The sequence below is a fragment of the Aquila chrysaetos genome, chromosome 15 (assembly GCF_900496995.4).
Source record: "Aquila chrysaetos chrysaetos chromosome 15, bAquChr1.4, whole genome shotgun sequence".
In the NCBI taxonomy this organism is placed as follows: Eukaryota; Metazoa; Chordata; class Aves; order Accipitriformes; family Accipitridae; genus Aquila; species Aquila chrysaetos.
In genome coordinates, this window is record NC_044018.1 from 9,989,678 (window position 1) to 10,061,766 (window position 72,089).

Below are 72,089 nucleotides of genomic sequence, written 5' to 3' on the forward strand. Positions count from 1 at the left end.
AACTCAACTTGTAAGTCTGGAAAACAAATTGAGTCTCTGAGAAGTGGCCAGATGTGGAGATGAGGAAAAGCATCACAGAAAGCACAGTGGTGGTGTGAATTAATTTTGGGAAAGCAGTTGGAATTTTGCAGGCAGAGATGGCATCCTGTGTACATGAAAGCCTGTGGAGACAGCATGAGCTCTGGCAGTATGAAGATAATGGAGGGTTGAAACCATGGGAGAGATGAAGCAAAACGGTGCACAGATTTTCAAGTTGGATTTCTCAAAAACCATGGTTCACTGGACGACTTATGTCATGACACTCCACTGGAATACAATATCTTGGCAGGGCTGGCAGTACTGGAACATTACAACATGGACAAAAAGGATGAAAAAAATGCCACTGGTTCGATGGAAGTTACTAGAACAGCAGCATGTAATTTTGCTGCAGGAAATCCCTGGATTGTCATTGTGAAAGTAAATGAGTTATTTCTTAGTCTTACCTTTTTCACAGATGCACTGAACGTCTGTACCAGAAACAGTGTTATTAGTACTAAAAGAGACAGTAGAAGATCAATCTTCCTGTGGTAAGCTTAGAAGGGAGCATTTGAATGGAAAGTATGGATAAATAAGAAATTGGAAGAAATGAAAAAAACATGGAAAAAATGCTCATTTAGAAATACATCGAGCACGTCACCATGTCACCTTGTTGGTGAGAAAGAATAAAGTAGAGGTTTGCAACATCTTTGTAGGAATCTCGTGGCAGAATTCAAAACTGAATTTAGAGATCCCAACCTACCACAGTTCAAAAGTACATTTCTTTGCCTAGGAACAAAGCAAAGTGAAGGAACCGGGGAGGTTTAATACTTTGAAAGGAGAGTGTGAATAAAACGTTCAACAGAATCATACATTTTCTTGTTAGTGCAAAAAGAAGACAGACCCTTTGCCCAGGAATATACTCAAAAGAACTAAATAAATATGTAAAAAGGAAACATTTTCCACTACCTACAAGGAGAGAAATTCTGGAGGAGATGGCTTATGCCAAATATTTTTCTACTCTTGATGCCTCAGCAGGCTTCTGGCAGCAGTTCTTAGACAAACAGAGTGTATGTTTATGCACCTCCGACACCTCCTTTGGGAGACACAGTTTCCTCCAATTGCCATTGGGTTATAGTTAGCACCACAGGTATTTCGCCAGAAAATACAACCATTTTTCTCTGATGAGGGACATGCTAAGACCTAAACAGATGACACTGTGATCTGGAAAACACAGTAGAAGACTAAGACCAATGTTTCCAAGGTGTTCCCAAAGAACCAGAAGTGCTGGGCCTTGACCTGAATGAGTAATAACAAAAAAAATGTGAACACCATCTAGTAGGTATATTTCTTAGAAAGACAAAAAGAAAGAATGAAGAAAAAGGGGAGAAAGGAAATAAGGAAAGAAGAAAGAAAAAGGGAAGGGAGAGAGGAATGGAAGGGAAGGTACACAAGGATTCTTTGGAATATAAGCAACTTAGTACCAAGCATAATTGCTTCCATAAACTGCCTGTATTGTTGTCTTGCAAAAGTCGTTGAGTGAAAATGAGATTCAAAACTTAATAAAGAATCTAAATGAGTTAATTGAAGAGGGCCTTATCCTGAGACAATGCAATGACGAGCACAAGATAAAATTTCTGGTGGATGTCTCCAGTGAAGGTGTTATCACGTCCCTCTCTTAATAGTACTGTCAAAACATTTGACTAGTCTCGAGTGATAGAAAAAGGAAATCTTGGTATCATCAAGCAGAATAAAAGACCATGGTCTATAATATATAATGTAATGTAAACTATACTATACTATATACATATACATAATGTATATAATAACTATAGAATATATAATTGAATTTTAATGGATTTTCTGTATTTATATTAGTTTAGCAAAACCATTGTTGGCATTGCCAAAACAGGCACAGCAAAACCAGCTCCTCATGGAAAAGACAAGTGTAGGAAGGAGGGGGTTCAGTTTCAAATGAGTGATTTGATGCAGCTTCCTCTGTGCGGCTGTGGGAAAAAGTGTAGTGAAGTCTGAAGACAAAGTCTGATAAAATAAATTGTTCTTTCTAGAATCAAATCTAGACTCTGAATGTCAGGAGACTCCTACAGCTAAGACTTTACCAAAAATAAAGTTTTAATGCACAGTGTGGCTAAGAAAGAAATTCAAAGCCCAGATCCTATCAGTTTGACTCAGTTAAAGTTTAAGTGTTAAATGGTTTTTCTGTTTAATGGTATTCATATGACAATCCCTAAATACAACAGAAGGAGTGTTACAGAGATGCATACATTTATACTGAAAAGAAAAGGATCAGTGAATGTGCCTCTGCAGTACTGTTGGAGGCCATCAAGACATGCCATATGTACCATAAATACAGGACACCATAGTACGCATTATGGAATAGGAGCTATTAAAAATGCTTTTGCCTGCTAACTCCCAGCTAGCATTGATTTACTGTGCTCAGTTTCCTTAGCTTTTCTAGATTCTACAGGTGACTGTGACCATCAAATCCATTTTCATTATAAGTGATATACTTACGTGTATGATATGCCATGGCTTATGAGTGAGAGTTCAAGCAGTTTGAAAGTGAGCAATACCTGTACTCGGTCCTGAGCCCTGGTCCCTGCTACGTGTATTATGTTTGCATTTAATCCACATGTGCAATGCCTACATAGCTGAAGCTAGGACTTCATACTCCCAGATACATGTCCCAACATGCACAGGAGTTGTTTCATTATTTACTTGTTCAATTTTCTGGCTCTACAGACTTCAAGTCATGGCTACGTAGTAGTCCAGGTTCATTAGAAAGTCTGCTCCCAACCAGAATTACATGTAGCCTTATACGTAGGACACTTATACATAGGATCAAACCCTCTGTCATGATGGCAAAGCAGGAAACTTGGTCATCTACTTCTCAGGCAAGTGCTGTAGTTCCAGTGGAAATGCAGCTGTTCCCATCATTTAGAGTACTGCACCCAAATACATAACTTCTCCATGTCCGTGTGAGGAGGCAGTAGCCTATTAATACTGCAGGTAGATGGAAGTCCGTGAAGGACAGAACATCAAATGATCATGCCTTCATCATTTGATTGGACTCCACTGTACAAGGCCCAGAGCATCCTGATCTAGTAAGATCTGTTTTGAGTGTGGAGTTGGACTAGATTACTTTTAGATGTCCCTTCTAAACCAAGTTTATTCTACGATTCTACAATTGCTAAGGCTTCCACATCATGTCAGAGATTTTCCATATCCGTAATACCCATGCACAAATTATCTCTTCATGCAAAATTAATTCAGCATATTGAAAGTATTGCCATACTTCCTACATTTCAAAGACCATTGATTCAGTCTGTACACAGTATGTCTGATGAATGCATGAAGTAGTGGACTTTGTGAATACCCAGTCTGTGCATGTACATGTGACATCTTCAGTGTATCAGTCGTTCTTTACATATATGAACTGCACTTACCCTGTGTTCTACAAAGAATCTGTGCGTGTTCTGTTTTTCATTTTTAGGTTCTATCAACGTATGAACATGCAGAACATCCTAAACCAATGGCAAGATTTTTAGGAAAGAAAGAAGACATAACTGGCAAAATTCATGAAATCTATGACGGCTCCAGCTACCCTATTTCATCAGCATTAATAGGTGTCCTGCATTTTCCTCAATAAGCCATGAAACGTCATTTCAGTAACGGTTAGTTAACAGATGCTGATGACATTTTTATCTCATTTAGGAAATTTCCCCTTAAAAAGTTCTCCTAAGAAAAAAGATGTGAAATGTCCAGAAATAGTTTCTTTATGAATATAATTTCATAATTGTTTTTAAATAATTTTTAATATTGGTATTTAAATTTTTTGAAGGGAATGGTGAACAAACTTAATGGTCTCCAGCAGTACCTAGTGCTTCAACAATGCTACCTTACCATGGTGAGCACCAAGGCTCAAACTGTCCCTATTTCTGAGCAATGTGGACTAAAGGAAAAAAAATATTCTTAAGGGAAAAGAATCATGGAACACTGCACTCACCTCAGATGGCTTGATCCAAAGACAGTTGGAGAACTTCCATTTAGGTGTTTGGTTTTTAGATCAGGACCAAATCTGTGCAGATTAGAGATATACAGCATATACCAAAGATTGGAGCTACTTCCAGTGCAGAACATCAGGGAGCAAAGTTTGATGTTTCTGTTGTCCTTTCTCTTTTCAAATCTGCACCAATACCCTCTGCCTGTCTTTGTCATATAGAGTGCAAAAGATGGAAAGCTGTAAGACCTGTGATACAGTTACTGGGCTTCAAAATGGTTCTATCTCCAAAGTCTTCATTTCACTTCCAAGAGATGCACTCAGAGGAGAGTGGGACTTAGCCAAAAGTAATTGAGAAACACAAAGAATGAAATGAGATAATACAATTTAAAACAGATTGGTCTGGAAGATAAACTGTGTTCCGAGGTCAAAGCCCACAATTTCACAGAAATAGCTGAAATAAGAACTTCATGTTGTCTAACTCCATGTAAATACTGACTTCTTCCAGTGAGCTGGAAGCATGGGGATTCCTTGATGATTGAACAGATAAAAGTAGTGTATGGCATTCTGTGGCCCCTATTGTGAAAAAGTGCTGTCCCTTGACTAGGTAATACAGCAATATAAACCTGTCACAGTAGAGAGGTGCACCCATGTTACCTGCATGCTTATGGGCTGAGTCATAACTTCTATGATCTGTTTATGTCCCTGCAATGTCCTATTAATACAGTCAGCCTCAGCTTAAGCCCAAATAACCACCTGAAGAAAGTGACGAGACACAGGCAAAATAGGGAAATAGCTAACAAATCTCTGAATGCTGGGCACTCCAGAGCTCTATTAACTGCAGTGCTAAAGTGAACAAATAAATAGATTTTAAGTAATAGTCAAAACCTCTTGATGTTTAAACACAGAAAGGGATCAAATGCTATGGGCAAAAATATGATATTTTTGTACAGTCTCTTTGGTAGAATCATACTACAAAGTAAAATCATTGTTACATATCATAACACATATTGAGGCAGCTGTGAACACAAAAGTAAACAAAAACCTATGTTGCTTTTTGGAAGTAAAAAATAATAATCTCCTATTGGTTGTTTTATTGTATCTGTGATTGGTATAAGCCAAGGACAGAAACCGAAATGGAAAAATCTAAGAAGTGCTTTCTTCGTGATGCCTCCAGTACTGATGAATCCATGAAAGAAATTTCTGTAAGAGATCTCTCTGAAATGGCATGCTCTTGTTAATGTCATCAGACAAAATCCTAATTACAAGGAAGAGGTCTCCCTTATTGGAAAGTACTCCCCATTGTACATCAATGCTTACCATATGGTTGAACTGATGTTAGGAGTTACATGATCATAGTGCATCCTGGGAAACGTAACCCAACTATGAAGTCCAAGAGAAAAAGGGTATGAAGAAATAAGAGACTTTAAAGATAACTACAGTGATGCATGGTAACATGGTAACATTTCAAGGGATAAGTAATTACCGCTTAGCTAAGCCAAAATTTTATTTTTGATTCAACAAGCTAAGAGGAAATATTTTGATTTGGGAATGTCAAAACATTTCCATTTGATCAGATATATGAAAATTAAATTTACTGAACAAAATGTTCTTAACTATTTCCATAGTCAATTTTTTTTTTACTGCAGTTAGCTTTGATAGAGTAGAGAAAGAATTCAAACTACTAGAATTTCTCATGACATAAAACCAGTCTTTTTTACCAATATATATATTCATAAAAAGGGTTTTGTTTGTATTTTAATCAGGTTTATCTTCTTCATAGGTTTATCTTCTTCATTCAGACAAATTGTATCATCTTATTTTCATATTTTTGCTATTATTAGCAAACAAAACGAATTGAATTTAAAAATAAGGAAACAAAATAATTATACAGCGCTTACTTTCAACATGAACATGGCCTGATTTACTAGAATATTGCAAGTAAATATAAAATTATTTTTAGAAAGGTATATGACAAATTTTGGTACAACAAAGGAAAAAAATCTTAGACTTTCATTCTCCTGCCTGTAGAGGGAAGATGTCTAAATTCCACAATACTCTCATTTTCTCAAGTACTCATAGCCTTAAGCTTCTCAACATCTATACTGAAAGCATGCTGCAGTTGTCATTTCTTCCAGCTATAATTTATGCGTTGTATTCATTCCTATGTAGATGTGGGAAATTTATTTGAATACATTGTTAGAGTCTGTAGCTGAGGGATTTTGCTTTTAAAACTCTGTTAAGGAAAAAGCCCAAGGAACTGGAAGAGTGACTTCTCTCCAGTATATGCTCAGTCTTCTGCCTTCAGGGACTCCCAGCAACCAAAGCAGAGCGTTGCGTTGTCTGGAGCACAGTGAGGATCTGGGACTCTCACCTTTGGACCTTTGGCAATTTGCTCTGAGCTTTCTAAACCGTTTGCCTCAGCTGCTTGCTACGGACTATATAAATGGAGGTCCAAGTCAGAAGGCTCATTCTCCCTCTGAGGCAGTAGGGAAGAGGTGAAGAGGGGAGGGAAGGAAAAACAGAGGAAAAGAAAGAGCAGCAAGAGGGTTCGGGGCTCACCATGGGCCCTGTGCAGCTCTTGCTGCTCTTGCTGCTGCTCAGCAGTGGTGTTCTCACACGTAAGTACTGCCTTTTATGTTAGTGCTTTTTGCTGCTTTATTTATGAACCCATTAAAACAACAATGGTGCAAAAATCAACAGGACAATGGCTTATAGAATTAGAGAGGGTAAGTGTGGCAAAGATATCATCTCTTCCCTTTGTAGAACTGGGCAATCATCAGAGGATCCCAATGTAGAAAAAGTCACAAATGTCACCTGGTATCTTTTGATCAGATTTAATGTATTTTGCAACTTGTAAGGAATTCACATAGTTTATTTTGGCCTAATTGTTCTTCTGTAATGCTGTCCTTTTAAACCCCTGTGGAGATACTGTAGCTTGGAGATGCCATACAGACTTATCCCAGCTGTTGCTAACCTATTCTGCAGCAAATGTGAATACAGAGAGCAATAAAGCAAAATGTGTTTGGCAGGCAATAGTGACATTTGAAATACAATTTTGTGTTAAAGGGACATAGTCATTGGTAGTAGTAGTAAAAGAAGTAGGCCAGTAGAGGTTTTTTTCCTAAGATCAGGAAAGACAGCCTAGATCAATATGGTGCTGTGGATTGTGAGCTGTCCTAGCTTCCCAAGAAGTGGCTTTTTAGAATACAGCACTGTAGTGTTACTTAAGGCTTCAGGAACCTTAAGGAGGAAGGTGCGTCTGGGGCCAGTTATGCAGGTCTGGTTTTATATGCAGATGGAATTTATCATAAATACACCTTTGTTGAACTAATTCTGTTGTTGACTGATGTTATACAATTTTAAAGGATGCACTTGTTTCTAATGGTTATTAATAATGTCATTACTGTTACTGTTGTAATAGTAATAGTAGTATTACTGTTGCTGTTGCTGTTACTGTAACTAATGTTACACTCTATTTCTATAGAGTGGTCAACCTTAGAATTCCCAGAATGAAAACTTGGGAAGTGTGCAGAGAATATTGTGAAAAGTGCTGACATTCATGTGTGATATCCCAAAGAATGACACAACATCAAATGAATGCAGCGAATTTACTAGATTATATTTTATTTTATTTTATTTTATTTTATTTTATTTTATTTTATTTTAATTTATTTTATTTTATTTTAAATAGTCATATGGGACATACCTAAGACAGTTTGGAGCAAATGATTCTTCTTAACTTGAATGGGCTTCTAATCAGTGTTCTTTTCTTCCAAAGAATGAACTCTCAATATTCAGAAAAGATTTAATAGCAGAGAATTGTAGTATTAATTGTCAAAGTTGTCCTTTTTTAAATGTACAAAACCCAAAATATAGCCATTCATCCATTATGCAGTATTTTTGTGTGCTCAAATAGACTAAAATTTTAAAGTAGACCATGTTATATGGTGCATTTCATCTGTTCATTATTTGTAAACTTTCTATTTCACATAACATAGGGTTTTTAAAATACTTGTTAACCTTGAAGCTGATTCTTCTCAGTTTAAATCAATTTAATTCAGTGACTTAAAGATCCTATTCTGAGGTCTTAGTTCACAATATCAGGGCAACTACTGTAACTCCCTTTAGATTTGACTCTGTACTGTCAATGTTAATAGTAGCTTTGTTATTTACATCAGTGTGCCAAACTACACCAAAAGTTGGTATGAATTAAAAAGGTCTTATAATGAAAATGTAGTATTTCCGTTTATATTTCCACTGCCCTTGTTTTATAGCTATAAACTGCTTTTCCAGCTTTTAATTATTTTTTTTATTCTTTACAGAAGAAGAAACGCCTGAAAGTGGAAATTCAGGATGTTCAAGTAATTGATTTCCTGCATCTGCTTTTGTTATCTTATGTCACTATATTAACTGAATACCTCTTTCAAAGTTTGACTTTTCCTATTCCATAAATCTCTTCCTCTGAAATTACTGAAACAAAAGTGATGGCAATATTCTGAAGTCTTTATTGCATTTATTTTAGTTATTTAATTATGCATAAGGCTTGGCTAAAAGAATTTCAAAAGTTTCCTAAGATCGGAGGAGCTGAGATTGAGTTTCTAAACTTTTTAAAAGCTCCCATTAAGAAACTACTTTCCTTTGTTTTGTTGATTTCTTAATTGTCAGGTGCAAATTCCTTAATTTAGAAATCCCTGTTTGTCAGATGTGAAGCTTTAGCAGTGAGGTTATGTACATTACACTTTACCATGGGCTGAATCTCACTGCTCATTTGCCCTTCACAGTGGCTGCTAAACCCCCAGAATTGCACTTGGATATCTAACTAAATACCTGGAGAATAAATCATCAACTCTGTCAGCAAGGACAGCAATTTCTTTAAACAAGTCAAGACTCAGGAAATGCTGACTTTATGCCGTATCTTTATAATGAACTCTGACTGGCCCTGACTGCTTGGTTAAATACATAATGTTCCACCATAGGGTCAAAGTACCGAATAAGTTGTTTTGTTCTTTGTCTTCAGGGTTTTTTCCCCTTGTTGGATGCTTTAGCACCATCTCCAGGCAATTGGGTTTATTTCAGCTGCCTGAACCAACTCAAAGACTTCTGGGTTTTGTTGCCAATTTCTTGTGTATCTTTTGATACAATACATTATTTGGTATTTGCATTTCTAATCTTATCATTTCCCTATTCCTTTGCCATTTATTTCTGTTTAAAAGCAGGAAATGAAGCAATAATTAGCCTTTTCACTTTAGCATAGTAGATACTGGTGTTGCGAAAATTTCTGAGAATGTACAGTTAAGCAATGTTATAGTCCAGGATAGCCAAAACTGACAGAGGTAGTGTTGATTTTTTTTATAGCACTTAATTTTAAGGTTAATTAGATAATTTAATTCAGTTTTCAATTGTTTGTAAGATGCTGATTACTGTATGATAGCTAGTATTAAATATATTATTTCTGTCTAGAAATTACATGAAAGTAATGTCAGTTAAAACACTATTAAAGTATGTAAAGCTTATAAAAGTGATAGTCCAAGGAGGAAATACGAAATTAATAGCACTGTTCTGTTCTCCTCTCTAAGTATGCAATTCTGTGACATAAAGGGCAAGTTAACATTGCCATTGGCCTCTAACATGAAAAATATTTTATGAAAGAGGAAGAGTAAGATGATACATTCATGGCAGGTATAGACAGGCAAAATCATACAGATTTGATGGTGGTTGTGTGGGTTTACATCGAGATGACTTTACCTTTTTTTTTTTTTCCATAAAAGTAGATCAGGATTCTAATATGTTCAGTCACACATAACCACAGAGGAGCAATTTAGGAAATTGCTTTTCACTCAGCATCACCACAGCATCACAATCCCAGTGAGTTGCTCAGTCTAAACAGAGGCACCAGTAACTTCTGGTTCAGATAGACCTAAACTCCTCTAACACAGTAACTTCAAATGCCTGATCATCATATGTTTAATTTAAAATGCCTGCAGTTATAGTAGGAGTGAACTGTAATTGAGAACATTGTTTGGTATTCTATACACCAAAAGATCTTATATCCCTGTATTTGACACTGAGACAAAATATTATTTTCTTTATGTCTCTATTACCACGTTCATTCCTGCTTGTAGGGTTTAAAATTACAGATTAATTGCCTCTGAAAGCAACAGGGACAGATAAAACACAGGTGAAATTAATCCCTTTGAGGAAGCCCATTAGGTTTTGGGGCTTCCTTTGCTAAAAAGAGAAACACCTCTGCAAATACTTCCTTCTGCCTTGTTCTTACTCATAACTTAGTGCTTTTTCTTGTTCTGGATGCTCTTCATATAACTAAAGATTATCTCCATTAAAAAGAGTCTACTCCAGTAAAATTTGCTGATCTAATAAGTGAATTAGAGCAGATCATGTTTCAGGAGAGTCTGGGGCAGAAAGATACTCTGTAGATTAAGGTGAAATGGTATTGAGGAATGCTAGTTTGGGTATTCTGTCTCTTTCTGTGTTTATTTGCTTTCAGTCTCATTCATGTGACTTAGATAAAGCAGTTCCTTGCATTTGAATTATGATGGAAAAATCTGAGCTGAAATGAATCATTTTATTACCAATTTGAAAATTACCATTTGATTGCTTTAATTAAGAAGAAATAGTGTCATTTTTAAAACAGTTCCATATCTTAAGTTTTCTCCAGTTTTTATCATTAACTTTAATGGGGCATGATTTGAAGGCCAGGTAGAGTCATACTGTCAGATCTCGTCAGAGTGGTGGACCCCAAAACTTATGCTTCCCCCACAAGTTTTGTCTTATGCTTCAGAAAGTATCCAGCTGACATGAAGGCATTACTTCTTTGTCTGAAAGCTATTCCGTAAAATGAAATAGTGGGAGGGTCCTCATGCTTCCTTTATATGTGGGATTCATTTTAGTCGCACAACACTAAGCGTGTATTGTAATGGTCAACATATGCATATCCTACCCAAGTCATAAAAGCACTCTTATTTTCCCAATTGCAGAAGATGCAACCAGATTCAAACACCTCAGAAAGTATGTTTACTTATACGAAGCAGAAACATCAAATGGGATCACGGGAACAGCAGATTCTCGAAGTGGTTCAAAGATCACTTGCAAGGTAGGAAAAGAGGAGTAAATACAAACGAGTGGGACTGTATACTGAATAACATGGGAGCTGGAAGCTGGGGAGCATCCTTCAATGTTTTTCCAAACAAGGTCATTCTTTTGAAAGGCACATGTTGAGAGTCCTGAAGACTAAGCCCTGCCTGTAGACTAAGCCCTGCCTGTCCTAGACAGAAGGCACTGAGTATGGCAGAAATGCTTCATACCACTGTGCCAGTGCATTTCAATTCTGATCTGGCTGTACTTTTACACAAGAGAGGGGGAAGACCTGGTAGTGCAGTTTTCCTTAGCTCCTAGGCTGAGTCTACCAGTGTCCATTAAACAATTCTAGAAGTTGAATGAAAACAGCTCATTGATGCCATGAAGAACACTTGATAGCCTGTTGATGGTAGCAGTCAAGCCAGGATCGGGGCTGTAGGACCAAAAGATTCTGTAAGCCATTAAACTACCCAATGTCTCTCCATCTTGCCCCAAACTTTCCCATCATGGGGTTTTTTTTTCTGAAATGGAGTAACTGGGGAAAATATTTTTTATTTAGCACACACTGTTCTTACAGAGTCTAAACTTTGATCAGTGTAATGACTCAAGTTTTCATGCAGTTCTTCTAGTACTATAAATTTTCAGAACCTAAGCTGGTTGTTTACTGTGTATATAGTATACTCCATGCCATTAGCCAAGCAAATACCTGCTTTCACATCTTCTCCCTCAAGTTACCTTAAGCTATTTAGAGTACTTTGGAATCTTTCCCAACAGCTGCTAGCAGGGTGATTCTGACACTTTACAAAACCCAAGGAATACCATATTTTCAAAACTGTAACTGGATGATCCTGGAAACATGATAATGAAAAAAAGATAAACACATCATATTTGTGTTTTCAGGTTGAACTGGAGGTACCACAGCTGTGCCACTTCATCCTGAGGACAATGCATTGCTCCCTGAGGGAGACATTTGGTGTTGACACTGAGGGAAGGGCCATGCTGAAAAAGTCAAAGAACTCTGAAGACTTTGCAAATGCCATGTCCAAGTAAGCAATATCAATTATCATCAATGCTTGTAGCCTTAACATGGAACAGGCTGCAATGTTACAGTCCACCCTGACTATGTTTTTCCAGGCATAGAACACATTTCATAACATGGTCAATTTATTACCTGGTTCCACAGCAAAAGTCTCCCTGATACAATTAAGGGCTAACTTGGCACAGTTCTCAATTGCTAGTAGGGAAGGTTTTCTTCCATCCAGAATTTTCACCTGGAATGTTTTTGTCATTTATATCATCTACATCAGGGAACTGTTGGGTAGTCCCTAAAAGATTATTGCAAGCAGAATGTTCCTTCTTGTAAGCAAATTCTCAAATGGCTGTGTACAGCCATTTTAAGATAATTTTCCTTTGCTGACACGGTACAAAGACTGTGCAGTAGAAAGGCTTTTGAGACTGAAGTCCAGATTTCCTATCCCGATCTTTAATGACCTATGTAACTTATCTTTTCCTTACTTATCTGCTTTCGTAACTTATTGCTACTACTCCGTCCACCCAACTAGTCTCTAGTGCTTGTCAGGGCGTGTTTTAGTCATGCACCTTCATGCTTGTTTCAATGCCTCAGTATCCAGTCCATCTTGTTTCACAAGCCATAGATCTCAAAACAACTTGAGACAGTATTAAAATATGTTTTTTAGAAAACAATCAAGGTTTTATTTAAAGACTGCAACCAGTAGAGAATCCTTCCCATAGTTTTGTAGCCTATTACAGTAGTTAATTATTACCTCATTCTAAAAATTTACTTATCTCCTCTCTGAATTTGTGCAATTCCAACTTCCAGCCATTGCTCTTGATACTTGTTTGTCCTTACATGACGTAGTCTGGTGATATCAGAATGTCCTTGGTTAGAATTTTGCTGCTTTAATAGTAATACTCTCTAATAGTAACAACAGTTAATAGAAAATAATGATAGACCAAGGTAAACATAGTGCTTTAGCTATAGCCCAGCTGTTTATTGGTAACATGTTCTCCACTGGGTGGCTTTAACATGATTTCATACTAATGTTGGGGTTTTTTTGGGCAGGCATGAGCTAAAATTCAGCATTCAGGATGGAACAAAAGTCAAGCTGTATCCAGAGAAGGATGAACCTCTAAATGTACTGAATCTCAAGAGAGGAATCATCTCAGCTCTACTTGTGCCAACAGAAACAGTAGAAAACGTAAAAACAATTTCAATGGTACGTGTTTTGAAAATAATTAATTTTATTTCCTTAACAAATGGAAGAAAACTCACCTAGCAGAGTTACTCCTGAACATAATTTTCAAAAGACCTGGAAGTTCAGATGAAAAAGGGTGCCTTCCAGCTAGATCAGAAAATGTCTGACAGCATGGACAAAGACACTGATTTCTTTCTTCTTTCCAGGATACTGTATATGGAAAGTGTGACAGTGAAGTTGAATTCAAATCTAGAAAAGGAAATGTTGCAGAAGATATTTCAATTAACAGGGACCTGAAAGCCTGTGACAACTTCAGTCCCAGCAGAGATTACATCAGCCCTATTGCTATTGTAAAGGGACTAGTAAGTATACCATTAAAATGTACATGATATTACATTCTTCACTACATCACTTAAAATGATAAACAATTACTACAACAACTAAATTTTGTATTTATCTTCTAAAAGCTTAAAAAGGTTTTCTGTACCCTTGCATTAGATCAGACTGTGGTTTTGTTGGCAGTCAATAGAGAAAAACAGATGTGGAGAAAGAGTGTAGTTACCTTCTTTCATGTTCTTATTTTTTAAAGGAGAGCTTTTCATAGATGGAGTTAGTACTGTTGGTTACACGATAACCTGTCAGATCATATCTAAATTTTTAGGGTTTTGGATCAAAATTTTCAACATTCCAATTTCTTGTAAAACATGTAGTCCACCAAAATCCTGTTTTGTGTATGATGTGCAGGAAGAGAGGGCTCTAAATGCCCCAAAGTAAATGGTTTGACATGCTGTTCAGGCTACCTGTTAATCCACAATAATCAAATGCAGTTGCTTGCATGAATATTGGCAAATTTCTTCCTGGTATCATGGCATCTGTGCTTTTGAGTGTTTTCCCTCAAAAAAAAAAAAAAATTTAGGATTTCAAATCATGCGAAAACCACATTTTTTAATTTCTGCCTTTTCTACAGCTTGTTGTAGAAATCTTTAAAGTTTGTATAATAAGAGTGAAATTAAAAAGAGCATCAGCTGTTACGAGGGGCCTGAACTTCTCTAAAAATTACAAACTGGTTTCTATGAAGGAGTCCTTTGTTGTAGGCAGCAGGGGATCAATCATGAAGTAACTACTAAGCCAAACACCTCAGTAAGGCCTGAGGGAAAATTTCAGTGGGATTTTTGCCTGTGAGGAGACTTAAGACTAAAGATTGATACTGGCACAATTTTCTCTTTGTGTGAGAATGATTCCAGTTATGCACCTTTTTTTTCTAATATGCTGTAACTGTTAATATTACCGTAAAACTGTGGCACCCTTTAAAACTGTGTTTGTTTCCTATACTATTGACTAAAATGACTGCCAAACTATTTATTTTACAGAACATCCCATTATCTACTCTTCTAAGGAGCACTCAATTCTGTCATTACAATATTGATGCAAAGAAAAGGCATATAAGAGATGCTGTCTGCAGTGAAAAACACCTGTTTCTGCCCTCCTCATACAAGTAGGTTTCTCACTATTTATCATTACCCTTTTTTTATAAATATTTATTTTAAATGGTGATGTATCACATTCTGCCCTGACTTCATCCCCAAATATGCATTGTGTTCTCAGGAAGGCAGGAGGCATGGCAAGACCCCTCAGAGGTACTTAGACTCAACTAAAGCACTGTATTTTTCTTTGTTTTCTAGAAATCGCTATGGTGTGATGACAGAGGTCAACCAGACACTGAAGCTTGAAGATACCCCAAAGATCAATAACAGAAATTTTGATGGAGGTATAGCTGCAATTCTCAGTAATACAAATACAGGGACAAAATATAAGTACAGGTTAAATACAGGGACAATTTTTTTTTAAACAGTGAATTAATTAAAGATGTGGTTTTTAATGAAATTTGATCAATTTAGTCAAAAAAATGTTGGGGTATAAGATGGGAAAACCTGAAAAGTTTAAAAACACTCTAATTTTGAATAATCTTTGTCTTTTCATTTTAATTTTGAAATTATTGTTTATAATTAAAAATTTATAATTTGCTTAGAAAGTAAGTTTAATCTTATTGGAAATTAGTTTAATGAACCCTTTTTAGCTAACTGTAATTTCTTATGCAACTTTCAGCTTCAGCTGCCAAATGTAAACAGTCCATGATTACTATAGATTTGGTTCTGAAATGCACTTTTTTGACATGTAGTTGTTATTCTTAGTCATAACATATTTATTCTAAGATATAATCATTAAAAGATGAAAAAGCAAACTATGCTAATATAAAAGATGATAAGGAATCATCTTCATGAAAATGTAAAATAATTTATGCAAATAGGTATTATTCTACTTTTGGGACAATTACATTTAAATTCCACTCCATTGTTTTTAGAAACTGTTCAGCTGTTGATCTTCAACAGTTATCACATAAATTAATCTACAGAGTTTATATTTATACTGAATGTATGACAGAAGATAAAAATGAACATAGCTGCTTGATAAAGATATAAAGAATGCAATTTTTTTAATTGCTAGATGAACTGGAAGAGAAGGGACTTGCACTGGAAAGTACAGATGCCAAATTTTCCAGGCAGGGGGATGCTGTTCTGAAAACCCTTCAGGAGCTGCAGAAACTTACAGCTTCCCAGCAGAACCAGCAGAGAGCAAGACTCTTTTACAAATTTGTTTCTGGACTTAGAAGTTTACATAACACCACTCTTGGCTCTCTTGTACCAAAGATGATGGAAACTTCAAGGTATGTTACAACAGTTCATTGTGCAAGTGACCACATGTCAATGCCATAGCAAATCCATTCTAAAGTTGATGATTTGCTGCAAGTGGTTTTAAATTAGAGGTTAATTAGATGTAAAGATTGTCTTTCAGAAAGATAAGTATCATCAGAATTATCTAGAGAGCGAAATAAGGAAGACAGAGTAAAACCTGTGGATTTCACATTTTTCCATCAGAAGTGCTCAGTTGTTAATTGGAACTTGAACATTAAATATATGAGAACAATATAAGAATTCAAATAGATCTGAAAGTTCTAGCCTTCTATGAAGAACTAATATTGTTTTGATCATTCCCCCTTCAAATCTTCCAAACTTATTGGAGAAGCTGAACTATAAATTAGAGTATAACACAGACCAGTACAGTGTTTTTCTCCCCACCACCATCCCAAGCCTGTATGCCAGATGCAATCCTGTGGATATGTTATTAGAGCCAAATATCTTTCATGCAGTTTTGCTCAAGGACAATGACTGTAATTCCAAGCTCCCAAGTCTGACTTATAGCAAAGAACAGAGTTTTGAAAGTGAGATTTTTGGAGACATGGAAGGGCACAATTCCTTGGTCTGACCCTGCCCTCCACTCCCCACCCTTACTCTTCTGTCCTAGCTGGACTTCAGTCAATTTACACATACTTTATGTCCTTAGTCTGTAGAGGGACTAGAGCCTCAGTCTGGTTGAATATATTATATTATAATACTTAAAATTGTGGAAAGTCTGTTGCAGAAAAAAAAAAAAGATATGTCTGTGTAATTATAGTATTGTTAATACTTTCTTGTTGTTCATAGCTAATCATGTTATTAGTATAACTTGTAAAACTAAGAAGCTTCTTTTTGATAAGCAATTGTGTGATTTGCTTCCAGTCATGCATAAGCATACATAATTTATATTAAAACACCTTAATAAACCTGTCAAATGTTTATTTCAAACATGCAACATGCAGCAGTAACTGCAAATAGGGAATTAATTAATCAAAGTAATCTCTTTTCCTTTCAGTTCCATCACAGTTCAGGCCCTGACTCAGTGCGGGACTCCGGAGTGCTATGGTGCAGTCCTGCAAATACTGAGAACTGGAAACGTGAATCCGCTTGTGGTAGACCTGGTGACATATACCCTGGGACTATTGCCTTCTCCAACTCCGAAAAGAATACGGGAAATTCTTAACATGGCCCAGTATCAGCCAAGCAGAGCTTCTTTTTATGGCTTGAGTCATTCTGTTACTAAGTAAGTAATGATAGCATGTAATTGTACAAAATAACCTCAAGAAAACATTACAATGCTTAGGGTAAACCCTAAGAGTAGTCACTTTTTGAGGATTTTTTGTTATTCTCATGAATTTGCTCTTTAGGAATGAAAAATAGACACTTCCCATTTTCTCCTTTTGTTTCTAATGTGTTTTTCTATTTATTTAGGTTCTACAATGAGAAGATGATCGTGACAGAGGAAATAACAGATGTTGCAGACTTCATGGCATCACTGCTTGGCAGTGATTGTTCTGGGGAAGATGAACTCACATACCTCACACTTCGGGTATTTTTATTTCCTTATTTCCTTTTTTCCTTATTTTAAATTGTAGCACATATATTACTCTACTTCTCTTGGTGGAGAAAAAATGCTCATCATCTTCCTGTGTTTTCGTCACTGACAGGCTATTGGAAACATGGGTGCAGTAATGGAGAGAGCCAAACCCAGCCTGAAATCTTTTCTTAAGACATGTATCAGAAATGAAGCTGCATCACTTTCAGTTCAGAAAGCAGCCATTCAGGCATTCAGGAAAATGACTATTACTGAAGAGGTAAATTGGGTCATAAGAAGCAGCATAAACTGTCTTCAGTTCACCTTGACTGTTCACAGAGGTCATTGAATATGCAAAAACATTCCTATTTCATAGTTTTGCTATCTCCCTTTTAGCTGTCTCCAGCTTTTTTAGAACTCCTTTAGTTAGTTTAGTTTCCATACACATATCTGAGAAGTTCTGCAGACTTCTGACTTAGTGGGTGTTACTCCTTTGAGATGCACTTCCTTTGTATAGATAGTCTCAGTTTAAATGGGAGGTTTGGATCTGTTCCTGTTAGAGTGTCTTAAATGGAGTTCTACTTACTTAAAGGTAGTTTTAACTAACGAATTACTCCAGATATAAATGGATTTAACTAAAAAAAAATCAGGTCCCTATTTTATACTGGCATTTTGTTGTCATTGTTATTAATAGTACTGGTTAGATTTATGTTTACATTACAGTGACACTAAAGCACCTCCTACGGAATGGGTGTCATTATACAGAGCACTTCAGCTTAGTATAGTGAAATAGTTTCAGTATCAACAAGTTTCTACTCTAAGAGACGTGCTCTTGTTTCCAGACAAGGCTTAACGAGTCTGGGAGCCTGGAAACACCTGGAGCTCATGTCCTCAGATTAATTTAAAGCATTTAATTTTTTTTATTATTTATTTTCAAACTATGTTTTTAATTTTCCTGCAGCAGAAGATTTTGATCACCTTCTTTTCCTAAATTGAATGGTCTTTTTTCCAAAATTTGAGAATGTCTGCAGACTAGAACACTTCTGATTCCCAAAAATCAAAATTCACTGTTCTAAACAAAAAAGTAACCTGCCAGATACATGATAGGAAAATCAGTTTTAATAAAACCATAATATCTGTGACATTTTCTATCAAAAGAAACTTTATCAGAATAGCTTCAATGAAAAATTTTTGGTCAGATATAGAAATAAGGTATAGAAATAGTTATGTGGTCCTGAAAAAATTACATCCTGGAAATTATTTCACCCTATATATTCCTAAAAGAATTTAGCAGTATCATCTACTAGCCAGCTCATCCGTGCAAACCTTTCTCCATTTATATAGGACCGTTCAGCACTTCTGAAATCATTCCAAGAAGGGGATGCACCTACAGACAAACGTCTAGCAGCCTATCTCATACTGATGAAAAATCCTTCCCCAAGTGATCTCACGAAAATTTTGAGAGTCCTCACAAAGGAGAAGAATGAGCAAGTGAAAAGCTTTATTGCCTCACACATTGCGAACATCCTAGACTCTGAAGAAGTAGGCATTGAAGAGTAAGTAAAATTTAGTTATATACTGGTGTCCTAGGAAGAACAAAGTTCTGATCATAAGTGCAGTGGTAGTTATTTAGCAGTGCATTTTTTGCTTGGTTTTTTTTGTTTGCTTGTTTGTTTTCTTTGAACAAGCACATCTGCTGAGTAAATCTATGGCTTTGTCAGTGCCTATGGCCATGGCAGCTTACAGTCTTTCCCTTAAGTCTTATTTTTACTGTTGCATGAATGTCTGCAAGTGACACAAGAAATCCCTCAACTAAGACTAAATGAGGTTTTGGAATTTGTACTAATCATATTTGCATTGCTATCCTCTTTCCTAGTCTAAAAAGCCGAGTTGAAGAAGCTCTGAAAGGAAACCAGGTTCCAACAGCCAAAGATTTCAGAAAGTTCTCACAAAATTATCAGATTTCCAAAAGAGTTTCTGTACCTGGATTTGATCCCATCTCTGCTAAAGTAGAGGGAAATGTGGTATTTGACCCAAACAGCTATGTTCCTAAAGAGACTATGCTAAAAACCACCCTGAATGTGTATGGATTTGGCCCAAGCGATATCTTTGAGGTACAACAATTATCAAAAACTTTGCTAGTATTCAGCTGTTTTCTTTCTCATTTCTGTTTTCTTATAACAACTTTCTCTGAATAATGTATTGTTGTTACAAGCTTTGGGAGAAATCTAAAGATCACTATGCCTACAAGGGGACTTTCATTTGATCTCAATGGGCTTTAGAGCAAGCCATTTGTTATGTGATGTCACTTGCCACTGACTGGATGGACGACCCTGTTGGAGTTATTAAAGGCCTCAGCTAGGGTAAAATGAACCCATCTGTAACAAATTGACTTCATGCTAATGAATCATTACTGGCACACTGAAGTACTCACAGTAGATTTTAAGTGAGATACAGCCTATGTGTAGGTTTTTTGTTGGACCTCACCGCAGAGATAAAATTAAGACCTAGTATTGCATATCTTCGCTTAAGAATCATAGACTTGTAGGATACACTTTAGATACATTGTTTGTTCCCCAGAAAGTCTGTTTGTTGTAAAGCTCCAAAGGACTGGGGAAACTCTCTCAGTTACTGCATTGTCCTGTTCATTTCAGCTTGGCTTGGATGGAAAGGGGTTTGAACCAACACTGGAAGCTTTGTTTGGAGAGAAGGGATTTTTTCCAGACACTGCAAGCAAGGCCTTGTACTGGGTTGACGGCAGAGTGCCAGAGCAGGTTTCCAAGGTGCTTTTTGACTATTTTGGTTACTCCCAGGATGGCAAGCAGGATCAGGTATGCGCAGCTCGGTATTCCTATCTTTACACGATAATTACAGCACTTCCCACTTTATTGTATATGATACTTCTTCTCTTCTGGTAAGCTAAAATAGAAATCATTAATGCTATGTAACAGTGTTTTTTTCTTAATTGTATGTGCGAGTGGCCTTTGTCTGGAGACAAATCTGTAAGAATTGCATGTGCAGATTAGCTGACATTCACTAAGTAACTGTTCTAGATATATGATCTTACAGATTTCTTATAAATCTGTTTTACTACTTTCTGACTGAATTTTCAGGATATCATGAAAGGAATAATGCTTAACCTTGAAAAACTGATAAAGGAATTGGGCAACAAGGAAGCTCCTGAAGGAAGAGCATATCTGAGAATCCTGGGAGAAGAACTTGGGTACATGAAACTCAATGATTTCAAATTGCTGGGAAGCATGATTTTAAAGAGTGTTAAAACTCTTCAGACTATTCCCGAAATGGTATGTTTCTGATGCACCAATGTGTATTATTAATTTGGTTTTTTTCTACAAGATTTTTTTAAGATTTGGGTTGTGTTTATTATGTAAAGAATGGATATTTGATACTAGCATGAAAACAAAATTATTTAAAATAAAATATCCAGGTTTAGTCTGAAGGACTCTGAGAAACCCATGAAGATTCCTCAATAACCAAGTGGAGTCGTCCTGGAAGATGGGTGAAAGGAAGGAAAAATGGAAGGTTCAGATCTTACTGTATGATTGAGATAGCTACCGGAACAATGCCCAAAATCTTACTGTTGGCCATTATGTTACTACTAAATTTCTAGTTAAGAAAATGTATATTATTATTAAGCAATAATTCATCGTGTTAAAAAGAAAAGAAGATGTAGCACAGTTTAAGAATATTTGGTAAAACCCTTCTTTCGTTGAAGTAAAAAATGCTTTGCCATTGACTTTGAGGAAGCCAGAATGTTACATGTTATCTAAACCAATTCACCTTTGTATGTGTTTGTCAGGGTAGAAGATCTGTGTGTATCAAGGCAGGCGATAAAATCTAGTATTCCTTTAAAGCTGAAATTTTGATAAACAGTCTTTAGTACATTTTTTGAAGCAAAGAATCTGCAGAAATTAGATTTCTGTACTCTATATGAAATTAATTTTTGGATTATACAGTTACAATCATTCCATGATCAATTTTTAAAGTATGAAATGTACATATTCCAAAGTGTAGGTTTGTTACTGTTCACTTCCTTGTTTGATTCACAGATTGCACAAGCCATCTCAAAAGGCGTTGACAGGGATTTATTTGTCCACTACATGTTTATGGACAATGAGTTTGAGCTCCCAACTGGAGCAGGTTTGCAACTGAAATTTGCCTTGTCTGGAATAGCAACACCTGGGGCCAAAGTAGCTTTAAAGCTTCATCAGAAAAGCGTAAGTGTCAGCAGCTGTGTATCTTTTGTCTCCTCCTAATAATCTACAATCTCATTTAGGGATAAAACTGTAACATCAGAAGAATTTTAAAGACTACAAAATACTCTTGGAACGAAAAAAAAAACTTACATATTAGAGGTCTCCAATTAATTTGTGGATGACATTTACATTAAAGGAAGAAGTAATACGTATAAAAAATTAAGTATGAGACATGATAAAATTTATTAATTGAAAGTATTTTAATCACCCTTTCAAAAATAATCCTTTTAATCTCTGTTTGTTTCTTTCTCCCTGCCTCAAATGAGAATAGCATGAAAGCTACAGCAAGTGAATTTGCTGTTCAAACCAGTTGAAAAAAAAAATTTTGATGTGGCCAATTAAAAGTGAAAATTTTGATTTTCAGTTAAAAGAAATGTTGAAAATTGAGTTAAATGAAACATTTTTTGTTCTGAAAGGAAACATTTTTAAAATGTAACAGTTAAAGAGCATGTGACACAAAATTAATTATTTGGTTAAAATAAAACCAATTAAATATTTCCATTCTTTTTTACAGTTTTAATAACTATTTTGCTCTAATTTAGTCAATAATTTATATAAATTTCTCAATAGTTTCAGTTGACCTAAACTTTTAATTTTCCATCATATACATGATTTAAGTAAAAATAAAAATAAAAGTCCTCAAATTTAGTACTGGATGTCTTTTAGTTACCTTTGGAACCTTTTCCAGAATTTTGCATTCTGTCCCTTGTTTCTGTAATGGCCAAACCAAAAGCTTGAAAATAAGCTGTTTTCTATTTAGAGAGATTCAAATCTTGGATCCGTTTCTTTTTTGTCAAATAATTTGCTCATTGTTTTTGAAAATTGCTGGGTTTCTTACAATGGAAAACTGGCTCTTCTCTTCAGATTTAAAAATACATGCAAGTAGTTTCATGTACAAAATCTTTCTGAAGCATGAGTATTTTTACATTAAAATAGGTAAGGTTCCTTGGTATTATCATCTTGCTGTATTTGTTACATTCCAGTTACCACTTACATGTTCCTTCTGCTTATGTAACTTGGGAATCAAATTTATGTAATAGCAAAATCAATTATATAAGCCTACCTCTAGATTATCAAGAGTATTACACTTGTTTAATAAAACCAGTAAGAAGTGTATTGGGCAAATAAATATACCATTTTGTTTTTATTAAATAGATGCAAGCAGAACTCATTGCTAAACCTTCAGTAGCAATTGAGTTTGTAACACACCTGGGAATAAACATGCCTGAATTTGCTAGAAGTGGCGTGGAGATGAATTCTAATATATTCCATGAGTCTGGAATTGAAGCACATGTTAGTATGAAAGCTGGACAGCTGAAATTCAGCATTCCTGCTCCAAAGACTCCAACAAAGCTCTTCAGTATCAGGTAATGAGAACTGAATGAGAACTTCCGAGGCTATGTTCTTCCCTTCTCTTCTTCATTTTTGTTGTGATGGAACCGAGAGGCTAGGGCAGGCATGGAGAAATTTTCAGTTCAGAAAGATCCCAGACATTGTAAAACTGGGATAACTTCTTTTGCAAGATAAGCAAATAGCCCAGATAAGTGGCAGCTGGGAGTCATGGCTTACAGATTCTTTAATTTGTCACTATTTTCTGAAATTTTCAGCAAGACTCTTACTGTTTCTATTATTTTGTTTTCTTTCACATCAAATTATTATAATAGCAATGCCTATTTTTAGATTGAATTTAAATAAACTACTTGCATTAGTTTTAGAGAGGGTAAATGGCTCAATACACAGAACTGTAATTACCAATAATAACACTTATAATAATAAACCACTTGATCATTTAACCACCAAATGTTATTTCATTAAGCCCCTACCTTAATAAGTGATTTTTATTCAGAAAATAACCTTGTTAATAGGACAATGTCTGAACACCTGTCCTGGGAATAAATGGCTCACTTTTCTGTTCCAGCAACACGCTACATTTGGTGTCTTCAGCCAAAACTGAAGAGATTCCACCTCTGATCGAGAACCGAGAAACCTGGACTTCTTGCAAGCCTTTCATTGCTGGTCTAAATTTCTGCACCAAATTATTGTACTCTAATGCCAGTGCCACAGAGGCAGCTCCGTATTATCCCTTGACTGGAGAATCCAGGTAAGTCATATCAGCTTTAACTATGTTATTTTGTGTTAACTCTTAGGGCTTAGTATCTACAGTACCCTCTCACATAACACTTACCTTTAAAAATCTTTAAAAACAAACTAGCATGAGCAGCTCAGAAAGAGAGCTATTGAGAACTGTATGATTTCTTCTGTTTGTGGTCATGGACAAAATAGTTATTTACAAGACATTTGTTTACTTCTTCTTTAGATTCGAAGTTGAAATGGTGTCCACAGGCAAAGTGAAGGAATACTCTGCAACTGCAAACTATGACCTGCAGAGAGAGGGAAATGACCTGATAGACACCTTAAAGTTTGCTGTCCAGGCAGAAGGTAAGAGCCTGAAAAACCAATATGGTTTAGCTCAGTTTTGAACTGTGTCATTTAATGGGAAGAAGATTTATATGAATAAATCATAATAGAATTCTTTACAGTATAAAATAGAATACCATTTTCACACCCAAACAGGCCAACACTTTAATACCATTTCATTTCATGTGTGTGATCCCAGTGCAAAATTTTCATGATCAGAGCCTGATTTTGTATCCCAAAATTGCTTCCCCATGATTTAAATAAAAGTGTGATGTTGGTAAATGGAAGCAAGGAAGAGGAGAAGTTAATGGGTTCTATATAAGCAAGGGAAAAATACCATTTCTGATGACATACAGAAGTAAACCATACAAATTGAGAAGAACTGTATAAACAGCAAATTTTCAAAGGGAGAATCTGTGAGATGGCAAGTTTACGTAACAAAAGTAGTGACAGGATCAGTGGATAAACCCATGGTGTGTTTAGAAGATGAGGAGAAAAAAGATGACCCAGTTTCTGATTCAGACTCATCAAAGGTTGCATTAGATCTTCAGGGTAATATAGTTTCCAGTTGATCCTTTTTTAGTCTTCTTTTAAGAAAAGTCCAGACAGATTCCTTAGTTGCTCATAACCAAAATACATTATATTTTCCAGGTGTAAAGCAGCATGAGGCCACATTGACCTTCAGGTACAACAGGGACAGAAAGATTTTGACCAGTGATGTCCACATTCCAGATGTTGATGTTGACTTTGGTACAAACTTCAGAATTACTGATGAATCCGTTCCTGGGAAGAAAGCATATGTCTTTGTCTTAGACTTTAACAACAAGAAGATTTCTGAAGTTACTCTTACTGGCCAGATAAGGTAACTCAGAAAACCACTTGGACTTTTACAGATACCTTTGAATAAGATAGCTAAAGGTTTTATTGAAGGTAGAAAATTTTATCCCATTTTGGAGAAATTGCTTATATAGAGAGACATAAAAACTTGTTGTTCAAACCCTCCTTAAAAACCCTTCAAGTATTTTATTTGTAATCCATCATGTATACACCAAATAAATACATCTAACACACCAACTGATCTTTCCTACTATATGTATATATATAATTTGTATTACAAGTTCCTTGACCTAGTTCTTCCATGTTTGCACACACATGACTACAGGAATGACATTGTACTAGTGTTATTGCAGGTGTGACAGTCCAAGGATATAAACAAGGCAAGGTTTGTTCAGAGGGGTATTATCTTTTACTGGATATGTTTGGCTCTAAAAAAAAGTTATTACATCTCCCCATGAAGAAATCTAATGGCACTCAATAAGCAACAAAACCAAAAATAACTGAGAGCTTCCTGTAAAAATTCCCACGCTTCACGATGAGAATATTTCCGGGAACATCTACAGGGGAGCTAACAAAAATGTTCAGCCTGCCAGGGTTTCTAAAATTATCTGCCTCACAAACCCATAGTGAAATGAGCTGATCACATTCTTTAATAAACCTCAATCTTCCATGGAATTCTGTGATCTTGATGGTGCCCCGGGGAGTCTTTGTCTTTGCTGTTCTTGCAGAATTGCCTCTGATATCAGTGGGAGCTTTGGACAGATGTCAGGGACCTCAATTCCCTTTCATTTGCACTAACATAATATTAGAAGTTTGCTCAAGTCAACAAAGTTACAGAGATATAAAATAAATGTGAATAAAGGAAAATGAAGCCCAGTGGCATAATATGTTTTGTCAAGTGTTTTTTTTCTATGTGATTCATGGCCACAGTCTGTATCCGTAGTAGAGAATTCAGCTTGAGTAAGGAGTTCAGAATTTGGTTCAGGTACTTTATCAAGACAGGTACATATTTCCATCCGTTTCAGTATTATGAAATTAATACGGAATTATTATTGTGTGTATCTGCGTAGTAGCATTATAATAATTTACCATAGATTTCCCAAAGTAACTAGCAGAAGCAGAAAACATTCACTGAATTGGAACAGAGTTTACAAGTTTGATTCAATCTATTTTTTTATAACACCTATTATGCCTTTACGATAGTTTTAAATGCTGAAATTGCTCCTGAAATATAAGTGAAAAAGTGAGATGTTTTTTATTCACATTTACTTTTTGCTTTCACAGATATGCTGGAATGGAAGAGGCAATGTTAAAAGGCAGTATTTATATTCCTCGCCTGCAAACCGAACTTAGAACCGAAGCATTGGTTAATTATTCACCAACCAAAGGATATCTTCAGATGAGCTCAGCTGCAACAACTCACGGAAACTCAATTTCAGAAAGAGTTCTTCTCCGATATGGTAGGGGCAAAAACGTGATCCACATGTACAACCTATAAATTTAAACATCTTGTTACATTAGTTTATGGTATATCCCTAAATAGAATAAGAATATTACTAAATTTACCCTTTTCTTTTAAATTCATGATTTTCAGATTCAGAGAAAGTTGAGCTAGAATGGAATTCAGGTGCCAGTGCTGCTGTGAAAAAAATGTCTTCTGGCTTCCCAGTGGACTTTTCAGATTACCCAAAAACTTTAGAGAAGCATGCCAATGAACTGCTGGATCGGAAAGTGGCTCATACAGATATGACACTGCGACATATTGTGTCACAATTTATCGTGGTATGTTTCAACCTACAGTAGATATTACAGCTTGACCACATAGCCCTGGTGAATTCTTGCCTCCCCCATGGAAGCCAAAATGGGAACTACTTGTAAAAGCACTCATCAGATTGAATAAGATGTATATTTCCAACTTGATCGAATCAGCCACTTTATCAGATGCCTAGGGCTCAGTATACGGATAGTTACAATGACTTTCAGATAACTTACTGGGAAGTCCTAAAACTTGTTATTTACTTTGAAAAACTTGTCTCCTCATTGCAGGCAACCAACACCTGGATGCAAAAGGCATCAAAAGGTGTCCCCTATGCCCAGACTCTGCAAGACAAACTAAGTGGACTGCAGGAACTGAACATTCAGAAAATTAACCTGCCTGTTATTACCATTCCTGAAGAACTTTTTCTGAAAAGGTAGGGAGATAAATTAGGATAGTCACACAGGAAACTGAAAATAGATATTTGTTCATATTTTTGTGCTATTTTATTTTACTTTGTTTTATAGAATAGTGTGGAATTGCTGTAAGCATTAGCATAAAATTGGAATTGTAACAATGAGTTTTAAGACCAGAGAGATGAAATTATATGGAGGAAATGATGCACATCTTTAATACAGATTGGACTTTACAGCAGTCACTCCTGCAGTATATGAATATATCCTGAATTATTCTGTTAATATAGTAATGAGAACTGAACAAAAATACAGCGTTCAACAATATTTAAGCCACATAGCTAATGAAGCCAGGTTTCCCATAGATTTGTGTCCTGCATCCTTACAGACCCTTTGTCTTTGGCCACAACCCTAATATCTCTACTTTTTCCTGTGCAGTCTTATCGGACAGTTCTTCCCATTCCCCTACACGTACTGGTTGACCTCCACCAATATAGTACCCTGACCTCTTCCCATGTCTGACTCCGTCTGTCACTTGCTCAGAGGCAACACATGCCATGGTTGCACACATATGGACTAGATGCTTGCACGAGTTTGGGCCCATCTCCTCCACCTAATAGGGAACAGAATTTGCATGAATGTAATTACCCTTGAGGCATTTACCCTTCTGTCAAATTTGATAGAAATCATCCAATGTGTTAAAAATTTCTAAAAAGTAGGGTTTGACAAACAAAAAGAGAGACTGGAAGGCAGATGAATAGTATATCTCTTCTGTTTCTAGGAAATTAGACTGTAAGTCAGCCAGAGTGGATCTAGACTTTAAAATGCCCGTGCACCTGCTAGGATTTGCTCTCGCTACAGTTCCTAGCACATACAGTTCTTGCCATTTAGTGTTCATATCACATTGCTGCTCTGCCTATGCATAAGAATTCAAGGAACTTGTTGCTTGGTAGTATCTTCAGAATACACCCACAGCTACCACAGTGATAAATAGAAACATGTCTGTATAGTTTTCCCATAAGCTAGGGAAATATTGATGGCTGAAATGGATGTAAAGGACAACAGAATCTAGTGTAAGATTGGATTACAAAAACAGATGGAGAACAGTCTTGCATTTTGTCTCTCTTAGCATTGTTTTTCCATGTACTATCTTTCACTGTGGTAATACGAAACTATGTTAACGACACACATCTCTATTGCTTCTATTGTGTTCCTAAGCTAAGTAGAAGCAAGGAAAAAACTGCTTTTTCTCCCATTTTCTTATCAGCAGTGCACATTACAATAATAATAATAGGAACTTCTACTGCTCTGTGATGTTGCTTTTTTAAGCATTTGATAAAAAGGAACAAACTTCAAAAATGTTTCCTTAATTTTCATCTTAGGATGTAGCTCTAAGTGTAAAAAAGAAGATTTTGTAATATAAAAGACCAGTTAGGCAAAGAAAAGCATCTTTGCCAGCTTATTGTTCATGTACAAATTAAGCCGAGTTTCCTCCTGTTTTGCCTTTTTGTAATTACACTTTTTCCCCACAAGCTTTTCAGCTGACGATCCATTTTTTCCAGTCCTAGCTCCTGGTCAAGTGGTTAGATTTTTATTTATTTTCATTCAGAATAAAATAAATCCTGAATATTTGGATGAAACTTTTGAAACGCTTATCATCAGAAAGATAAATTCTTTATAATTTAGGTTCTTACAACTTCTAATGCTAATAAAACTTTTCATGCATTTCTGTAAGAATACATCACTTTTTTTAAGAACATAATTGCCTTTTTCTGGTACTCAGCATACCACATTGCACAAGTGCAGCAGTGTTTTTGGAGAACTTTTTTTCCTATAGTCAGCTATTTTCATTCAAATTCCTTCATTTTGAGGATCATTTTCATGCCAGTACATCTTTTCATTAATGTTCATAAAGCAGATTTGGATTCTCAGAGTAGAAAATCAAATGCAAGATTCATAACAGTTGTGTATTTATCCCCTTGAATGACACTCTCCACCTGTGAGCTAAAGTTAGTTAAGCTCTGAACAAAGAATCAAGAACCTTTGAATTCTAATGCAAGGTCTTACAGAAAGAATGTGTTTCGGCACTACTTGACCTATGAGTCTCCCTGATTATGAAATAAGGGGAAAAAAACATCGACAGAATTCACTGATACTGAAAGTGCTTTCAGTAAATTCTGATAGATGAGCGCTTAAAAGATGCTGATAGTAATAGATGATCATTACATTTATCTCTAAACCTAAAGTCAGGACATTGATATAAGCATATAAGTAAGCTCAGTATCATGGGAATAGTAGAAATCATGGAAATTTCTGTATATGTTTCATGGACTTGCAGTTTCTAATGGAGTCACTTTTATTTTCTAGTGAAGGCCGGATCAGATACATTTTAAATAAAAACAGTTTTCTAATTAATATCCGGCTGCCATTTGGTGGAAGATCATCCCATGACATAAGGGTGCCACAGACGGTTAAAACACCTCCTCTGGTAATGGAGTCAATGGGAATAAGTGTGCCATCTCAGGAATACAGAATCCCGACATTTACTGTTCCGGAATCCTATCCTCTTCGTGTGCCTTTACTTGGCACTTTAGAGGTCTCTGCTAATGTGTACAGCAACTATTACAACTGGACAGCAGCGTACACTTTGGCTAATACCACCACAGAGAAAGCATCCGGCATAAGAACTACTTACACCACAAATGCTGATTCAGTTTTTGAGCTACTTTCCTACAGTGTGAAAGGTAAGAATGTGTGCTAAATACTGCAATGTTGGCAAAACTATTTTAATGACTTTATTTTCCATGTATCAGGTACAGCACATTCATTTTCCTGTTGCTTATTTAAAGAAAGGTGTATAATCTCAAATCACTTTCTCTTTGTTTTTAAAGATATTATGTGAGCCTATTTATTCAAGCACTAAAGGTGAAGTCAGTTTAATTCAATAAAGACTCTTAAGGTCCGTATTTTCCTAGATATTACCTACTGAAGAAAAAGTCCTTCAAAACTGAAGGCATGATCCTACAGATACTTGTGTATCTGACAAGTCAAGTGTTTTCAAAATCAGGTGTGCAGGTGTACATGTAGGTATGCCCACAGTTTATTTCTCGCTCTATTTTTATATATAGATAGATGTATTTTTTCTTTATGATTTATATATGTCCATATACTGCCGTAACTAGATCGCAGTTATCTCAGACTCAGACTGGATAGGTCTTAAGACAGGTATTTTTAAGTTAGTTCCTCTAAAATTGCAGTTTGAGTTCCCAAATTGCAAAAGGACAAGCTAGCTTCAGTCTTTAATAAACTCACCACTATAAATGAAGCATGATAAAGAAAACATTAAAAAACAGGAAAGTTAAATATGGGTTATTCTTGAGAATCCATCATCTTAATTTAAGTTTAAATAATGACATAACTTCATGTTGTTTCACACAATTATATTTAGTAGAGTAGTGTAGAGGTTTAATTTATTCATAGTGCAAAACTGTAGCCTGAAATATCAAAATAATAACAATTTTTACAGAAATATTCAGGATTTACCAAAACATTTTGTCCTTTAAAGCAAAATGTTATAATAACAGTAATTGCAATTCAAGCAGTAACATAAAAGCTTAGTGGCATCAGGCAAAGTCTTAAAGACAAAAAGGTATAAATTACACCAGTATCTTTTGTCTCCTTTTTCCTATTTCAGGTTCTGGAGAAGCATCATATAACAGAAATGGATTCACCTGTGCATATGAAAATCACCTGAAGCACAGACTTTTAACATCAGTTTTTAAGTTGGCCAGGACAAAGAGTTATGAACCTAGTCCAGTTGCAAACTACACCATATCACTTATGGCATCCAGTACTCTGGGTCCTCAGCTTTCATTTTCTGGTGATATTGTTTCTGAAAGGGCAAATAATGTGAAAATCAATAACGTCAAGATGGAAGGGCAGCTGGAAGTGGCTTCTGTCTTTGCAAGAAGCATTTACACTCTATCAAGCTCATACAATGAAAAGAGACGGGTTTTAGAAGGAAAATCAAATCTGAAGTTGGATTCTTCTTACCTTCAGGCTACCAATCAGATATCTGGCAGATACACTGATGATTTATTTTCCATCACTTCAGTTTCTGATGTACAAAGTGGACTATTAAAGAACACAGCTTCACTGAAGTATGAAAACAGCCAGCTGAAAATGACATCTGAAACAAATGGGAGGTATCGACATATTGCAGGTGTCAATAAGCTTGAATTAATTTTGTCAAAGAAGATGGCAGCACTTCGATCTGAGTACCAAGCCACTTACAAGCAAACCCAGTGTTATGCCTTGTTTGCAGGTTCTCTCAATTCCCAGGATCTTGTTTTCAACACTGATATCTCTATGACTGATCAAAGGAATCGAGCTGCACATAAATCATCACTCAATGTAAATCAGTACGGTCTAGCCAGCAGCGCAACTACAAATGTGCAGTTTAGTCCATTGACAATGCAGAGTGAAATGAATGCCAAACTTGATACTGCTGGAGGCTCCATGTCACTATCCTCTTCTGGGCGCTACGGTAAAAACAATGCAAAATTCAATCTAGGTGGAAGAGTGAGCCTAACGGAAGTAACACTGGGAAGTGAATATCAGAGTACAGTTCTGGGTATGGACAACAAACATGTTTTAAACTTCAGAGTTAATAGAGAAGGACTCAAGTTTTCAAATAATTTGCAAGGATCGTTCAAAGAGATTAAGTTGGAGTACACAAATGACTTGAATATTCCTGGCTTATCCTTAACATTTGCTTCGAAGTTAGACAACAGCTTCAGCTTTGACAAGTTCCACAAGCATGTTTTTGACCTACAACTGCAGCCTAGCTCACTTACAGCTAAACTGAGCAATAATGTTAAATACACTAAAACAGAAGTTTCCAACAAAGCAGAACTGCTTTTCGAGCCTCTGAAGCTGAACTTGGGTGGCAATGTCAGAGGAGCCTATGGAGCAGATGAAATAAGGCATACCTACACCATTACATATGCTGATCTAGCTGCAAACTTTAAAACAGATACAGTCGCAAATGTTCAAGGCACAGCAGTGAGTCACAGAGTTAATCTGAATGTGGCAGGACTTGCTTCCTCAGTTACTATGAACACAAACTGTGATTCCAAATCTCTCCGTTTCAGCAATGCTGTGCGTTCCACTATGGTCCCATTTGCTATCAGTGCTGACATACATACCAATGGTAATGGAAAGCTGATTGCTATGGGTGAACACACAGGAGACCTTTACAGCAAATTCTTGTTTAAAGCAGAGCCTCTTGCTTTCACTTTCTCCCATGATTACAGAGGATCTACCAGTCATAACTTGAAATCTAGAGGAAGATACACCACCCTGCTTGATAACAAAATTCATATGCTTTTTACTCCATCAGAGCAGTCAAGTGCTTGGAAATTGAAAAGTCAGCTAAACAATAATGTATATTCACAAGATCTCAGTGCTTACAATGATGCAGAAAAGACTGGTGTGGAACTTAGTGGAAGAGCTTTAGCAGATCTCTCTGTAATGGATACATCAGTCATACTACCATTCACATCTGAAGAAGTTAATTTAATTGATGTATTGGACCTCAGGGACAGTGTGTCAGAGCCTCAAGAATTCAGCATCTCTGGCTCTGTGAAGTATGACAAAAACAAAGATATGCATGTTATTAACCTACCATTCTTGGAACATTTGCCAGTTTACTTTGAACAAATCAGAAGCATCGTTCTATCCACACTGCAGGCTATACAAAGTTACCTGAAGAACATTAACATAGAACAACATATGAGAAAATACAAGGCAACTTTGGATAAACTGCCACAGCACATTAATGATTACATCGACAAATTAGATATGAAAGGCAGAGTTAGCAGCATGAAAAATAATTTGATTGCTTTCACAAAGGACTACAGAATAACATCTGATGATCTCCAAATTATGCTGGAAAAATACATGGACAATCTTCAAGAAATACTGTCTCAGCTGCAGGTCTATCTGATACAAATTGAGCAATACATCAAAGATCATTATGAACAGTATGACTTTAAAGCACTTATTGCACAGCTTCTTGACCAAATAGTTGAAACAATGACAGCTCTAGATAACAAATATAAGATAAGAACGACTGTAGTTGACACTATTCAAAAATTGCAATTTTTTTTTCAGCAGTATTATCCTAGCAAAATTGGAAGCAGCACTTTGGCTTGGATTAAAAATGTAGATGATGAGTACAGGGTTACAGCTAGGATACAGGAAAACCTAGAACAACTCAAGATTCAGATTCAGAATATCGATGTCAGACGCATTGCAGAAAATTTGAAACAGCAGATTAAAATGTTTGATGCAAAAGAAGTTTTAGAAAAATTGAAGCGTTCATTACCAATTGAAAAAATTAATGAAGTTCTTGAACAAATCAAAGACTTTATTCTAAATTGGATGGAGGAGTATGAAGTGTCTGAGAAGATCAGCACTTTCCGAGGTCATATGCACAAACTGATTGTAAAATATGAAATTGATAAGCAGGTATATTTTTTAATGGACAGAATGATAGAACTGCTTAACCAATACAGAATAAAAGAAACAATCCAGAAACTGGCGATCTACCTGAAAAGTATTGATGTGAAGTCATGCTTTGATAAAGTTGTTGCTTTTACTGATGATGCTGTCAAGAAAGTGCAAACCTTTGATTATGAAATGATGATTAAGGAAGTCAACAAGTTCCTTGACATGGTTATTAAAAAGCTCAAGTCTTTTGACTATAACCAGTTTGTTGATGACACAAATAACAAAATCCGGGAAGTGACCCAGAAAATAAATGAGGAACTCAGAAATCTAGAACTTCCACAGAAAGCAGAAGCACTGAAACAGTATATGAGAGATTTTAGAGCTGTGATTTCAAAATTTATGGAACAACTAAGGGACACCAAGCTTGCTGCAATAATTAATTGGTTCAAGGAGCTCATAAACTCAACAACGTTTGCTAATCTGAAAGCCAAGGTAAATGAACATCTGGAAGACCTGCGAGAGAGGATTTCTGAAATGGATATTTCTCAAGAATTCCAGTGGTATCTTCAGAAGATAAGCCAGTTCTACAATTCTGTTGTCACATACATTTCTGACCAGTGGAACATAGCTTTTAAGAAAATCCTTGCTTTGGCTGAAGAGTATGATCTAAAAAATTGGGCTGAAAATTTAAACCAGTTTGTTGAAACAGGGTTTAAAGTCCCTGAAATCAGTACTGTTATAGTCACTGTACCCGCCTTTGAGGTTAGTCTCCGAAGTCTTCGGGAAGCAACATTTCGAACACTGGACTTCATTGTTCCACTGACTGATCTGCATATCCCCTCCTATGAGATAAATATTAAGAGACTAAAGGACATGAAAATCCCAATGAAATTTACTACCCCAGAATTTACAGTTCTAAATACCTTTAAAGTTCCTTCCTATACAATTGACTTGAATGAGATTAAACTTCAGATTGTGAGAATGATAGACAAAGTCATGTCTGCTGAATTTCAATTGCCAGCAATTGATTTGTATTTTAAAGATCTGAAGATGAGAGATATGCCTTTTTCTGACATTTCTTTCCCAGAAATACAAATGCCTCAGTTTCAAATACCAGAATTATTGGTTCCAAAGCTAAATCTAAATGAGCTCCAGATTCCTAACATGAAGATACCAGAGTTCCAGCTTCCCCATATCCCACATACTGTGACTGTCCCTACATTTGGCAAATTGTCTGGTGCTTTCAGAGTCACCTCTCCATTCTTTACACTGTCCACACAAGCTGAGGTTCATAATACTACAACATCTGCAAACAGTCCAGAATTTGTGACCTCCCTTTCAGCTCAAACAACGTCCAAATTAGACTTCCTAGTTTTTAGTGTTATTGCAGATTCACGTCTCTTGGCCCCTGAGATGAAGCAGCTGAACCTTAAAAATTCCATGAAGGTCAACCACAGGTTCCTTAAAGTTGATCACACCAATGAAGTGGTATTTTTAGGGACTTCGGTAGAAGGTGAAGCTGAAACTCGAGCAAACTTACATACAACGAAAAATTCAATAGAACTACAGAATAATTTAATGGTCAAGCTGCAAAGAAAAATTTGGATGCAGAGTGGAACGGCATATTCCCACAGACTGAATATTCCACAAGCTGATTTCTCCAGCCAGGCTGATCTGGTCAATAATATGACAACAGAGGTAGAAGCAGGACATGTATCATTTACCACCACTGGTAAAGGAAACTGGAAATGGGCTTCTCCTAATTTCTCCGATGAAGGCACTCATGATTCACATGCCACTTTCAGGGTGGAGGGCCCAATTATTACATTTTCTGCCAACAACAGAATAAATGATAAGTACCTGAAAGTCAACCAAGCTATGAGATATGAATGTGGTTTCCTAAATTATGCAACACTTCAGATTCAGTCTGAAATTGAGTCACAGCGTGTGGGACGTAGTGTTCTGAATGTAAAAGGCACAGGACAGCTTGGAGGAATGAAAGTAGAATTAACAGGCTCTCACAATGCTCGGCTCAATGGACGGATTACTGGAACTGTAAATAATGAGGTTTCCTTCTTGGCACAACCTTTTGAAGTTCGTCTATTAACAAACAATGATGGAAATGTGAAAATCAGTTTCCCAATGAGACTGACTGGCAAAATTGACTTCCTGAATAACTATGGTTTTGCACTCAGTTCCTCTGTTCAGCAGGTCAGCTGGCAAGCTACTGGCAGGTTCAATCAGTACAGATATTCCCATAATATGTCTGCTGGCAACAATGATGACAGAATTGAAGCTCATGTTGAAATGAATGGAGATGCCAACCTGGACTTCCTAAATATTCCTCTAACCACTCCTCAACTTCAGATTCCCTACACTGGAATCAAAACTCCTCAGCTAAAAGATTATTCACTGTGGGAACAGGTAGGCCTGAAGGATTTACTGAAGACAACAAGACAATCCTTTGATTTAAACTTGAACGCTCGATATGAGAAAAACAAAGACATGCATGTAATCCCACTTCCTTTAGCAACAGTGCATGAAGCACTTAATAAATACATAATTTTCTTCAACAAGTATTTTGAGAGAGGAAGAAACACTGCTTTAGATTTTCTCACAAAGTCATATAATGAAGCGAAAACAAAATTTGACAAATACAAAATACAAACATCACTGAACAAACTACCACGGACCTTCAGGATTCCAGGATATACCATTCCAATTGTGAATATTGAGGTTTCTCCTTTTACTGCTGAGATGCCAGCCTTTGGGTACATGCTCCCAAAAGAAATAAGCACAACAGGGTTCACAGTCCCATTTATTGGCTTTTCAGTACCATCTTACACACTAGTCTTACCTTCTCTGGAGCTTCCAGTCCTTCATGTCCCACAGGATCTACGCACTCTCAAGCTTCCTAGATTCAGAATCAACAGCCCGTCAAACCACATCCTAATTCCTGCCATGGGAAACATTACTTATGACTTCTCATTTAAATCCAGTGTGATCACTTTAACTGCAAATGCCGGGCTGTTCAATCAGTCAGATATTGCTGGGCAACTCAGTGTCTTATCCTCTTCTGTCATTGATGCACTGCAATTTAAGCTGGATGGTTCAACAAGTTTGACAAGAAAAAGGGGGTTGAAGCTGGCCACAGCATTGTCCCTGAGTAATAACAAATTTCTAGGAGGAAATCATGACAGCACTATTAGTCTCACAAAGAGGAACATGGAAGCTTCAGTGGCAACAAATGCAGAAATCAACACACCAGTTTTAAAAATGAATTTCACCCAAGAACTTTCTGGAAATACTAAGTCTAAACCCACTCTTTCCTCAGGGCTAAAATTAATGTATGATTTTAATACTCCTAAATATGGCACCAGTGCTAAGGGAGGAATTGCTCACAAACTTGCTTTAGAGAGCCTTACATCTTACATATCAGTAGAAACTTCTACAAATGGGGATATTGATGGAGTATTTTACACTGGAAATGCATTTTCTGGAAGTCTAGACCATGAGGCAAACACCTATCTGAATGCTAATGGAGCTCGGTCATCTCTCAAGCTTGAGGCCCACTCCAAAGCAGATGGACTCTGGAACAGTGAATTGAAAGAAATACTTGCAGCTGAAGCATCTACCCGTCATGTTTATGCAGTCTGGGAGCACAATGGGAAGAACCATGCACAATATACACCTCTTTTTACAACAACGGGGGCTCAAAGATGCAAAGCAACCTTAGAGCTGGCTCCTTGGCGTATATCGGCAGATCTTCAGATTCAAGCCACTCAGCCAAATTCCTTCCTGGACACAGCCTCAGTTAATCAAGTTATCGTAGTGAAAATCAGTACTGCAAACCAGAAAGTTGGCTGGAAGGGTGAAGGCCAAATTCAGTCATTATCTCTCAGTCATGATATGCAGTTATCAAATGAAAAATCAAAGGCAAAGTTTGATATTTCTGGATCTTTGGAAGGGTACGTGGACTTCCTCAAAAACATACGGTGTCCCATTGCTGAGAAGAGCTTATGGGATATCTTGAAGTTGGATGTCACTACCAGTACTGACAGAAAACAGTACTTAAATGGTTCAGCATCCCTCGTGTACACAAAGAGTGATGATGGTTACTTTTTCCCCATACCTGTGAATAAGCTGACCGATGGCTTCACTTTCAGTATTCCTGAGTTACACCTAAAGGCTCCAAGCCCTGTTCTCAGCACTCCAGAGTTCAGAGTTCCTTTCACAACTCTCCAGGTCCCAGCATACACCATTGACTTGCGCAACATAAAAATTCCACAGACATTAAACACAATGCCATTTGATGTCAATTTACCCACACTGCCAAAACTAAGATTCCCCAAAGTGGATGTAGGAGCCAATTATATTACATTAGAAGAATATAAAATACCATATTTTGAGGTGACAGTGCCTGAATACCAAATAACTGTGTCTCAGTTCACTCTTCCAAAGAGTATTTCTCTTGGCAGTTTCCATGTAGATCTAGATGAAGTAGCTAATAAGATTGCAGATTTTGATCTGCCTACAATTACAATTCCTGAACAGAAAATTGAGATCCCCCCCCTCAAAATGTCCTTGCCTGCTGGAATTTACATCCCATCATTTGGTGCCTTGACTGGATCTTTCAAAGTTGCTTCCCCTTTGTACAATGTCACCTGGAGAACAGACTTAACAAACAAAAAGGACTCTTTTGAACAGTCCATTGACTCTACCTGCAGCTCAACATTGCAGTTCCTGGAATATGACTTGAATGGTAAGACATTAAAATTCTGTATGCCACAATTTTGGGGAAAAATATTGTATACTGGGTTTTTTCAGATTTTTTTTTTTTTCAGGACTTTGTATATGAAGGTGTTGCTGTCTATTTAGCATTGACATTAGATTATACTTCTTTGTCATCAGCAGCATTTTTTCATAAATTATTATCAGAGTCTCAGGTAGTCACCCTGAAGGCTAATGACTAGATATATGTATAACTAATGTCATACTGTGAAAAAAAGGGAAAAGTTCTCTTTTCTGTACAGTAGTTTCTTACTTTAAATTGTGAACCTAACATTCCCCCCTTACTTACAATAATACATGTAAAGGAGAGAAGGCAGGCTGACTTTTTATCTGATTCAGTTCAGATAAAGAAATACCTATCTTTTTCCTTAGGAACTCAGCATATTTGATTTCAAAAATTATTTCAGCTCAGAAAACTCCAGAGTCCCATATAGCATCAAGTTCTAGGCTTTATAATAATACTAAAAATATACATCAGAATAAAATTCTAAACTCTCAGGAAATTAGAATCCTCATTTATGATCTGCATGAATGCAAAATGTTATATCCATGTTGTTCGAAATATAGAGAAAAATTTAGTTTTAAAATACTCCGGTTGAACAAATATTTTCATTTCTTTCTATTTGGGGCACTATGGGCATTCAGTTTCTTGATGCATAATTTTACATACTACTGAAACACCCCACAACTGGCCATCTAACATACAACTGGATATGTATTTTGTATTGTTTGCTGGTAACTTCTGGAAATACACACATGTGAAATCTTTCTCACAGTTGTTTCAAACTACAAATATGAAGAAGGCATGTTTGTTATGAAGACAACTGGCAGCTTTTCACATCGTGACATGAGCGCGAACTACAAGGAAGATCTTACTGTTTTGGGAATTAGGTAAAGATTTGCTCTAATTATTTAATTTATAATAGACAAAATTGCCAATGATGTATTGTTGCTTTGATCTCTAATGCTCCTGAGTGCTTTGCTGTAATTAATAATAACGTATGTAGCTACCCTGTCATGATTATTGGCTGTGCCTTTTTCCCTCTCGAGATAGCTGGAAAGCTGTTCCCTCTCAGCATTTCTAGAATAGCTTTTCTCAGCAGCCCCATTTCAGAAAACTGCTGAGATATAAACACAGTATTTTATAACCAGAGCAGTTCTAGATCCAACCATCAACATAGTTTGTTGGGTTTTTTCCACTGGATCCCTCTGTCACCACAAGTCATCAAAGAGTAATTTCTATTTACAAGTACCGGTACTAGGGATTACAGAGTTGACCTTCTAAATGCCTGTTTTGATCTGCAAGTGTTGTGCTGGTATATCCGAAGGACAGAGTCTGTAAAGGCAAGTACAAATACAGATAAAAAATACTGCCTATACTTGTGTTGATGGAAAAAATTGCAGTCAGCTTGTAGAAGTCTGTAGAAAGCTGACAGGGGTACAGCTACAGGTTTTGTTTTGCTGCCCTAAGTTAATGAGAATTCTCAGCAGAGCTCAATATAGTTTTATCTAAAACAGGACAATTGGAGTGACATGAAGTTTTGAATGTGTTAGGCTAAATCCTAAGAAATGTGGATAGTAAAACCCTACATTTTCTTTCAATGACAAAGGCATTGTTTACATACACATATATATAAAATAATAGGTGGTATTGTATTTAGACACACTGCATTGGGCTTGTGCTTTGTGCATTCCTTCATAGCTGTGTATTCACTGTTGTTGTAGAGTCATGGACAACACTGCATCACTAGACATCATCAGCCCAACTTTTACAGACATTCATATGCGTTATCAAGAGACTGATAGGAGCTTATCCGGCTCAGTATCTTCACCCTCTGCTGGGACCTTGGGCTATGTCATTGAAATGGACACTGATATTTTCACAGCAAAAGTTTACTACCGAACTCGGGTAAGCTTGGTATAAGCAATAAAAAGCAAAAAGGTTGGGTGCGGTCAGAGGAAAAGTTCCCTTTTAAAGTTTGTGTATGTTTATGTTAAGACATAAGTTAACCACCCTTTGTCCAAGGAAAAAATATTATCAGTCGTTAAAGTTTTTGTTTGTTACACTGGCTTTTCCAATACTAAAAGTAGCATCTGTGTGAAGAGGCTGTTTCAGCTCCTCCACACAGTTAATTTTGCCCTCTCCTATGATCAAGAAGACAACACCCACTGAAACTGAAGAAAGTACAAAGCCAGTTTTAGATAAGCCACCCATCAGGTTTAATGTATACCCATCAGGCTACTTATAATTACTACAAAAGTGGCCATTATAGGAATCAGGACAGTGGAAGAAGTCAGACCATCTGTAGAGTGTCTTTTTTAATCCATTAATATATCAGAATACATTATGAGAATTAAAAACCTTACTAGATTTCCTAACAAAACATGCTATTATTATTGGCATGCTACAACAATTTCAAACTTAAAATCTTACCTTCCAAAATTATATACTAATTTAGAAATCACAAGTAACTCATAATTCACTATTAACTACTGAAAACTGGAAAACTTGTTTATGTAAATAGATTCTCATTCGAGGATCTTTGATTACTCTGAGTAACTCTCTAAATTGTCTCATCGATTTAAATGATTACAAAATGAAATCCTCTAATATTTTCATATGAAGAAAATGCTTTTTGAAATAATTTTAAATGATTTCAAGAATGAGTAGAAGGCTCATTTTTCCAAGTAATTCACATGCCTTATGAGACATGATAGGCATTTAATACAAAGGAAGGAAAAATCTTATTTGCAGTCAAATTTTAAAAAACACCAGACTAAGTTATGTTCTGGTCCTGCTGTTTGAAGAGGCACAAAGTAGCTTGATACAATATAGTTTCTTCCAAAATAACGTTTTAAGATGACAGAAAACAAAGAGTAGACAAAAAATTGTAGTGTATTTGTCCTAATATATAATAAAATGAAAGATGCAAAATGAGAATGTTGAAATACACTCATAAATAATACTGGATTTGTTTTATATACAAGCTACCTTTTTCTTATCCTGTTCTATATTTTCAGTCTGCTCCTCAGAAGGACATTGACATATTAAAAAGTGAGATATCCTTCAAGAAACCTGACCTAATTCAAATGAAATTCAACTGGAAAGAAGATGCTGCCAAAGACCTGCTGTTGGGCGTACAAGAAAAAGTACCTAAAATGACAAATTCAGTCTATAGGTATGTTAATCGGTATCATAAGGAGCATATGGGACTGGAAATCAGTGCTGCCACCTTAAAGATGAAGAACATCATGCAGAATAATGCTGACAAAGCATACACATTGGCTGTTAAACAGATAGATCAAATAGATGCTCAGCTTCGCACAGCTGCCAATGAGGCCTCTGGCAAATATCAGGAGATGAAGGTCAAAGCTAAACAGCTGTATCAAAAAGCAGCAGATCAAGCTGAACAGTTTGACTATCAAAGAATAAAAGCAAAGCTTTTGGATGCTACAATTGACATAATAGAAGAGTATCACAAGAGAATAAAACACTTAATTGACTCAGCCATTGAATTCCTGAAGACCACAAAATTCCAGGTCCCTGGGGTGTCCGAAAAGTACACTGGTGAAGAAATATACCTTATGACCACAGAGAAGGTAGCAAAAAATGCTGATTTATGCCTTTCAAAACTTCAGGAGTACTTTGATGCATTGATTGCAGCTATCAATGAGATGGAAGTCAGAGTTCCTGCTTCTGAAACAATTCTTAGAGGTCGTAATGTACTTGATGAAATTAAAGAAATGCTGAAACATTTGCAGGAAAAAATCAGGCAGACATTTGCTACTCTGCAGGAAGCTGACTTTGCAGAAAGGCTTAAGCAACTGAAACAAGTAGTGCAACAAGTTTTTCAGAAGGTGGAAGAAATGATTAGAAGCTTGCAATCCAAAAATTTTGAAGACATCAAAGTCCAAATGCAACAGCTGTACAAAGATGCAATGGCTTCAGACTATGCACAGAAACTGAGATCCTTGGCAGAAGATGTTAAAAAATACATTTCTCAGCTTAAAGATTTTAGCCAGAAGACATTCCAGGACCTTTCAGAAAAGCTGCGCCAGCTGCTCCTCTATGTAAAGGCATTGCGGGAGGAATATTTTGATCCAACAACACTTGGATGGTCAGTGAAATACTATGAGGTGGAAGACAAGGTACTAGGATGGCTGAAGAATCTAATAGATACACTAGTGAATTGGCACAACGAGTATGTTGGAGATCTTGCTGACTCAGTTACACGCCTGACAGACCAAGTAAGAGAATTGGTGGAAAACTACAGCCAGGAATATTATGACCTTATAACTGATGTTGAAGGAAAAGGAAAACAGAAGGTCATGGAGCTCTCATCTGCTGCTCAGGAAAAAATCCGATATTGGTCTGCAGCTGCTAAGAGGAAAATCAATGAACATAACAAGCAAGTCAAAGAAAAACTCCAGGAGATCTATGGGCAGCTTAGTCATTCCCAAGAAAAGCTAATCAGTGAGGCCAAAAGGTTAATTGATCTAACTATAGAAAATTACTCTGCATTCCTACAATATATCTCAGAGCTTCTTCGTTGGTTTGAGCAAGTAACAGCTGAGAGCATAAAGCCGTATATCGCTGTTCGTCAAGGAGAGCTTAGAATAGATGTGCCCAAGCCATTTGACTGGCAGTCCATTTACCAAATGCCCCAAAAAAGCAGAGAGGCACTCAGAAAAAAAGTGGAACTAACACGCACACTGATTCAGCAAGGCATTGAGGAAGGCTCCAGGAAATGGGAAGAAATGCAAAGGTTCATTGATGAACAACTTGCCACTGAACAACTGAGTCTTCAGCAGATTCTGGAAAATATACAGCAGCGCATGAAGACCTGAATGGACATGCAGAGGAGGGGAAGTAATAAGTTTGTATCACAATGTATTTAAAGATAACAGCAATCAGCATACTGGAGCTTCAGGTAGATACTGTTTGAATCCGAATTTGTAAGTGAAAACTGAATAATCTACACTAGGTTATTTTAATAAGCTTAATAAGCCAATAAATGAGTTCTTTAGTACATTTTTGTGTCATTCATTACAGCTACTTTTACTTGGACCATAGGGCTTAATCCAACAATTGTCAAGGTCAATGGGAAGTCTTTACTTTGATTTCACTGTATGTTGGATCAAGCCAATAATGTGCAATACATATTGTAAATAGTCACAAAAGCTAAAGAATACATAAATAAACAGGGTTTACGATAAAGGTCACATTCATAAGCCAGTTGAAGAATGACTTGGAAACACATCTATTTCCCAGCATAGAAACACCTTCATAGATAAGTTTGGGAGAAAAAGAAAAAAAGAACATGTACAAAAATATGAAGAAAAAAATTAATGAATTCTGGAAATAACATCAAAAGGTGAAAAAGAACATAAAAATATAAACATATATAGGAATCTGACTCCTGGAAAACTGTAGATAATAATACCAATGTTCTGTTAAGAAAAAAAAAAATCTACGCATGTATCAGTTTTCAGAAAACTATGCCAAGAATTTTAGATGTGTTTTCTTTCTTCTGGCTAATTTACAATTCAGAAATACAGGGTTTTCTTACCTGTTTCCCCATGATATTTCTGTTTTCACATCAAATTGTCTAACTTTTACTTATCACGAGTTTAGTTAACTGTCAAAGTTTCACTGACATCACTGTATATGATAGGAGTCAAAAAGCTTTCCCTGCAGTCTCCTAGGCTGAAGCCTAGACCTCATTTAAATGAATTAGCAATTTAAAGGTGAATTTAAATAATGTTGAAGAATTCACTCACAAAATAGGACTACTTTGAGTGGAAAATGTGTGGACCTGTTTTGGTTTATTTTCAGCTGTTGGAATACTATATAGATAGTCCTTGAGAAAGGCATGCTCAGGCTGAAAAAATGTTGCCTTTTTGACAATAAACTCTTTAACAAACAACACTAGAAATTGTGTGTACATGTCTGTTTTGATACAATCAGTTCACTCTGTAATATGGCTGTTGCTTGTTCATTATTGGGAAAACAGAGAGTCTGGTTTCATCCCATGGTATGATTGGTTACATACGTGAAGCAATGGAGCACTAGTTTACAAATTCCCAAATAAGTTTTGTGGCAGCAGATACATACCGCAGCACAGAGCAGCACCACGTAAAAATGCTAGCTCAGGTCCTGGAAACGGGAGAGTCCAGGGCCCATGTTGAGTTTACGCAGCAATAATGCTCCCATCTCCACAGCTGGTCTACACCAGTCTAGCCAGATCTCAGAGCAAGTTGGGCTATACAACTTTGATATCGCTATTGCCAGATAATATTATTACCCAAGTAAGTCTGCTAGTAATGATTTTTATCAGATGAGCTACATTAATCCCAAAATTAGAATCCGACAAGCACAGTAGTATACACACATCTATCTAGCTGTCAGCAGAGTAGGCATCTCTTAGAAAGTAAGGTAAATCCTTTTTCTCTTTAGAGCTTTCAGCCATCACAAATATAGCAGTAATTCTCAGATAAAGAGATGGAGTAATCCCCTGTGAACTGTAAAATAAGGAGTTTTCATTCTGAATAGAACTAATCTGCATATGTCACCCTGCCCGGGGGAACCAGAGGTATAAAAATCCCTGTTTACATGTCCTACTGAGTATCCCAGTAAATAAAGATGTTGGCTGCAGAGCCCTTTCACCTTCATTCACAAGGAAACTGAAGCCTGTGGGTCATCTGATCTTTATTTGATGTCAGATTGCACAACTTGTTTCCCTGAATTTCACAAATGTTTAAGCACAACCAGATTTCTCAGACACTGTCTGATTCCTCCTTCCCTTCATCATGACAAATAGCCCTGTGAAACAAAGGACAATAGAAGAAATTATAAAAGTTATGGGAGAAGAGAGATTTAAAGTTTTGTTTTCTTTTGTTTTCCCCCTCATGGCTATTTATTTCTGTCCATCACCCATAGCTCTTGGGAGGGTTATAAATTCTAAAAAAGGATTTACTTATAAGGAATGGGTTAACTGAATAATAAATATGCCAAATAGCATAAATACTGGCTGTCTTTGGCAAGAGTGAAGCTTCCCAAGAGCAAAGACAATAGTTTGCACACTAAACTGTGGTTAGAGGTTAGAGGAGATTTCCAAGTCTCATAGCAGCATTGCCGCCAATTGGATTAAAGCTCTCAATCCTGTAATCGATGTGACAGCCATCTTGCAGTCATCCCACAGTTGGTTTTGGGAGGGCCTGGAAACAGAATATTGCGCTCAAAAATGGGATCTTGCTGGAACTTAGCTGTTGTTAAATCCCCACACCAGAGAGGTCATCTCAAGCACCCCTTTGAAACTCTGGCAATGTTTTGACACAGGGAGGGGTTGTGTTTGTTTCATGTGTGCACAGGTACGTCCCACAAGCACGTACAACCAGGTGTAGCTTTGATTTCCATGACTTTTCCTGTTGTTTGTTTGTTGGGTTCATTTTTCGTTCAGGTTCTAGCAAATTTTAGCCTTATTTTCCATATAATATGTTACAGAAACGTAGACAAACCCACAATTATTCAAATTATGCTGCAATTCATTCCACTTATGAAACATTTACAATATAATAATTTGAAATATTATTGGTTCTATTTTGGCCTCTTTTTCAGTCTAGTTTATATAACAAGAAATATTATATTTCACTAAATTGAATTGTGTGGGAGATAACAGGGAATCAGCAGCTATCTGGGGCTCAGTGACACTGTTTCTTTTCTTCTTTTTTTTTCCCTATAGTCTTCATCATCTGAATTCTCATAAATGCCAGAGGGGCTTTTCTTCATAATTTACAGCAAGTATCAGACATAGAGCAGAACTGGTTGTAAAAGTTTAATTAAGTGAAACATTTTAACAAGAAATTCAGAGAACAATATGCCCTGCTCTAACTAAGTGATTGTAGAAATAACATTGACAAGAAATGTGTGTGTTCCTAAATGAAAAACTTTTGGAGACGTAGGACAGCAAAAACGTTCCAGAATTTTAGATTATGCAACTAACTAGAGCTGATCTTTTATTAAGTGATTTAAAAATACATGTATAATTTGCTGCATATACAGAGATTCTACACATGCATCCACATCCACACACCCCATACAGTGCATCATCCACCTCTGGCTCTAAATTATGCTATTGATACTTTTAGAGCAATTGTCATTATGGCCTACTGATACCTTACAAAGTTTATATTGAAACATTTAGTTGTTCAGTAAGTGACACCAAATTTTGTACTACTCTTCTGCTGGCAGATTTATTGGTCAGGTGGGAAACCAGAAATTATTAAAGGCCATACGGACATACAGAATTGCTTGTATTCCACTTCTACACAGCCAAATCCTGGCCCAAATGAAATCGATGGCAAAATGTCTGTTGGCCTCAGCAGGAGTAGGCTTTGGCCAGTTAGGTGTATAACTTGAGAAGCACTTTGGGATCCTGTAGGACAAAGGCTATATTATTATCTATTAAAATCTACACAAAAATATCTTTGAAAAACCATGCAGACAGGAAAATTAATCACTAACAGATTCAAGACAGGCCAGACTGAAGGTTGCCTGTGCAACACTAACCAGAGCCTCTTTGTATTTTTTTACCCAGTTTTACCTAGTATCACAGAGAAAATCTGCCAGGGCCAAGAATCCTGGGTTCCGGTCCCATGCCTTAAACACGGAAATATCCATATAACTCTCATCACCTTTTCCCTCATTTCATTACCCGTTGAAAGCATTAAGGGAAACTGGGACCTTGTAGAACAAAAGCATGTAAGACCTGACTGGGCAAAGTCTTGAGCAACCCAGTTGGAGTTGAAGGTTGCCCCTGCTTTGAGCCAGAGGTTGCACTAGAGACCTCCCAAGGTCCTTTCCAACCTGAGTTACTCTGTGATTTTCTGTGACTAAACCAATATGGCTTTAGGTTACCATACTTACCCTTTGGTAAATGGTTTATGAAAAATTGGCTTCATCATCATTCTAATATATCACTACACAAAGACGGAGAAGTTTTATGGTATCGCTGCGTGTAAATACATTATCATTCTGATTACAACCATGAGGCATAGGCCCCAATACCAAACTCAGAGGGAGTCACCGATCTGAATACTTTCTGTCACTAGCCTACTACTGTTCTGGCAGCATCAAACACCACGCATGTACATACCAGTGTATTTCTGATAAAACCTTTATATCCAGCATTCAACAGTCCAGTTAGAGGAGTGCCAGAAGTTTTGAATGCTATTGAACTGGCATGATGAAGGCACATTTCAATAGCGGGAAATCGAAATTGTGTGGTCAAGGCAAACTAGATCATGTCCATCCATTTTTTATCTCTAGTTCAAGCAACCTGATAACCAGTCATGGCCAAACTAAGGGGAAGTAGGTGTCAGGGCAAGTTTGCTAGTTGGCTTGAACTTCTGTCTTTAGGTTGACAATAAGATATTACACCAGCTCTTCCACAATGTTTCTATTCCAGCTGTCTTCTCTCCAGGAAATAGCTTCATCCTTAACCATATATAAAACACACAAACCCCCTAGCAAACTGCATGGTTCCCAGGGTATTACCTGACAGCTATCTGATACTATTCTTTGATATAATACATCATTTTCTTTGACCCTCAATGCCTGTGATGCTCACTTGTATCAACCTGGACCATCGTCTGCAGAAGTCTTCCTTAATTTCTCTTTAATATTTCTGCATTCCAAGCCCACCAGAATTTGTGAGTCCAGGAGATTTCAGACCTGCTTTAACTAACAGTGTTGGAAACCTTTTCTTTCACCTACTCTTGCACAAGCAGCAACATCTCACAGTTTCTCTTACTGATGAGAATGTCTCTGCAGTGGGGATGGGCCAAGGCCTGTCCTTGCCTTTACCATCCTTAAAGTATTTTTGTCTGTTAGCTTGCCATGCATTTGGATATGTAATTGTGCTCACAACCAGCCAGTCAGTCCTATTACACTGGGTATGTACCTACATAAGTGTAGGTTTGGAAAATCAAGTGGGCAGTATAGGTAACAATGTAGGACAAATCCTTCATGGCTAATGCTATCATTCCCCACAACCATATCTTGTACTCTTTATCTGGTCCATACTCACTTTGCAAGCATCCTAAATTCCCCTGAAGCATTCCAGCAATTGAAATCTTCTCAGCCAGTTCTGCATCTTTCCTCTTCTGTGTTAGTCATGTCAAATTAGACAGAAGAACCCCTCTGCCCCACAGACGCTTTACCAGCATGCAGGAAGTGACTACAAAAGTGTGATTTTGGTAGCTGTTAGGAGAATAAGCAGCAACATTAGGTCTTCTCAGAATGGCTGGAGAAGGGTCATCTGCTAGTCTGGGCATCAGAAGAGTGAGGGGATCGAGCACACTGAGCAGCAGTACCACCAACAACTTATGGAAGTAACAAAGGTCATGCAAGATGCTTACACCATGCTTCTGTTGTGAAGAATTTGCCAGGTGTTTGCTGTAAGCAGAGACCCACCACAAGTTATAACTTCATTTCAATTTCCCAGCAAAAGATTTCAAGAGGACATGCTAGAAACAATCTTGAATTTATGGATAAATCTATACTGCCTCTGGGACTCAAGGAGCAAGTTCTGGTTTCTGAACAAGTGATATGAACTAGCTCAAACGTTATATAGCCTGTAGGAAACAGGACTTGGAACAAGTGTCTATTCAGTGTCCAAGTTTCCTTAAAGAGGGAGCCAAAAGCCATATGCAGTATAGATGTCTGGGGGACCTGAGACTTAGTCTGAAGCAAGGAGTGAACCAAAGGGACAGCAAAGAGAGCATACAGAATGAAAATGCTCACTATGTCTACCCTACAAATGGCATGGTTAGATACTTAGAGGAAGCCACTGGGGTGAGTAAAGATGTTCTTAATCAAGGAGATGCATGGGGAGAAGTAACAGACCTGCAACTCTTTGAGTGCTGCCTGCCACTTCTATAATTACTATATGGAAGTTATACTAAAAGAGGCTGGGGACTCCTGGGTTTCTGGGCAACCTGGTTATTCTTACAGAGGTAATATTCTGCTCTGGTTTGTGTACAGCTTTGGCTAAGGATGGAAAGCAAATAGGTAGCCTCCATAACATACTTTTGTTTCCCCACACACTTCCCTTGCTAGCACTACCTCTGCCACACTTAAGATGTATTCTGATACTGTTGCCAAGTAGAGGAAAAAGGTGAACATACACCTACTGGTTATTTTTCAGTAGTACCTTTTCTGGTATTTACTATGATTATAGGACTTTATTTCTAAAAAGCTTGATAGTGTTTTTATTCAGAACTGTTTTCTGTAGAAGGTGTTTTATGGATGCCCTTGTATTCAACTCTACTACTGCTCTGAAAGCACTGGTAATTATAGCTCTATTGGTAGGTATCATGTATGGAAGGTTTTGTGGCTGGAACCCCCCGATATCACTCCATCTACTAATATACTGTTTTGTCACCAGTCTCTTAAACATCCCCACACGGCACCCACCAGTGACTCTGAAATGCCATTTGTTTCTTTTCCTTCTAAAGCCTTTAATATTCTTAAGTTTTAAATCAGTGGCTAGCCTGAGAGGCAGTTAAGATCCAAAGCCAGTAACAAGATGCTATTGGACCCCTATGCTAAGGCAATCAAATCAAGATTCTGCATTTAGACAGCAATCCCCATTTCCCAGGTACATCCTCACTCCCTCACACTCCGCACTCCCACTGAATCTGCATCACATTATGCTGCCAAAAAAGAAGAAGAGTGGAGAGGTGGTATCACTGTCTCTGAAGTTCAGCATAGGTGTTAATTTAATTTATTTCAAGATTACTACCTTTGAATGTTCTCAAAGAGACATTAATTAAAAAAAATCTCACAAACACCTGCTACCTTTGTGGTGTGTGACACTTCAGACAGACATTTCACATTGTTAGCAGGCTGTTTGTCTCTCCATAATGTTCTTTCTCGGTTATTATTATATTTGTTTCTTTAATAAGCCTTTGTTTTTCTCTATGGTAATGACTGGCTTACAACTCCTTACAAACAATACAGAAGATTATGCAAAAGCATGTCATTTCAAAGTTGCAGAACAGAAAACCAGCCAAATTTGAAGGAACACACATCCCTCACACATAGCCCATATACACAAAGCTATGAAGTCAAATGCATTACAGCAGTACAAACCCTACCTCATCTCTCTCTCAGACACATCTGTCTATATGTGCACACATCCACGCAAACACACGCACACGTACAATGTACATTACTGTCAAGTTAAAAGCCTAAAGCTAATCCTTAATTCTTAGGTCATCCCCTTCATTTCAACACATCGAGCCAGCCAAGTCTTCCCAACATGCCTGTCAGCAGTTAGCTGATGTAACTCTTCCCACTCAGGTCCCATTAATTCAGCAGCTTCACCAATGGTGTTCCACCAAGTTCATCATCTAAAGCTTCCATTTTTGTTTAAACACAAAATCAGAAAGTTATATTTCTTAAATGTTGCAGTGAGGCAGTTTCACTTAATTTTCTTCTCCTTTTAGCTGAAATGCCCTGATGAATTTGATGTACAATTTTGTGAAGTGATACGGTTGATCTTATTCAACGTTGGCCAGTTCCTCCTCCAAAAGATTTGAACTGAGGTTCTCTAGTCCTTTTAGAAACACACTTTTGTTTTAAAGAAATTTGTTGATATTTTGCTAGCCCGGTAATGACCTGGTGACTTCTTTGTGGCCATATGTATGTGTGTGTCATCTGGACTTCTATAAATTCCCTCTTAAGGTTTCCACTGAATGTCACTATCTTTCTGCTGTTTACGAATCTTCCTAATATGTACCCCATGTCTGTACCCCCCTTACAACATATTGCCCATTACAGAGACAGGATCTAGTCTTAATAGCTCACGTTCTGGATTGGGATTCAGTTCCTAGGCCAGTTTTGGATCCACTGCATGATTTGGTCACCTCATTTTCTCATATATTAGTTTCCCAGCAGTAGAATGGGAATTATACTTCTCTACTTTTCAATGGGTTTGTCAGAATAAAACTAATTCATGTCCTGGAGATAATCTAATACCTCTAATGGTGCTCAAGACCATGAAGTAGATAGACACACTGTAATGGTAACAAGAAATCAAGATACATGTATTGACTTCTCTCTCCCATCATCATGTTTATTGTTTTAGAAACTTGGAGTTGATTTCATGTGCTAAATCACTCAGAAACACTCTAGTCCACCCCAAAACTATCATACATACCAGGCATCAAACATATAACACTCATACAGATAAATGATCCGAGGAATGGACTCAACGGCTGCTAGCAGTTAATTTATATCGTGGTTTCGCCATAAACTTTTAACTTTGGAAATAATCTGCCACCCGTTTCATTTTTTGGCTGCCACATAATGCACCTTTGTGAAGTCACTTTTCTGTCTAATAGAGATGTTTCTTTTTACGGGTGAACATTTGTTTAAAAATAACAAATAGTTATCTCATTTGCCGTTCACAAAAAGCATGCCACTTAACCGTATGTAACCAAGCCCCATTTCATCTGGTTTAATGTTTAGTAAGGCATGCAAACTAGTCGATATTATAGGGGGAAGATGATTTATTTAATAAAATTACATTACTTTTTTTTTTTCCATTAAAAAACCAAATAATTGCAACAAAAAAGTGTTTAAAGTAGAAAAGCATAGCCTGCAAAGATTGATACCGAAAAGTCAGCACATATTGGAAAGTCTGATGCTAAGCTCAGCTGCTTCTTCACCCCGTCTCTGGCTGGTGTGCAGCCAGTCTCTGTTTCTGAAGTCGAGTACTCCCATAGTGATTACTGATATCCACCATAATGTAGTTAGCAGATAGCCCATTTGTTCCGTTGTGGGTAAGGTTGCAACAGAACTTTTTTAAGCACACTTTTTTCCGTTGGGGATTATAAAGTTTAAGATATGCATATAATATGTAATCTGCAATGTATAATATATACATTTACGTGTTATATCTACCTATCTGTGTCCTCCTTGTGGACAAGAAGTTGAACAGGAGTCAGCAGTATGGTGTTTTGGCCAAGAAGGCTAACTGCATCCTGGGCAGTTGTAGCTAGCAGGTCAGGGAAGACATCCTTCTCCTCTATTTGGCATTTGTGAGACCACATCTGGATTACTGTGTCTGATTTGGGCATCCCCAGTGAAAGAGAGCCATGGACGTACCAGAGTGAGTTCAGCGGTGGCCAGCAACCTGGTCAGGGGGCTGGAGCACACAGCATGCAAACAAGAGAGGGATAGATGGGTTTGTTGAGTCTTAAGAGGAAAAGGCTAAGGGGCGACATTACTGCTGTCTTCCACGACCTATTGCATGGTTATAGAGAAGACAGAGTCAAGCTCTTCTCAGAGTGAAAAGACAAAAAACAATAGATAAAAGTCATATGAAGGAAAAAAAGAAGGAAAAAAGTCACGCTGTGAGTGATCAAACACCAGCATAGATCCCAGAGAAGTTGTGGAATCTCCTTCTTTGGAGATGTTCAGAACTCAGATGGGCACAGTCCCAAGCAACTTCATCTGACTTCAAAGTTCAATATAACTTCACAGTTACTGCTACTTTGTGTAGGGTGTTGGATCAGATGATCTCCTGAAGTACCTTCCACTCTGAATTACTCAATTTCATGGTAAGACCTAAACCCTGTAAGCACCCCAAAAAAGTGAAAGGCTACGAGTTCACACCTATTTAATGGCAGAGATTCCTCAAAGAAAAGCTTAGTTATGAATGCTCCAGCCACAAGAAAATCTTTCAGTGGAACTCATGATCAACCATGCAACACAAATGTGTATTAAATCTGGCTTCAGCACTTCTTGTGCTCCCAAAACTATTTAGTGCAATGTAAATGGAGGAAGTTCATGTTTCCCACTCACATTGGAAGTCACAGAAAATTGCCCTAGACGACATTTTGTGGTCATAGACTCCCTGCTTTGCTGCTGTTGTTTATCTTCAACACATGTAGAAACTGTTTTGGGGAAAAGATAAGCCAATAAATATGATCTTTTGTTTTGACGTAATGCATTCCTCTTACTCATTAGATGCCTTTTCGAGATTAATCTAAGAATGTTGCTCTTGCAGTCAACCACATAAGGCTTCTTTTTTCTTTTGGGGAAGGGAGGGGTGGGATGTCTACAATTTTTTTGGCTAGAGCAACACTGATACTTTATGCAATTGGGCCTTTGTTCTTAAAATAAACACATAAACTTGGCTTCAAATAAGAAGTAGTAGAATTTGTTTGTTATTAGAATGCACTTGTGATTAGCAGAACCATTAACCAGCAGCTGTCCTTTTGCACTGTGTGAGATGACCACACTTTTCCCACATATTTTGGAGGATGAGAATGGCATGTGCTATGATGCTGAGGATGTCAGAAATGTTGCGGATGCCTTTTAAATTACATTTACTGCTCTGTGTTTCTCCAACCAAAGACACACTGTAAGAAAGCAAGGAGACTCTGAGCAAGACAAGCAGCCTATGCCCAATTAATCTTATCTCTGGACTTGTGTTCTAATACCAGGTTGTGAAGCATAGTTTTTTGGAGATAGTGCCCTCTGGGAAAAAGCACACAAAAAAGACCATTCATGCATACATGCACATCTTTCTAGGAGTGTCTGTAGCACTGCAATATGTACACCAACTGCAATATGCACACCAGAGTTTGGGAACCTTTTTCAGAGGGCTGTAATTGCTTCAATTCCTTGTATTCAAAGTTGTTTATGTCCTTTTCATGTCCCTTCACATACTGCCCTAGAAGTGTCTGGTAGAAAGCCATGGGGGATTTCTCCATATTCTACCCTTTGTTTAAGCCAGTGATGTGGCTGCCAAAAGGCACAGTGAGTCTCCATGCCCCTGTTTGTTAAATACTTTCACAGAATCAGAATCACAGAATGGTTGAGATTGGAAGGGCCCTGTGGAGGTCGTCTTGTCCAAGCCCCCTGTTCAAGCAGGGCCACCGAGAGCCAGCTGCCCAGCACCGTGTCCAAATGGTCTTTGAGTATCTCCAAGGAGGGAGACTCCACAACCTCCCTGGGCAACCTGTGCCACTCCCCCAATAACAAAGGGTTCCCTGATGTTCAGAGGGAACCACCTGTATTTCAGTTGTGCCCATTGCCTCTGGTCCTGTCAGTTAAAGAGGATGCAACACTTTGGCAGTGAACCAAGGAGATGGGAGCTAACTTATGTATTTTTGTTCCAGTGTGCAACTGAAGTGCACAGCACAAGACAGTCCCTGGCAAAATCTCTGCTTCATGTCAGGAAGAGAAAGATGTGAGTCTTGCAGTTCACACTGAAACAACCTCAGTGCCATCAGTAACTTGTGGATGCAGGGTTTGGAGGTGGACGTGTCTTTAATTCCAAAGGTGTGAAATATTACCTTCAGTCAACTTGACAAGCATTTTTCTTCAGAATTTACCCTTCAAATTCACACATCTCAGCAGCAAGCAGCAGCACAAGTCATTAAAATTGGGCAGTGGATAGGACCTGCTGCTTTTAATTCTCTTTTAACCTGTCCTGAGGCTGTTCTTTAAATTGCTGGTACAGCTACTTAATTTCCCTCCCCAGCATTATCTGGTTTTTATTATTATTATTATTATTATTGTTGTTGTTGTTGTTGTTGTTGCTGTTATATTTTATTATTTTACTATTATTATTTAATTGTTTTTATTCTTGCTTGAGTGGTGGAAAACAGCCATGTCACAGCGATGCACCAGCCCTGGTGATGTCATGACCATGTCACAGCAGGCAGCCACCAGGTCCTAGCACGACCCTGGTGGTGCAGCAGCCGTGTCACAGCAGGCAGAACATTGGTGACAGGCTGGTTGGTGACACAGCTAGCTCCAGTGGGTATAAAAAGGGCTGTGCCAGCTCAGGCTGGTGGACAAGCTGGCAGTCTGGCCAGGTGAGCAAGGGCAGGAAGGGGAGGGCAGGGCAGAGCAGAGCGGCTGCTCCACCTTCGTTGTTTCTCCTATGCATTACAGCTGGACATACAGACAGGGATGCAACCAGACCACAGCATGGTCCCGTCCTCTCCCCCTGGAGAGCTGTCAAAGCTCTACAGGACAGATAAGTACCCCATCACAGTCTTGCAGGGAGCTGGAAGCTCTCCGGAGCCACGGGCAGAGGGAGCTCGCCACCCTTTTGCCTTGGGTAGCCAAGGGCCGGCTGGGCCCCACGTGATCTCCTGGCACCATCCCTGGTGATGAAATGGCCTTGTCACAGCGGGCAGGACACTGGTGAGCGGCACGGGCGGCCTGGGAGCGGTGTCTGCTGGCCATCAGGGAGACATGGGATGGACAGCCTTGGCAGGAGGCTGCGAGAACACCAGGCAAGGAGGCAAGGGCTCTCCATGGAGATGAAGGGTGGCTGCCCCGGTTGCTGATTCTGCTGTCCTTTGACAGCCACAGCTCTGGATATGGGACTGAGGCCACAGCCTCTGCCACTCAGCCAAAGAGTGTTGCAACTTTCTAAAAGGAAAATGATCTAAGATATAATGAAACACACAGAGCCCCCGTCAGTCCTACATCATAGTCCCACCGGCAGCTGGAAGCTCTAGTCGAAATAAAGCTGCCTGGCACAACTGAACAGACATTAAATTGTTTAAAGTTAACTTATCTCTAAAAGCAAGAGTGATTGCAATTGGGGAAGACTTCATTGCTCTACAGATTTTGGTGTGCAAAACTCTTGTGCAATACCAGTCAGAAAAGCACAGATTCAGGAAAAGCAGTGCAGCCCATGGAAGCCAATAGTAGCTTTAAGAAAGGGGTATTATCCAAAAGGTCACTCATGATTAAGGGCATCCTGTGCTGAAGAATGAGACAGCAATGGCTCCAGTGAGAGCTCTGGCCTTAGCTAACGCCTTATAATTATATGGATGTAATGGGAGGAGGAAGAATTTTCTTAAACCAGACTTTTCCCCATATTCAGTACATGCACAGACCTCACATCGTGGCTTGACCTTCACTGGTCTAAAACACTTGAAGTACATTACTTTTGGCAGCTCTACAGTGGGGTCAGCAACCTCCAGCAAGAGCCAGTAACAAAGAGCTCAGGTGCAATAACATCTTAAATCACCACAGCTGCTTGTTTGGCGTATGTGAGTCACAGGTCCAAGTGGATGAGTATAAAAACCTAAAGGTTACATCTATATTAGTAAACTAAACAGTGTCAGGGCCATCAAGCCATCTGGAACAATCTGATCGCATCCATAATATAAAACTCTCTTAACGTCTAGAACAGGACAGCCGCCTGCATGTTTGCCTACTGGCAATGGTCCCTGGCCTGTACTAACTCACAAACCATACCTAGGAATTGTTTGGGAGGTTGTTAGTTGATCTGGGCCAAAACCACACCACGGACTGTCTAACAATTGAATAGCGTGGATGAGTAAGTTCCAGTGCCTGTGCCCGTGCCTTGACACTGTTTAATTTACCAGAATACATGTACCCATAGTTTTCCAAATGTGTCACTAATCCATCTGCTGTCCCTATGTATTTTGGTCTCTCAATTTAGCTATTTAAAACATATGCAGCCTGACAGTACCTCTTTACTCTACACACTCATAATCGGTGTGTTGGCATGCTGCGCCCAAGCTTTCCTCCATAAATATACATTTTTTTGATGACTGCAAATGAATACATCTCTACTTGGAATAAAAACCCCCATGTTTGGTCAAGCCAAGCATACTTTCAGAACTGGAGCAGTCTGGAATGCACATCTGGAATGTGCAACAGCGTTAAAGGATCCTGAACACCAGAAAAGCAACAAATTGGGCTTCCGGAGCACAACATTTACTATATTTCTTGCACAGGCTTTGATTTTCCCTGGTTTTCAGGCCTCTACAGTCACTGCTCTGGTGTGAAGTGTCTTGGTGCTTTTAACCTATCAAGCCTTGATAGAATTCAGTAAGGTCTCTCGTTCTGGTCCCACAAACATATGCCAAAGGTAGACTTCTACAGCACTGCTCCTGGAAAAGTGAGGTCTTTCCTTCAACTACCTTAAATGCAAAACCGTTCTTAGAAATCTCTGAAAATGTACGCCCAAGCAGATTTCATATGCGCAGACCTACGCAGACACCAGTCAGACATTTCAGCCTCCCACCACAGCTCTTTAAAAACACACAAGGTCATTTACACCCCAGTCCCTCCTGTAACTGCAGCTGTTGCCCAAGTGAAAAAAGGCAACGGGTCTCCACAACCTCTCCACCCCCAGCATGTTTCTCATGCTCCCTGCCTCAGCCTGGAGAGCCGGGAGAGTTTGGCTTGCAGGCCAGGGAGGGTCCTGAGCACAGATAACGTTGCGATTATCAAAATTCCTCCTTCCCCACCTCAACACCAGAAGTACCGAGGGAGGGTATACCGTCAGGATTAAGCCTTTGCAGGACTCAAGGGGGCTCTTGGTGGCCGTGAAAATCATATATGGTCATGGAAAAAGAAAATTCTTCCTCAGAGCCTCAAAGTTTTCCAGAGCATCAAAATAACACAGAAGTGTTTTGCCCAAAGATTTTTGTGTTTATTACCAAAACCACCACTGGTTTGAGTACTGCCTGTTCTACCCCTCACTGCTTCTACCTTTCCTGTGAAGAAGAGCACAGGGGTTTATAACTTAAGGGCAGTAAATGCAGAAACCTCAGAATCTGCAAAACAAACCCAAAACATAACTTCCCCCTTTAAGTTGTTGGCTTCTTCTTTGCTTTAACCTGCTTTCCTTCCAAATACAACATTTTTTTTAACATTAACATGCAACATGCTTTATTATCATTTAGTTAGTTCATTCTTACTAGAGATCCCTAAGCAGATCTCAGTTCCTTATATATGAAAAAAAATCAGCTTTCACAGAAAAGCCATGAGCCACAGATCTCTCCCCACCTCCCTGCAAGAAAGTTTCAGGAGCAGGAAGACTCTACCATTTTGAAAAGTTTTTCTCCCAGTTGTTTTGACAATGATTATTTTTAATGTGGTGTCAATAAATCCATTCAGATTTGGAGCAATGTTGGCTTGAACAAACAAAAAAATATCAAAAACAACCTTTCTCCTGTATATATTCCAATAAACAGGGTCATGTTATACTCAATAGTAATTATGAGGTGACCCTATAAATTATTGTCCACTGATTCATGTTATTCTATAGACTTTAGGTCATACACTTCATTTCAAGCTGAAAGTGCTGCAAAGGATATATTAGGCTCTGGAGGAAACAGGGAAAGAATATAGTGTACACTTCATATTGGTATCATGGGAGACCTGGCTGTGAGAAAGCACTTTCCAGCAAAATATACTGAAATTACTGCAATGAACCTGAGCTGAAGAAGCAACTGGAGTGCATGTTTCCCTACTGACTTGAGAAAGGGAGGTCCTCAGCTTGTCAGCAGAAGCAATGGCTAGAATTAACTCTCCCTAAGTTCTTTGTTCAGCGCTAGACAGAAGATTAAGCATAATAACATTAACGTGGTTTTGTTTCACAACACAACTTATGATGATGTGACACTGTACGATAAGAATCGACATACTCCGTTCTCTCATAAAATTTTCTTCAGTCTACCTGAAAACACTTTCTGTAGGAGGCAAATAAGCCTTAATTTTAGAGGTGGGAAACAGGTATGAGCAACTAAAAGTGAACTAAGTGTCCCACAACCACTTAGAAGCCCAGAAACCCAACTGGGAATACGTGGGCCAAGGCACACACTATACCCTTTTGATTTCCTGAGCTATTTTGTCTGTACCTAACCTGTATCTCTTATAGAAATCAGTGCATACCTGTCAGCTCCTGAAGAAGCTAGACAAACTCTCTCTGCTCAGTTGACTCTGACAAAAAAAACCAAACTTGCCTCTTTGAGAATCAAGCAAAGCTGGCAGAAGGAGGAAGAAAACCCCTCCCTAAACTGGGAAATCTAGTTTGCCCATCTTGATTTGTTCGGTTTTGGAGTTTACTGATTCTATGTTTTGCCTTTGCTTTTAATTAACAGCAGAAAGAAGTGTCTTGTTCCAGGAAAATGTGTCTCTCTCACTGGAGATGAACAGGTGCCTCCACAACTGATTCTCTCTCCACAAACACTGAGCACAACCAACCCTCCCTTTGCCTCCCAAAATCACAACATTTGAAACGAGCCTTTTTTTCCGTGTCAGCTTCGCCTGGCCGGTCCCGTCTGTGGGCTCCCAGACACTGCTGGGAGGAATTGGCTGCAAATCAGGTCAAGGGCTCTGGCAGGATCAGTTCACCGCAGCTGGTATCTCCCTGGCTACCTCACAGCTCACACCACATCACCAACGTGCTGGTGACCAATATATGACAGGGAAAGGGCTGAGAAGCACCCCGAGGATGGCAGCTGACGGGGGCTGCCCCGGCCAGGGCAGTTCATCCAGCCTAACCCTGCTTCCCCCCCCAGCTTGCAGAGCTCAGCAGAGGTGAGCTGTACGATCTTCCCTGCAACAGCATCCTGCTCTCAGGGATTTCCCGGGCGCTGCCAGAGGTTTATACAGCAGGAAAGTGCATGTGCTTTTTAGTTTGTATGCATGAATGAGACACATCTCCTTTAGGTTGGGTTAAGGGCACACACTCGGATCAGCTTTACTGCACACGTGCCCACATTGCTCACAGCGTGATGATGGAGGAATGGAAACAGATCACCTCCAAGTCCTTCCAGAGCAGTCAGCCAGCCACCAGAACAAGATGTTTGGGCACCCGTGCCCTGCAGCATGGAAGCACTCCTGCAGTGCCTGGAGGGTTGTACTTTTCCCTCTGGTTCTTTCAACAGCACTTTCTACCAACCCACTTATCAGACTACCTGAGATGTCTTTCACGTGCTCATCTCCACTTATTATGCAGCAGGGAACGAACAGAGGACTTCTGCGTGTGCATTGGCAGAGCCCTCAGCAGGCTGCAGGATGCATCATGGTTAGTGGTTGCTCTCCAGAAACACGTTGCTATGCTGCTGTAATATTATTGCTTATATCCCGGTGTTATAGTGTGGAATACAAGGTGAGGAGAAACATGAAGTAATAACTTAATAATAAGGACCGTCCTTTGCTGTGTGAAATGATTCATCGCTTCCAGACAGATTTACTTTTCCCTCTTCAGAAGGTCAAGGAGTTTAGGGCAGGTGTGAGAGCTGCTGCACAAATCAGCCAGAGGGTTACATAGTGCACCTTTCAGTGGGTGGTCCCACCAAATATTTTCGCATGGGCCTTCAAGTTGGCCCTCAAACGGTTTCCAAAACAAGGTCAAGCGAATGCATTGGAAACTACTGCTGCCATCATTCAAGGAGCAAACAGCATCAAAACATTAAAACTGTGGAGTAAAACGTACCATATGTTACTGCTGTAACCGAATCCAGCTTTACCTCTGCGGCTTTATTACCCCAAAAGATGCAGGCAGCCGGCGAAACGCCGTGGCCGAAATGCGCCGGTCAGTCAGACGATGGCACTACAGACCCGGCTCCGCCGGCTGCCTTCTGCGCTCATTAAAACGTCTGCGCGGCCGTTCATTATTCTGGTTTCATTCTCCATCCCGGTTTTCCCCTGGTTACCTGGTTGGAAACTGTACCCCCTGATAATTCATACGCTCGCGCAGACAGCCCATGGCAAACGTTGCTAAGAGAGGGACTGCCACCTGTTAAGAATCCGCGGTTTGGGGATGCAGTGAAGTGTGCTCCTTTCCCACACTAGTATTTTAAAAGGTTATAGATCATGTGTGCATAATAGGCAGAACATTAGGTCACTTGTCTCACTTACAACAATAATCCATTTTGATATGGGTCAGGTTGACACAAAGGGTCCACCCATACCAGATCTATTGACGAAACTGATCCCTTTCCCCCAAACTAATGAAATTTTCAACTAATGGGTACTTAAGTTAATAAAGTGTGCCACACATCTGCTAGAAGCCATTTGTAAAATAAAGCACTGGAGTTCAATTTTGAGATCATTGACATAATGTTTGAGTGGCATCCCACAGGGACCCAGCATGGCACCAAATTAAGGAGAGTAACACAATAAACGTGTGAGAAATAGCGTTAGTATATAAACAGTAAGTAGGAGCTTCTCTTTCTTTAAAGGAAGCGTAATACTACTTGGGGTTCATACCATCACTAATGAATTGAACGGGACAAATCCTGATCTCCCCTCGCAGCCAATGAGCATTTGGACAATGACTTCAATAGGACCAGGATTTAACCTGAGGAATTATTTTGACGGAAATTGGCAACAAGCTGGTTCTTATAGCTAAAAAGTGTCTTTTCACTGAACTTGGGCATGGCTAAAATTCTCCACTCCACTCTATTTTGTCCTTTCTTTTGTGGAGGAAATTGGAGGGAAAAAACATTTCAGCAGAGCCTGAGAGATTTATTTTTTAATTCCTGAAGTTACCTAGCTTGATACAATTCAAGCTAAATGTCTCTTAGCTTTAACAAAGCTCTCCTTTTCTACAGCCCTTGGGGATTAGACACAGGAGTCGTTCTAGAATATCTGCTGAATTTTAATAGTCTGCTTTCCTATGCCACTCACTGCAAACCAAGGGGCAGCCTGGAATATCAGTGACTGTTTTATCATCTCTAGTGGCATTGCTTTTTTTAAAAAAGGTACTTTTCAAAAATTGCACTATTATAGTTGGCCAACATTTTTGCATGAAAAACATTTTCCATTTAAAAATTACATTGAAAAAATGGAAAACAAGAAAGTTTTCACAGTATTGTTCACAATCAATTTTCTTTGTAAAAGGTAAACCAAACATCTGAAAAGACTCAACAGATTTTTTTCTGAACAAAGAGAAATCATCTTACTTTTTGTGGTACTTCTGTCATATTTTGAAGAGGAAAACTAGAAAAATTGCTGCATTAGTGAAGCTAAAATTTGAATTCAAAAAGAGTGAGAAGGATTTACATCTCTATTTACTACTTACTCTTTTTTTCAGAGTTTATGTAGAGGAAAGATATGTTGGGTTTATAAGCAAGATCTTTAAATCTCCTCATTAGCATATTCCTAAAGCAGTTTTTCAGTGAAATGGGCAGATGCCAGGTAATGTGGAGAATTTACGCTGAAGAATCAGCAGAGTTTATGCCTTGACTCTCCCACAGATGAATATTTACTGTCCCTTTGCAATTGGGATGAAACCTGGTCGTAGGCAAGAGCTCCAGGCCTGCCTTTGCTCTGCAGAGCTGGCAGTACAACCCTTCAAAATGCTGTTAAACTGTGGTTGCATTTACAACAAACATTGGAAATTGTTCAATGTATATTTTTTCCTAATAAAGCCTCACCGTTTTTAACCTGCTTCTTTCATACCCCACATAGATTAACATTGTAAACATGCTTCTTTCCCTCTTCTCAATCAGTTGTCCTCCGTTTCAGCTTTTAGCTTTGGAAAACAGGAAACAAATACCCATCCAAGTTCCTGGGCCGAGCCTAAATCTGGCCTTAATCTAAATGTGGTTGAAGCCCCCTTAACCACCCCACACTGGCACACGTTCCCTCTCATCCCTCAGCACATACATCTGCTGTTCCAAGAATAATGTTTCTCACAATATTTCTAAGATTTCAACACTGAGTCCAATTGTCTTTTACAGTACATATACGGGGGGGGGGGGGGGAAATAGCTGGGGATGTGCAGAGGAAGATCCCACTCGAACATCACTGCTGTGAGGCTGTTTTTTCCAAGCTGGTTCACTCCAGGATACGTTCATGCAATAATGCCATTTCCCAAGGCAGACCATTTCTGTATTCAACATCTTATATCATGCAAATAGATGGGAGCCTTCTGAGCGATTGCTGTGGGTTTTGAACCACATCCTGCTTTTTTCAATAAAAATAACTCAACCTGAGTGGACTCAGGTGTCTGTTGTGGCTGCTGTGGCTGCCCACAGCTGAGTGGGTGGGTGGGTGGACACGGAGTGAAGTTTAACTTTGGTTACGGCAACGTCCACGATCGCTTGGGTCGCTCAGCTGCCAGCCTCACCTGTTTTACCCTGCTCTCAAATACCACCCTACGGCTTCGCCTTTCCACGCTTGAGTGGTTGTCAGTGCAAAGTGCTAAATACTTGTTTTACTGAGCCCCTCAGCAGCGGAATTTGGCAACTTTGAGTCATCTGGCTCTGTCGCCTTGAGCACTGTGGACTGTTAGGGAGAGCCCAATCTGGAAGCCCAACAGAGGTGAGGCTGCAGCAGCTCCGTGCCCCAGGTCCAACCAGTGGTGGGACTGAGCATGTATTCCCAGTGGCCACACATGCACAGACACACTCAAAACACACACAAATGCAAACAGTTCCCCCTCTGACTGATCAGGATGAAGGTCTGTTGGTGGAAAATACATAACGTGTATATACAAATTTGTAACGCATATCCCTTCATCAGCTGGGCTCAGACACTCGGTCAGCCCAGTAGCTGCCGGTGGTCCCAGTCTCCCCAGTGCTGACACCCGGACATACAAGCCCCCGGTGCAGCAGCCCCACTCCAGCTGCTGGTACAGACCATCTCATGAACACACACGTAAGCACCAACACACACGCGTGAGCACACACGTGCGTGCACAGCTCTCCAGCAGCTGGCCAGGGCTGCCCCGGCCCCTTCGGTAGCCAACTGACCCACGGCGTCGCTCTCAGAGACCCACACCGCCGCAGCTCTCTGGCCATTTCATCTGCTCACCAGTGAGTCCAGCCTGATCTGCACCAGCAGTCGCACTCCCGCGCTCGCTGAAGTTGCTGGCCCGGGGGACTCACAGACCAACAGTCTGATTCCAGGTGCTGGCGCTCAGACCCCTGCACACACACATGCACACCAAATGGGGAGTCCCTCGCCCGGGAAAAGATTTAGAAGTGGAGTTTAATGAGAAGACAGGACAGAGTGCACTGATCAGGTGCCAGGAATGGCCAGATGAGCACACTGACTAGCAAACTATGTACATGCAACCGCCCCCTTTTAATGCTTTATCCCTCTGTTTGCTCATGCTTGTTCCTCCCCGGGTCACCAAAATCCCTCCCCTTCCCCACCTTTGGTTCCTCCCCTAAACATCCCATCATAAGTCCCGCAACGTGTCCTGCACCCTGAGGGTAAACCGTAACCCCCCCCCCATCCAAAAGGTGCTCCAGCATTGACTCTTCGTGTTGGGTATCACACCTGGCCACGGAGGCTGAGGCTCTCCTGGGACAGCCCAGGGAGGGGCCTGGGCAGGGTGTCCCTTCCTCTGGGTCCTTAATTTGGGTTCCCACTTACCTCTGTGCCCCTGGGCTCCTCTGGGCTTGTAGAGATGGGCTGTGGTGGGCTGGTGGCTCCTGCGATGGGCCTGCAAGGAGCCAGAGCAGGGTGTTGTTTGGGCTTCCCCCTCACCGTTGCCTCTCTGTGCTCCTCTGCGGGTGTGTGTGCAGATAAGCTTTTATTATGTAAGCTAACATGAACAGTATGTGATCTTAATGAGCTCAAGCATGCTGTTCTAAACAAGGACCAGTAACGAAGTCCAGGAGGTTTGGGGATCTCAGAAGCTTGATGTTTTTTTCAACTGTATCTCTGGCATTAATAAAAAATATTCTCTCTCTTTATAAACCCTGCCACAACTACCCTGAACGTTTCAGCTGCAGGGGTCAAATTTCAGAGGAGTCTGAGTATCAAAAATTTTTGTAGTGGAAGAAACAGAACCACAGAGATGTGTTAACCTCACCTACAGAGCAGGACAATGGTAGGGCCAGGAATATATTCCCAGCTTCCTGGGTGTCAGGAAGGGAGGAAGACTAACCCAACATATAGCTTAAATCTCATATTTGACCTTACCTGAAATTCTGAGTGTTCATTTCTAGCCAGCAAGACTCTCCTGCTTTTCAATCTGATTAGACTAAGGCATTTTGATGCCAGGTGAAAGCTGATGTACTTCTCCTGGATTGGACACTTAGTTATTGGTTTGTTTGTTTTCTCTGCAGATGGATCATCTGTCAATTTCTTCATAAGCACATTGGCAATTCTTCCCTGCTTGGACTCACCATTAAAAAGAAAAAAGAAAAAAAGAGAATGAAAGGAAAAAGGAAAAAAAAGAATCCAACCTGACTTGCGACTTGCTCGCAGGACTTAAACTTTGAGTTAATTTCAACACATCACTTATTTCTTGAGATACTGAGAGATTTCATTTTATGAAAAGAGAAAAAGGAAGGAATTTAAAAAATCATTCAAACTGAAGAAATTTCGCTCCCTTTCCCAGACCGCTACTTACTCACCTCCCATTCAGTGAGATCTAAGGAGAGCCTGGGCTGGATTGCGGCTGTGCTAAAAGGCAGAAGGGCGGCTGTGCAGGCAGGCAGCGAAGAGGAAGGGACGAGGGTGGGAGAGGGAACTGGGCAGGTTTACCAAGATTAAATGGTGGTGCATTTGGGGCAATACTTGTGAGGTGAGAAAAACCAGCCAAGTGCAGAGGCCAGCACCGGGGACCGGCCGGCAGGACAGGGCAGGCAGGTCAGTGTGGCTGCCTGCACTCCCGGTGCCATCTGTGGCTCTGGGAAGCCCTGACCTGGTAGAGGGGATTACGTACTTTGGGTGAAGGGTGGGTGGGTTCCTCTTCCTATATATTATTCTGTTTCCCTTCTCTTGCCTTTTTCTCCCTCCCTCCTAATAAGGTACTCCTACTCATTTAATCCCGCCCCGTAACTGAATTGCCAGATGTTTTGGTTCAGTCTTCCTTGGGGCTTGCGCGTGCGATGGAGTGAGGATTCTCAGATGTTAACTCATGTCTTGGTTGCTAGTGGGTAAATCCGGGCCAAAAGATGAAATACGTAACCTAAAGATACATACATATATATATATACCCACCTTGTTTGGTTTTAAGCTGGAACAGCACAGTCCCCACCTGCCAGTATTTAGTTCCATTTTTTTACCTAAAATCTTCTGTCCTTTATCCAACTATGCTTTGTCCTGTGTATTCCTAGGCACCTCTGAAATGTTAAGGACAATCCAAAATCTTCTTTGGCCAAAGAGAAGAAAAGCTTGTGATTATCACAGCAGACATTTGTCCATTCCCTGAAAGCCTTAGTCAACCCAGCACTAAACAGATTGGCCAGGCACTCGACAGCCGTGTTCCTGTCGAGGTAAATCTGTGTCTCCATACAACACCGCAATCCAGTCCACATTCGACTGTGGATGGCCGACATGCTGGTGGCCACTGCAGATGAAATGCAGAGGGATGAACAGAGTCTAGCTTCTTTCTGATCCGGAGAATTCACTTAGCACTTCCAGCAGTATAAAACCATTAATGGCAGTGGAAATAGCCCTGGCTGAAATAAGTCCATGTAACGCTTGGCAGCTTTCATGGACAAAAGGCCTTTCTTTTTCTCTTTTTACTCCCATTTCCCATTCGGACCTCCATTGACTTTAACTGATTTATACCATTACAAATGAGAGGAGAAGCCACCCTACAGTTTATAGTTCTGCACTCTCTACCAAGGTGTGACTTCAGCTGGTGTCTTTGGGGATGAAACTGCTGTGACTAAGGACATGGTGGGACTGGCCTTTACCTAGTTGGACTGATCCTGGCACCCGAGGCAATGGAAGGTAATCTCCCCTCCCAGGCTGCAGAGACAGCAGGTTAAATTTTAGCAAAATCTTGAAATTGCCAAGTAGAGATGATTACAAAAAAAAAATGAAACCTTCTCTATTTCCAGTGTTTTCATTCTGAAGTATTTCTCTTTTCCATTTTCTTGATTCCTCCTCATGTTTCTAATTCAAAAAGCATTATGGGAATAGCCACCAACATTTTTCATTTATCAAATACAGGGGTTTTGACATGTGATATATTTTAACATAAATTTCCTTATGCTTTCTATAAAAATTTATTTAAATAATATTGGGGAGATCACAAATTATTTCCTGGTCAAAACCCATGCCAAAAGTCTACTTGCCCATGCTATCTTTTGGATGGAAGAAATTGCCATCATATCTATTATCAACTCTTCCTTTTTAGGGAAACACCTGCATAATCTGCCCAGGGAAATCTGGCAGAACTCCACTTCAACCTCCTCATGTCTCAGTGTTACTATTACAGCCTGAGGTTAAATTCTGCTGGCAACACACATTTATGTTCTGGAAGCAATTTTTTGTTAACACCTATGGTAGCTCTTAGCGTCAAGTTACTTAACATGACAATTAGTAGGAATCACAGCAGCGGTGCTCTCTTTTATGCCAAATTCCTACCAAGAAACCGAAAAGGGAATTAGCTACATCAAATGAAGAGAAGAAACACCATCTAAGCATCGTTTAGAATGAGGAAAAAAGTGGCAGACTCCATGAATCCTGTTAAAAATTTATTTGTGCTGTTGATTTTATGTGAGTAATGCTTAGACATTACATATGCTGTATCTGTATATATGTCACTGCATATTTTAAAACAGAATTAAAAATTCTCTTTAGACCTTCCTTTCTCCAAGATGGGGTAAGTTTTTGCCTATCTGCTACTCTGACTTGGTACCTACACCCTCACAATTCTTTCCTTCTGAAAGGTCACATTTTTCCAGTCAAAGAATATTTGCTATTAACTTAGCAAAAGAACCATAAGTACCTCCTAACAGATAATGATGTTTTCAGGTTAAGGTCTCACCTCTCTGGACAAATGAAGTACGGACATCAGACACCCAAAAAGTGACTAAGATATTTTTCAGGTGCACTTCAACATTTGTCCCCTGCACATCAAATCAAATGAAATTTCAGTGTGCTAACTGCGCAATACCAATAGCATATACTGCAGACCTCTGGAGTAGTGTTAATTACCGCACCGCAAACACAAGGTGAAATCCCTCTGCAAACCCATTCCATGTACCTAGCCCGTCACCTTTGAGTAAGAAGCTGCTTGGAATGACTGCACTTCAAAGTATGTGGCCACAGTGTACTGCTGCACAGAGGCAAGAGAGGAATCCAGATGAGAGCCTTTTAAGGATAAAGTTTCAGCCTTAAATTATCAGTCTGTTTATGCAGTAGCAGGCATGAGCAAATTGGAAGTGGGAAAGAAGATGAGTTCAAGGGAGCGGTAGCTGGACCCCATGAGGCAATCATGGCCCTGACCCTCAAACACATCTTGGTACTTAAATATCTTTGTAAATTTTGATCTCAGCATCAACCTGAGAAGACTGAATCTGTGCTCCAAAGAGGATTAATTAATAAATTTCCTAATTACAGATGCGTATTTCTAAAGAGAATTAGACATGCATATTTCTAAAGGGAAATCAGAAATTTCTTAGAGAAGAAGAGCGGAGGGACAGACATGTTCTGCCACGGGGACCTGGAATCAGATTGTGCAAGCAGCATCAGCAAACTCCATCTGTAATTGTCATCTCCCTGGTGGGCCACACTGTCAAGCATCTCCAAGGTCTGTCATGGTCGCTTTGCTCTGTGGCGAATAAGGATATTCATCAAAAAGCTCCAGGTTCCCAGCTCTCGCACATGGGTGGCTCCACTTGGGAGTGAAAGGATACAACTGTATTGGAAAATAGCCACATTATAAATCCAGCAAAGGAAGGGATTTTGTAATAAACAGGGAATATCAGAGACAAATGAGAAATAAAAAAGTAAAGAGCCCCCTCCAGTGTCACCACATATGTGATTAATGAGACTTAAGGAATTCGCCAATAGACTCTCCAAGCAACTGAGTTTTGTTTCAATGGTATGCAGTCAGGTTGTATTTGTATTCAGAAATCCCAGCTGTACTCGATACCCAGGACTATTCCATATATGTGAAAAGAATTACATGCAACTCAGCTAAGAAAAAAAGGAATCGCCATTCAAACATAGTATGTTTTTAAGGCCAGGATATTGCTATGGGCATTTTTGCTATCTAACAGTTTCTCCCCTCCTTCTTTTAAGAAGCGGAATGCAGGGAAATTAGAAAGAGCTGAGTTATAAAAAAGTTGTAAGTTTACAGCGGTCTTCAGAAAAGCTCAGTTTGGATGGTACAAAATGAAATGAATGTACTTTTTAAAAGAACAAAATACAAATACAATGTGGTGAAAAATGAAGATAATGAGGTTCTGTCTGCCTGACTTTTGTCTTGCTATCTAACTCACATGCTTAGCTTCTCCTTGAACCTGATCTCACTGTCAGTGGAAAGAAGACACACTTTCCCCAGGTACTTTATTTTTCAGACTGCTGGCTTCAGATCTGAAAAGTCCCCTGTGTGCCTTGCACATTGGTCATCTTTCCATGTGTTGGAGGCCACACACTGGGTCTTTGAGATTGTGGCAGTAAGACTGAAGACTAATCGACTTCACATCTGTAGAAAACTTAAGGAGAGAAACCTGAATAAATATTTCAAGGGGGGGATAAAGTAGCATTTATACAATTCTGGTCCATTTCTAATACCCACTGAGATCCCTGGCTGTTTCAGTGTGAAGCCAGAAGTAAACCAAAGCTGAGCTCCTTTCCCATTCATAGCTGTTCTGTCTCTATTTAAAAACAATATTTTAAAACATTTAAACCATATGGTCTCTTTATAGATAGTTTACATTTTTCTGCAATCAAAAATGTATCGATAGCTCCTTATTAACTGATAAAATGATATGATGATAATATCTTAATAGTTGGATAAGAATTAATATATAAACTAGTAATAGTATGTAGCCTAAAAATCAAGAATCCATGTCTTAGGACAATCCAGAAAGGGCTACGGTGGTTGTATGTGGTTTGGATGGAATGATCTCCAAGGAAAGATTATGTTTAGTCTGGCAAGGATTCACTTGAAAAGTGGTTTAATGATAGTATACAAAACACAGACAACTGAAATCTGGACAAAAGACAGAGGTATTAGAGAACTTAATTTCTTCAAATACTGTAAGATGATTAAAGTAAAAAAAAAAAACCAAAACAAAACAAAACAGAACTTATTCTAACAGACAACTGCTGGTCTTGTATAGCCCTTTAGCCTTTTAAAAATAACCAGGAGAATTGCAGAACAATTAGTAGAACAAATATTTGTTCTTACAAAAAGCATATTGAATAGATTTGGAACACAGGATGCAAGTAATTATTAGAATCAAAATAGGCTAATGTTCTCCCGATGCTATTTGTAAAGCAATTTGAGTTTCATTATTAGAATGTGTATTTAACATATCATTTTGAATCTCATTACATGCTATTTGGACTAAACTTAATAGGATTATTATTTTTGGCATTCATGGTCATGCAATATCCATAAACAATGTTTCCGAACCCTTTAATACAAGAAACAGACACATGGTGTCAAGAAATGAGCAGAACTTTCTGCATTTTTAACAGCACACTTATAACATGCTTTTCATTCGTATATTTCTAGGAATATTTGTGAATGTGTCACTGTTAAAGTATTACTTGCCCATCTCTCTGCTTATCTACTCTGTCTTCTATGGATCAGAATAACCATGGCCTGATTAAAAACCTTGTTATATTATTTATTGCACCCGCTTGCAGTTCATTTTGAATTTTTTTCTAGCACATTTCTGGAGAATTACTTAATGCGTATGAGGTGACAGAGAAAAAAATGTTTGCACTCATCTTGTTCTAAAAGTACAAGGAAAGGAAAGGAAACAACATAAATCTTATTTCTCAAATATAAGTCAAATTGTCTCCTCCCCACATCTAGCATATTTTCTAATATACACTGCAAAGCCCTCATGACTGTCAGTGGGCTGCGCTACAGTGTCTGCACAATGAGGCAATGTCAACAGAGATATTTGAGATCAACCTTGAGTAGCCCAAAGCCAGAACAAGGTGAAAGCTGCCCTGCCCTTCAGATAAGAAACCACCATGCAGGTAGCACCAAGGCTTAGTGTTCTTCCTGTTTATCCACGGGGGGACATATCCACCGCTTCTTCCAGCTACAGGCCAGAAAAGGAGGAAGCAGAGAGCTGGAGAGCCGGAGCAAGAACCAAGGGACTGTTTCTTGTGCTTGAGGTCTGCAGCCAACTGTGAGATCAAACACAGGAAAGTTGTGACAAAATGAACTCATACATGAAAATTGGGCATGGCTTCCATTTTAGGCTGGATGTCCATCACGTGCTGATATTACAAATGGTCAGTGAGCTTCAGGATGAACATTTATGAATGTACATGTAGACACAGAATCATAGAATCATAGTGTCACAGAATCACAGAATGGTCTTGGTCAGGAGGGATCTTTAAAGGCCATCTAGTCCACCCTCTCTGCCATGGGCAGGGACACCTTCCACTAGACCAGGTTGCTCAAATCCCCATCCAACCTGGCCTTGGACACTGCCAGGGATGGGGCAGCCACAACTCCTCTGGGCAACCTGTTCTACTGTCTCACCACCCTCATTGTAAAAAATGCCTTCCTTAGGTCCAGTCTAAATCTACCCTCTTCCAGTTTAAAACCATTGCCCCTTATCCTGCCACTACAGGCCTTGGTAAAAAGTCTCTCCCCATCTTTCTTATAAGCCCCCTTTATATAATGTAAAGCTGCAATAAGGTCTCCCCCAAGCCTTCTCCAAAACTTTAAAAGCTTGCTTTCTTCATACCCCACCAATCTCTGC

The 72,089-nt window shown here is 38.7% G+C and overlaps 1 protein-coding gene across 1 annotated transcript; it reads left to right on the forward strand.

The window, feature by feature from the left end:
• The first annotated feature begins 6,505 nt into the window (after positions 1–6,505).
• Positions 6,506–44,553, forward strand: APOB (apolipoprotein B). Its single transcript, XM_030037262.2, has 29 exons — positions 6,506–6,657; positions 8,362–8,400; positions 11,035–11,150; positions 12,035–12,180; positions 13,218–13,371; positions 13,557–13,712; positions 14,721–14,845; positions 15,033–15,118; positions 15,856–16,075; positions 17,101–17,328; positions 17,517–17,634; positions 17,753–17,899; positions 18,964–19,175; positions 19,496–19,733; positions 20,274–20,450; positions 20,733–20,924; positions 21,690–21,857; positions 23,052–23,263; positions 23,815–23,997; positions 24,214–24,335; positions 24,966–25,176; positions 26,436–26,611; positions 26,746–26,933; positions 27,198–27,343; positions 29,688–30,064; positions 31,015–38,595; positions 39,401–39,515; positions 40,350–40,533; positions 41,646–44,553. The coding sequence occupies exons 1-29, from the start codon at positions 6,600–6,602 to the stop codon at positions 43,470–43,472; spliced, it is 13,902 nt and encodes a 4,633-aa protein (XP_029893122.1). The 5' UTR covers positions 6,506–6,599; the 3' UTR covers positions 43,473–44,553.
• Positions 44,554–72,089: the final 27,536 nt, after the last annotated feature.

Excerpts from the sequence above, each read along its gene's own strand:
- APOB (XM_030037262.2), top strand. The coding sequence starts at position 6,600 with ATGGGCCCTGTGCAGCTCTTGCTGCTCTTGCTGCTGCTCAGCAGTGGT. Across the intron at positions 20,451-20,732 it reads AGGATGGCAAGCAGGATCAG|GATATCATGAAAGGAATAAT; the intron begins GTATGCGCAGCT and ends CTGAATTTTCAG. Across the intron at positions 23,264-23,814 it reads ACAAAGCTCTTCAGTATCAG|CAACACGCTACATTTGGTGT; the intron begins GTAATGAGAACT and ends TTTCTGTTCCAG.